At 37.6% G+C, this 72,089-nt stretch overlaps 1 pseudogene; it reads left to right on the forward strand.

The window, feature by feature from the left end:
• Nucleotides 1–25,820: 25,820 nt before the first annotated feature.
• On the forward strand, nucleotides 25,821–36,452 carry LOC140512396 (TBC1 domain family member 16-like; annotated as a pseudogene).
• The last annotated feature ends 35,637 nt before the right edge of the window (nucleotides 36,453–72,089 follow it).

Here is a 72,089-nt window from a genome sequence, read left to right on the forward strand (position 1 = left end):
GTTAGAACTGACATTCAAACAAGGTCTATCCAGACTTCCAGTCTACCACTCATTCTACAATGAAACTCTGCCTTGGTAATCATGTGCCTCATGTCCTTAAAGATCAAATTCAAAGTTGACACCCTTGCAGCCTAGCAATTCCAGATTTCCAACTCTTTTACAAAGCAGTAGTTATGAAAATGACCTGCTACTGACTAAGAAACAGAGTAGTGGATTAGTGGAATAGAGTAGGTACACAACACACAATAGTAAATGACCATAGTAATCTAGTGATTGATTAACTCAAAGATCCAAGCTTTTGGGATAAGAACTCAGCATTTGACAAAAATTGCTGGGAAAAACTGGAAAGTGTTTTGGTAGAAACTGGATATAGAGCAGGCTGACACCTCATGCTATATATAATGATAAGATCAAATGGATAAATGCTTTAGACATAAAGAAAGCAATCATAAGAAAATTAGGGGAGCATGGAAAAATGTATCTTTCAAACTTATGATTAAAGGAAGAGTTTATGACCAAACAAGAGACAGAGGGAATTACAAAAAGTAAAATGGATCATTTTGATCACATGAAATTTTAAGAGGTAATGTTCAAACAATGTAGCCAAAATTAGAAGGAAAAGAGTAAACTGAGGAAAAAATTTTGCAGGAAGTTTCTCTGACAATGGTCTCATTTCTCAAATATATAGGGAACTGAGCCAAATATGTGTGTGTGTGTGTGTGTGTATGTGGTGTGTGTGTGTATAGATATAAAAAGAGAGCAAGACATTCCCCAGTTGATAAATGGTCAAAGGATATGAATCAAAAGGTAGTTTTTAGAAAAAGAAATCAAAACTATCAATAATCATATGAAAAAATGTTCTAAGTCAATAATGATTGTTTCTTGTTGAATGAGTTCAGTTGTGACTGACTCTTCATGACCCCATTTGGGGTTTTCTTGGTAAAGATTATTGGAGTGGTTTGCCATTTATTTCTCCAGCTTGTTTTACAGATGAGTAACTGAGGCAAACAGGGTTAAGTGAATTTCCCTGGGTCACATAGCTAGTAAATATCTGAGGCCAGATTTGAACTTAGGTCCTCCTGACTCCAGGACCAGTGCTCTATACACTACACCACCTAGTTGCTTTAATCTCCTGATTACAGAAATGCAAATTAAAATAATTCTGAGATTCCACTTCGTAGTCATCAGATTGACTAATATGACAGAAAAGGAAAATGACAAATGCTAGAGGGGATGTGGAAAGATTGGGACATTAATGCGTTAATGATGGAGTTGTGAACTAGTCCAACCAATTTCAAGAACAATTGGAACCATGCCCAAAGGGTTACAAAACTGTGCATACCGTTTGACCCAGCGAAACCACTACTAGATCTGTATTTCAAAGAGATCAAAAAAATTGCAAAGGGCTTAGCTGTACAAAAGATATTTATAACAGCTCTTTTTGTTTTGGCAAAGAATTGGAAATTGAGTGGAGGCTCATCAATTGTTGTCAGAAGGTTGCTTATATGGCAGGAGTCATCCACCATTCTGGAGCTCATTGCTGCCCCCAGTTTAGCATGGGATGTTTTGAATAGTTGCACAAATATATTCGATGACTCAAATAAAGATATAGATTGTATACTTATCAAATCTGCAATTGACACCTTTCCCATCTGATACATTATCCAACAGCCTGTGTGTGAACCTTAAGATAGTTTTTTTTTAAATAAAGACAGAATAATTTCTTATTCAACAATGATTATATATTAGTATGAATGTATCTTATGTCCTCAACTACGTTACAAAATTCTCAAGATTCATTTTCTTTTAATTCCTAGTGTCTGATATGTCTATATGCGCATAGACACACGTCTATATGTATATTGTGTAAATGTCTGATATATGTGTGTATATGTATATATACTTACATATATATACATATGTATGTGTGTGGATGTATAGTTGGTCTTTTGTTCATGTGCCTTTATTTTCAAAGAGGGCCAGTGACATCACAGTCTGATATCTTGACCTGCCCTAAGTGAGACAGAGTTACACAAAGTTTTCAGCTTCTGTCTCTTTTCAAGAATCATCAAAGATCGCTGGCAAGACAAAACCAATGAATGACAATGGTCCAAGATTCAGTGAATGGAGTGTAATGTCTTTGATATCTGACCAAGCTCTAAGTACTACCCAGCACCTGCTTCTGTTCCTATCATGGCCACTGGAACAAATTGTTTTCATCTCTCCATTCTGCCAGGGAAGTCTTCACATGCTTGGATAGGCATCCCCCATAACTCACCAATGGTTTTGAGGTATACCAGTTACCCTCAACCTAAGTTAGCCTTTCTGCTGAGATGTTTATGAGTGTGGCTTCTGCACATGCTACAGTTTTTTGGAACCACAGGTGATAATTGAGTGCCAGGTAGATACCAAAGATTGATGAACAGCCCTGAAAAATGACTTGGCAAGCCCTAAGCCAGAGATGCTAGTTCTCTCTGAACACCCAAATACTTTGAATAAAGATCCTAAACAATACATGTGAAATACTTCATTCTCTTCTTGCATAGATTATATTGAACTTGTTTTTCCTTTTTGAATATAATTTTTCATAAAAAGATCAATTGTTAGACTCTAAAAAAGCAATAATCTAACATGAATTCCAAATGTAGAGACAGCAGATTTTCAATATTTCAGAGGAAAAGGATAAGTCTGATCCCATAAACTCACTTTGGGAGAAAAAGGAAAAATCTCATGAATGACATTCAAAAGACACAGAAAGAAACAATTCTCATGAGAAGGAAAATGTGAATTGTCTAAAGACACTGATGCAGATGTACAGAAAACTCATCAACCACTTTAGATTTTAAAAGGATTCATACAAAATCAAGGATAGGTAACAGAGGATCAATATGAAAGTGTAGATCAAGCCTCTAAGAAGTATCAGAAGTGCTAAACCCTGAATGAGCTGAGGCTGTCAAAGAAAACTATGAACAAGAATGATAATTTTTGTTTTCTGTTTGTGTTTGTTTTCTGGGGTTTTTTTGTTGTTGTTGTTGTTTTGTTTTTTTGGCAAATTTAAGATAAGTTGGAAGGTTACCAAAGGATAGGGCTTCTGATCCAGGTGGATGGGATGATGATAACTGTTCAAAGAGAGGAGAAAGAGCTATTCAATTCTCATTTTGATTCTGTTTTCTCTACCGAGAAAGACCTTCAAATGAGAAAGAACAGAACAAAAGCTGCAAATAGAGATTTGAACCTCAAGACAAGAAAGGATTGTTCATCTAGCTTGTACTGAGGTGCCTTTGATGAATTCAAGACTTCATCCTTCAATACTGAAAGGCCTGGAGAATGGAGTTATTGAGCTGCTGTCAATGAAATTTGAAAGATCATGAATATAGAAGAGGTACCATAGCCCAAGAGAAAGTCAATTGTTCTGATTTTCCTTTTCTCCTTTTTTTAAGGAGTGGGAGAGAAAATAGAATGGAACCTTCAAAAAATAGGTCACGGTGCATGGTTTTGATTCCTAACAAAATTCTAGAATAAAATATTAAAGAGATGATTCCAAAAGACCTAGAAAATATCTTCCTTTTTGACACTGACCAAATGTGTAGAGCATGGGATTTTCATGAATGTAGTTCACTCAAATTTCAGCAAAATGTTTGCTAAAAAATCTCATACTATTCTTATAGGGGAAAAAAAGGAAAGATATGAGCTAGATTAAGGTACAACTAGATGTATTTGGAATTGGTTGATGTCACATTGGAAGGACATCTATAGTAGAGTGTCCCAGGGATCTGGGCTTGGTCCTGACTTGTTTTAACATTATTCAACAATGACTTGAATCAAGGCATAGATGGCATGCTCATCTAACCTCCAATGACACAAAGCTTGGAAGGGTAACTAATGCAACAAATGAGAGTGTTAGGATGAAAAAAGGTCTTGATGGGGTAGAATATTCGGTTGAATTTAAATGAGATGAAATTTAATAGTGCTAATATAAGGGCATCTAGGTGGCACAGTGGATAGAGTGCTGGACAAGTCACTTAAACTCAGGTTATTTTTTCACCTGTAAAATGAGCTGGAGAAGAAAATGACAAACCACTCCAGTGTCTTTGCCAAGAAAATCACCAATGGGGTCACAAAGAGTCAAACATGACTAAAACAACTGAAAAACAACAACAAAAGTGATAATATAAGCATTTGGATGTCAAATAAGTTCCACTGGGTTTCAACATATAGATTTCACCTGCATCTACAAAAGAAGCCATATTGAAAAGGCAATGAAACAGACAAAGGAACAAGGTTTTTCGTGACCTTACAAGTTGAAACAAGTCAACAATGTGTTATGTCAATCACTGCTCCTCTTCTTTCTTGCCAGCCTAAAGATGCCTCTTTTCTGAGGTTTCTCATCCTAACTGGTAACTCTTTAGCCTGAACAACCATTCCATGAAGGTCCAAGCTATGCTCCTTCAGTCCTGGCAAGATTCATGCTCCAGACTTCTCTACTTCCTGGCTGATAGCCTTGCCCCATACCCAGGTACATTTTCCCTTTCCCATCCCTTTTCAACTTCCCTTTATGTATATCTCCACACACACACTAGAATGCAGATTGCTCGAGAGTAGGGCCAATCTTGTTAGCTTGTATTTATATCCTAAGTGCCCAGAACAAAATAAATATTTGATTAATGTTCTATCAATCTATTTATCTATTTTATTCATTTATCTGAAAAATTTTATTTATACTTGGGATGAATTAATAGAAGTGTTATTGTTCAGTCATGTCTGATTCTTCATGACCCCGTGGACTATAGGGTGCCAAGACTGTCTGAGGAGGTTTTCTTGACAAAGATACTGAAGTGGTTTGCCATTTTCTTCTCCAGCGGATTAAGGCAAACAGAAGTTAAGTCACTTGCCCATGGTCATATAGTTAGTATGCGTATGAGACCAGCTTTGAACTCAGGTCTTTCTGACTTCATGCCCAGTATTCCTATCTACATCTAGCAATTAGTATGGGGAATTTCCTCATCTGGGAGGACCTTATACCTTATACAGATCTTCAATTTATTCCTATCCTCCTATTATTTATACTGTTTTCCACCAAAACTCGTAGCTGTTCCTCAAACTCACCATTATCATAAATAAATCTGTTTATTTGTAGAGGCATGTGTTTTGAATGCATCCACTTTTCATCATGACTACTAAGGTTTCTTATTTTCTTTTAAGGTGAATCTCAGGGACCACTTCTTAAGCAAGGCTTCCTTTATATCCCCTTCCCTTCAACTGTCATTGTTCCCTTCCTCAAATATAAATATTCTTAGAGAATTTTATCTAATTCCTCCTTTGGTCCACTCCTTCATTTCCTACATTTACTATACTTAACTTTTATCTCTCAGGGAATGTAAACTTCTTGAGAGCAAGGCCCATTTTTGCCTGTGTTGAGGGGTGGGAAGGGTGACTAATTTCTTCCAGGGAGACACACTACAACCCATCTCTAACTGGGAAGTCTTGGAGAGATGCTGGAGAATGAAAAAAGTAAAGTGATTTGTTCATAGTCCCAAAGCTAGGACACATAACAGGTGGAATTTGAATCTAGGTTTCCATGACTTCAGATCTAAAACTCTTACCCATTATTCCATACAACTTTGTTATGTCTACACAATCAAAATAAATAAACAAAAGCAAAATAAAAAACCTGAAGTAGTCTACTCACAATAGTAGAAATGTACTGTATTTGGAGCTTGAAAGTCTGTGTTTGTAATATCGTAGAACTTGGCTTAGGAATCCTGGCCTTCTCAAAACCTATATAAATATTCAACAAAACCCACTTGGAAAAATGTTGACATCCTGAGTTCACCCCAATCATTTTTCCCTGAAAAATTTTCAGTTACTTTTCAGTACAGTAGCTTCCTTGTTGAGCTATGCTACCAAAATGCCATAAGCAGAGAAAATTTGCACTCCTGAGTATTTTTGAATCTCTTATAAACAGATATTGGCTGCAAGATTGTACTTGACTTCTCTTCTCCCTCAGCAACAATAATACCAATTAAAATGCAAAAACATTGCATTTTAAGCTTAGTGCTGATGTACCTTTCTAGTTCTATAGAGCAGAGATGCCAGCTGGGTCAAAGGTTCTTGCTTAATTGGCTGTACATAAGCAAAATGGAAGATCATCAGAAGATTTCAACCTGAGTCAAGTAACACCATGACTGCTCGTCCTGAAACTGTGGTAATTGATGCATCCCTATTCTTACATTCTCAGCTGAATTTGGGACATCTCCATAATTAGCCTGCACTGACATTATTGAAGTCAAACAAAACAGAAGCAACACCCTTAAGTTTAATAGAGGTAAAGACAATCTTCTATGGTGGCTTATAATTTGCTTGCTTGTTTCTGGCAATGTGTATGTGGGGAACAGAAAAATGAATTGGAAAATGAGGAAACATTGGTGGAGGTTGATAAAAATGAACAAAAACATCCTATTGTATTAGGGGCCATGCTTTGTACCACTTTGAATCAATGCAAAATCATGAACGCTTTTTCTATTCTGAAGGGCACTTCTTGTAGGATCCATTGACTTTTTTCAGAATGGTAGGAGATTTTAAATAATGGTTCTTTTCAGGGTATCCACCATCCTACTGATTTCTAAAATATCAAACAAAAGGTTTGAGTTCATTCTCACCAGGGTTTCTGGACCATCAAAAAGAATGAGGCATGATTGAGATCAGTGCTCTCACTGAAATAATGACTTATTCCTAGCAACATTCATAATGCATTGTGTTTATAATAGTTAAATTATTCATAAATTTGGAAAAGAAGGGGTTTTAAAATATTATTCAGGAGACTCCATCTCCTGACCTTGTGTCTTTTTATTGACTCTTCATCATGCCTGGAATGCTCTCATTCCTTGGTTCTGCTGCCTAGCTTCCCTGCTTTCATACAAGTCTCAACTCAAATGCAACCTTGTATAAGTGGAGTTTCTAGGTCCCACCACTGGCTAGTGCTTTTCCTCTGAGAGTGCCTCCAGGTTACCCCACGTTTATCTGTATTATACAGAGTTGTTTGTATTATGTCTCTATTTTTAGACTGGGAGATCACTGACATCGGAGTCTGATTTTGTTCTTTTTTAGTACATTATCTGGCATGTGATGAGCCCTTAATAAATGTTGACTTGCTTATGATCTGTGAGTGGGTGGGGTGGGAGGGTGAAGATGAATTTAATACTTGTGATTTCTTCAGTACTGAATTATGAAAATTCTTCCAGTGATTCAATCTTCTCTCAAACTTGTTCTAGATACTTGCCTGGGTCATTGAGAAGCTAAGTAACTTGCTTATGATCACAAAGATGGTATCTACAAAAGCTCAGGTGTTGTTTTCATGAACCTAATTCCAGAAAGGATGCCTTAGCAAAAATCTAGCTTGGAGTAAATCTCTAGACCTCTGCTGAGTTACTAAACTTACCATCCTTAAGGGATTTGTATTGCAATCCTGAGGGGCCAGCAGTTACATTTAGGAAAATATCACAAAGTTCTGGGATTCATTGTTTGTTTGCTTGAGGAGAAATTGCTGATCACCACAAGTGGCTTCTGCTAGCAATTGTTTGCCAATTTGGGAGCTATATTCACTATGATATTTAATTTCCTCTCAAGTTTTTCCTACTTATTCATTTCCCACCCTATAATTTTCAAGGAGGAAATGAAATATGATTTTCACTGATTAATGTCCATGTAACCATCATGCAAATTACAGATGAGAAGCACCTTCGCTGTGCTCCTCTAGGACCAAGGTCAGGTGGCAGCATGCTTTTTTGTTCTTGATGAAAGGAAAGGTATATATCCAAATATAATTTTCCTTCATGTCCTTTGTAGAAGATTCAATAACTGTCAACGGTTTCTAGAGAAGGCTATGACATGGATATTAAACTAGTACTTTTTATACTACTACAAGATTGGTTTTTGAAATTTACTTTAGAACTTTAGTGGGCAATTTATTATACTGGGAAGGTCTGAAAAATCACCCAGTATGATCCATGTCAAACTGCTTGGTCTTTTCCCCTTATGTCAGGGTACCTGAAGTTATATTAGTTTCATTGTTAAGAGTTTGAGAAGGAGGAGAAAGAGTGCGAAGAGTAAACAGAGAAAGGAGAAAATGCAGAGGAGAGGAAAATGAAGAATAAAGGAGAAAGCAGAGGAAGGAAAAAAAAGAGAAGGAAGGGGAAAAGGAGTAGGGAGGTAAAAATAAGGGGAAAGAGAGGAGGAGAAAGAACAAAGGAGTGGAACAGGATGGAGATAAGGGGAAGTGAAAAAAGATGGAGATTTATGAAATCGTACCCTTAAAGCTCAGAGGAACCTCAGAAATCATCTAGTCCAACCTTCTCACTTTAAAGATGAGATAGAGAGGTAAAAGCACCCATCCAAGGTCATCCAAGTAATAAATATCACATATAATAAAAATTAATAAAAATAAGTAGGGGAAAAGATATTCCAAATGGGTTTTGTAGTTCTATAGCTACTCATCATTCCTTCCTAGACTAGGCTGAGACAAAGGACTGATGTTGAAAGTCTATTAGGTTAAATGATGCTCTCTTAGATCTTCTTGCTAGACTACTCCAGGTAAAAGGATTCCTTCCTTTCTCTTCTAGATAAAGAGAGCTTTGGGTCCCTTGTTCTCCTAGCCCCTTTGCGGTATTCCCACCCCTGTCTAGCATGTTCTCCTTCCCCACCCTCACGCCCAATGGTGTGCTGGTAAATGTTGACCAACCAGTTCTGGGAAGGGAGTAGTGGGGTGGGAAGGGAGCAAGGGTAGGGAAATGTACCCACACTACACTTTTAAGCTTAATATGCAATATCAAAATTTTCTCCACAGGTTTCTTATATCTGGAAATCAACACAACAATAAATGAAGTTCTGATTGATAATGTTTGCAGATTTTCAAGGTGTAAATGTTCCCAATGAAAATACTTCACCCCAACTCTGCAAAACATACACTCAGCAATGGTTGTGGTTCGGGCAGTGGCCCATATAACCAGACCAGGTAAGCAGGACCATGAGTCTGAAAGCAGACTGAGAGTACTGCGCTTCCTTCTGGGATTGTAAAAAGAATTGTATTACTCTCTTTAGTGGAGGTACCACTGCATGTATACAGAAGACATCAGAGCTTCCTCCTAGTTTTTTTCCATGCACCCACTGACTTTGTCAAAAGTAACTTCATTCCCAAAGGATTCACTTACTAAGAGCCTGCTAGAGCTTCAAAATCAGGAATCATACAACTTATTTAGTATCTCTTCTGCACATACTTTTCATCTCCAAGGAAATGTAGAAGAATTCCATTGATTCAATAAGGATTTCGTTGGCCCTAGGGGTATATCTGCTAACTCCATGTAACTTTATTTGCAAGCCAAGCCCATTCAGCTCGGCTTCTAGCCAGCCATTTTTTAGGTTTTCCTGATTTTTGGTAGGGACAGAGAAAGAGAAGAGCTGGTAACAGAATGGGTCTTGGAGCCAAAGTAATTCCTCATTCAAATGGAACTTTTCTCATGTGTGTGTGTATGGGTATGTGTGTATGTGTGTGTGTGTGTGTGTGTGTGTGTGTGTGTGTGTGTAGTAGTAGTAGTAGTAGTAACAGTAGTAGTAGTAGTAGTAGTAGTAGTAGTAGTAGTAGTAGTAGTAACAGTAGTAGTAGTGGTAGTAGTAGCTATATGGTCTACTGGATAGAGATCAGGGAGGGGGGAGAGGTAGAGTCAGGAAGACCTGAGTTCAAATCTGACCTCAATCACTTCTTACCTATGTAAACTTGTAAGTCACTTAAATTGTCTGCCTCAATTTCCCCAATGTGTTGCTATGAGGTAATGTTTACAAAGCACTTACTTATTCTCTTCCTCTTCTGTTGTATGTGTGATATTTATATAGAATTATTTTCCCTGAACAAAAGCAAAACTAACTGCATAATGTGTATATAAAATCGGCCAGCCTTGGCCCTAAGAAGAGAGGAGGACATGAACTCCTTGTCTTCAGTGATGTGGGGCATTATGGGTATATAACATCGCCTATACTCTCAAACTGAGTGAATGTGTTAGTTACTTTTGCAGACCTGCTTTTTTTATCTTTCTTGTTTATTCTTTATTACTAGAAATGGCTCACTGGGTGGGAGAAGTGAAAGGGAGTAGATTTGGAAATAAAGACAAAAGTTTAAATTTAAAAAAAATTAAAAAGGAATTGATCTTTCATCTTCACTGGAAATATAGACAAGGAAATGGGCTTATATTGTCTTGAAAAGAATTTTGATTTGGCATAGAAAATGCCTGGCATTATGCATTTGGGGAAATACGCAGATATTTTCTGTTTCACTAATGGACCACATGTAAAAGTAGAAGTAATTTTTTTTCATGGGAGGGGGGCATTTCTCACTGAGACCCATGCAGCCCGAAATGGGGGACTTTTTCCAAAATACCACTGTGATCACAACCCTGAACAGACTGAGAAAGCCCTAAAACAGGTTGCTATGGGATACAGAAAAATAATATTAGCTAAAAATAGCATTTCTGAGATGGCTTAAAAGCTGTCTGATCTAAAGACTGAGAATGGACTAGATGACTTCCAAGTCACTTTTATTCTCACTGGATGTGTATATATGTATGTATTTTTGTGTGTATATACACATACATGCATGCATATATGTGTATATAGAGACATGCATGCATGTGTATGTGTGCATATGTGCATTTGTGTATATGTGTGTATATGTATATGTATACATACAAATGAGTGTATATATGTATGTGTAAATATATGTATATGTGTTTATGTTCATATACACACACATATATAGAGATTAGGTCAATAGGACAGGTCATTTGTTTCACTATCGTTAGAGAGAATACTTTTTATGATTGACCTATATGATCATAAGATAATGTCAATGAGAAGGTTTAGTAACCTTGACCAAATGTTAAGACCCACACAGCTTTACAAATATTCTTATCCATTCTCTTCATTTTTTATGTGAAGGATCTGAGACTCAATGACTTGCCCAAGGTCACAAGTTTATGAAGGGTTAGGATTGTTAGGGTTGTTATGCTGGGCCCCAGGGGGAAAATATAGAAGAAATGGATGAAAATTCTCATGATAATAATTTAGAACTGATGAAAGAAAAGGACACTAGACTTTATTTCAAGGGAGTAAATTCTCCCACACTTGAGGACTCATAAAAAAGGCTGTATGGACAAGCATAGTGGTACATGCCTATCATCCCTGGTACTGAGGATGCTGAAACTGATGGATTACTTGAAATTAGGATATTAATAACAATAACTAACATTTATATAGCACTTACTATGTGCCAAACATGTGCTAAGTGCTTTGCAAATGTCTCACCTTCATGACAAACCTGAGAGTTAGGTGCTATTGTTATCCCTGTTTTACAGATAAGGCAACTGAGACAAGCAGAGGTTAGGTGCTTTACCCAGTGTCAAACAGTTAGCAAGCATCTGAGGTTGGACTCGAACCTAGGTCTCTCTTGACTTTGGGTCCAGTGTCCTATCCACTATACCATCTGAGATCTGAGGTGCAATAAGGTTAAATCTGATCAGGTTCTCACACTAAGTATGGTACCAGTGTGGTGAATCTCTGATAGCAAAGGGCCACCAGGCTACCAAAAGAAGGCAGAAATTGGAAGCCCAAACTCAAAGCTTTCGTGTCTATCAACAATGAGGTCAGCCCTATGAGTGGCCAAGAAGATAAGAGAGACTAAATCACAAAAATAAAAAGGGGAAGTGGTGATTTGTCAACTATGTTATAGAAGGGAATACTTAGTGTCCTTCTGAGGACAATAAGATTCTGTTTCATTGAATTTTCACAAAAGTAAGGGTAGGAAATTCAGTAGTCGTTACCTCCATATTGGCCACTAAAAATTAACCTAAGTGTCGAAAGTTAACAACCCCTGTGCTACACAAATCACTGTGTTCTGATTCCTAAGATATTTGTTGTTAAGATCTCTTTTGCTAGTATCTATTTATAAGGATTCATGAGTATTCTTTCTCCTTTTTTCCTTACTATATTATCTAGAGTTAGTCATGGTTGATAGATGAAAACTTTTATTCTCCATTAAAAGAAAATACATTTCCACATCAAGAGATATTCTGAAAAGAATAAATTTCTCAGGAGAAAATCGTTAAAGTGGCAAAGTTAAAATCGTCTTAATGGGAAGATATTTTTAATGCCACCGCCCACTGTTTATCCTATGACATCTTTGCAGATCCCTTACTCAAATCTAATTTTATATTACTGATTAAGTATTTGTAAGATTTAGAACTGGTTTTCACCATTCTCTTAAGGATTGGGACATAAAAAATGAATCATATGTATTTCAATCCTATTTTTTAAATTCCTTTTTAATTTTCATTCCTATTTTTTCAATTTCTTTTAATTTTTTCTCCAAAAATGCTAGTCATACTCTCACACTTCAAGTCAAACAGCATTTAGAGAGGAGACAGCTTGGTTACAGGACCATTTTCTTAGCTCATCCAAAAAGGTAGATGACATGATGTGACAAATGAGCCCATCATCCCAGAGCAAGGGAGAAACAGATCAATTAACAACATATCAACCTTTAGCTTAGTAAATTCCAGGAAAGTATAGTTATTTAAGCCCTAGACAGGGGAGATCCCTTGTACTTCACAACAGCTGTGGGTAAGGATCCTTTCAAATTTTGAGATTTATGAATGAATGACTATTATAAAAACAGAAAACTGAGCATGAACCAAGGTCCTTTAGTGTCTTGGCAGGAGTCAGCTTGGCTAGGAAGCAAATTCTATTGACACTACTCCAGTTTCTAAGAGTTTTATTTCCTATTCTAAAGAGATCTACCCAAAGAAGCACTCATCAGAAAAGACCTGGGCCTTTGGATAAGGAAAACTTCAAGTAAATGTCAGGTAATTATTCATAATCCAAACCTCAATCAATCAATAAACATTCATTAAGCTCTTACCAAGGGTCAGGTAGTGTGACATATTGAATGAAGAGCTTTCCTAGGAGTCAGGAAGACCTGAGTTCAAATTCTGCCTCTGATTCACGCTGACTGTGTGACTCTAAACTGGTCATTTAACTTCTCATTGCCTTCAGGCAACTTCTCAGTTGCTGAGAAGGGCTCAGTCTACATTGGTGGAAGAATTTTTCCTCATTTGGGAATTCCTTGTACCAATAAAATTGTAGGTCCAGAACTTATGCAATGCCTTTGTGATAAGTATTAGGTATTCAAAGACAAAAGTAAATCAAATTCTTGTCCTTAAAGAATTTAGGCTGGGTCCAAGAAAAAAAAAATTATGAGGAGTCAAAACTAAGATCTAAAAGTGTGATCATCTAATGGCCCAACAAACATTCCTGATGAGGATGATTTTGTAGGCAGGACAGGATGCTCTATCATGGTGGACCTATTATTGCCTTTAGCTTTCAAAGATGGCCACACTTAATCTGTTTAATTCATCCCATAATAAATGCTAATACTAATCTTTGCTCTAGGTAGGACAATATTAAGAACATTGATTCCTTGGAATCAGCCAACCTATCTTGCCAGTACAGTTTACTTTATTTGAAATGGATTTGATTGTTGACATACACTTTAAAACTGTTTTAGGTTTACTTCCTTGCTACATTTTATCTAAATAGGTACAGGAAGGGTCCCAGTTGATACTAATGACAATATAGCAGGTAGCAATAAAAAGATATAAAAACTTTTCTCCAAAGCATATTTACTTTTACCTGATAGAATCAGAGATTCATGAAATAAGAAAGCACCTAGTTTCAGAAATTATCCTTTTGTCCTCCATCTTAGGGTAAATAGCATTTATTTATTTTTAGTTTTGAACATTCACCTCCATAAGTTTTCTTCTCCTTCCTCCCCCTCCTCACCAAAATAGTCTGTAATCTGATATATGCTCTACATATACATTACTATTAAACATATTTTCACATTAGTCATGTTGTATAGAAAAATTGTAATGAATGGGAGAAACCATGAGAAAGAAACAACAAAAGAGAAAATAGTCTGTTTCACTCTCCATTCAGACTCTACAATTCTTTCTCTGGATGTGGATGGCATTTTCCATCATGAGTCCTTTGGAATTGTTTTAGGTCCTTGCATTGCTGAGAAGGGCTAAGTCTATCAAAATCAGTCATTGCAGACTGTAGCTGTTACTGTGTACAATGTTCTCCTGGTTCTGCTCCCTTCACTCAATATCACTTCATATAAATCTTTCCAGGTTTTTCTGAAATCTGCCTGTTCATCATTTCTTATAGCATAAGAGTATTCCATTACACTTATATTCCTTGTTCAGCCATTTCCCAATTGATGGACATTCCTTCAATTTCCAGTTCTTGGCCACTACAAAGTGAGCTACTATAAATATTTTTGTACTTGTGAGTTCTTATTCCATTTTTATGATCTCTTAGGGATGTAGTCCTAGAAGTGATATTGCTCAGTCAAAGGGTATGCACATTTTTGTAGCCCTTTGGACATAGTTCCAAACTGCTCTCTAGAATGGTTGAATCAGCTCACAGCTCCACCAACAATGAATTAGTATTCCAACTCTCCTACATCTTCTCCAACATTTATCATCAACCTGTTTTGTCATGTTAGCCGATCTGATAGGTGTGATGTGCTACCTCAGAGTAGGACAAATAACATTTAAACCATCTTATACTGATAAGATTTTTCAAAAACTTTGGAGAAATGGATTCTGCATTCTTCTTTGTGAACCACTTGTGCTGAACACCCCTCATTTTCATGAAACCCTTTCTTATATTAAAAACAAAGCTCTTGGAATTCCAAGGTCATATGCATGACACCAATGCATCTAAATAAAAATGAAATATTCAATTATCTGGATATTTTGGACACAATTAATGAATCCATAGACATTTATCAAGTGCTTACTATTTACTAGATCCTATCTGTTAAGAGTTTACATTCTAGTATGGGTGTCCAGAGGTATTAAAAATGTCATGTATTTGTAAAATACCAGATGTCCGAATTTTCACCAGGTTTCAACATGATATGACACTGTAGAAAAAAATGTAACTTCATTTCTACTTGTGTTCAATGGAAAATGTAAAAGTATTAGAAGAATAATGAAAGGAGATACCAAGTAGAGCATCCATTCTAATATTCTATTTCTAACAATAGTTCTAAAGCATGGTAGAACATGTTTATTCTGAAATCTGTCTTAACAATTAAGGATATAATTTTATAGAGCAAAAAGCTGTATTTCCAAAATTGAAAGAAAATAAATTGATTCAGAAAAAACTATAGTAAATGTATTGATATCCAAAATCTATAAGAAACTGATACATATCTGTAAAACTACAAATATACGCTCCGTAGTGGGACAATGGTCAAAGGATATGAACAATATACTTAAGAGGAAATACACAATAACTCCAATTATATACAAAGAAATAGAAAAACAATAAAGAAATAAGTAATGAAATCAGGGCTAAAGGAGAGAAAATTTGAGTGGGCCTGAAAAAAGATACAGAACAAAATATCTTTGCTTATGCTGTATTTGACCCAGTCTTGTGAAAGACTAATGGTTTTGTTTATTTTTTCACACTTGATTCCATGCTTTCCTTATTGAGCATTAAGTTTAAATATAGAATATATTCTTTAAAATCAAGGACATATTTGTATAAGTCATTTCTCTCCAATAAAATATAAATCCCTTCAGGGGAAAAGGGAAGAAGAATTTATTAAGGGTGCTGGAGTCCTGCAAAGGTTCTGAGTGGAGACAAGCCAGTGTTGTTGGAATATATGCAAGTAGCCACTTCCTACATTAGGAGACAGGGCCAGATTAACACCTGAGCCCCAATCACCCCAGGAGATAGGGTAGCATCAATATCCAGTGCCAGGCTTTCTATGTCCCAGACTTTTTGGGAGAAAGGGCCAGACCAGTGGCCTGTGATTTGGCCTGTGGAACAGAAGGAGACAAACCCACACCCACACCTGGACAGTCCAGTGCCCATGCATTTAATGCCAAAACTATAGCAGAGCCACAAGGATAAAGGGCCAAGGCAGCACTTGCAAACTATGTGGGGTATTTACTGAAGAATCACTACCATCACAGTCAATACCATCTGGTTGAGGCCTCTCAGTATTATATCAAGGGATGAAACTAACTATGGGTTTTGGATTATGCAAGGAAGAGTCAGCTCAGTTCAAAATTTAAACTAGCTACCAGAAGACTGGACCAAAGCCAAGGAACCTCTGAAAAGGCAAGTTCAAACTTTACTTAGGGCAGCACAGTGGTAGATTCAACAAAACAGCCAACTTGCAGATAAACAAATTTGGAATCCAACTGAAAAAACTAGAAAGGCAACAACAACAATAAACCTACTAAATATCAAAATAGAAATCTTGAAAATCTAAGGAAAGATTAACAAAATAGAGAACAAAAATATTAAATTTATGAATAAAATTATGATATGATTTTTAAAATGATAATAATATAAACTGATAGCCAATCTGATTTTTTAAAAGAGAAGAAAAATTGTGCTAAAATGAAAAAGGAAAATTTGCAACAATTGAAGATAAAATAAAGGAAACAAACTATTTTGCCCAATGATATGTCAACAAAAATAACAGTAAAATATTTACAAAAATATAAAATACCTAGATTAACACAAAAGGCACAGAAGGAAATTGGTTATTTTGTATAACCCAGTATAGGCAAAAGAAAACAATCAATGACATTTCCTTTGGGGGAGAAGAAAAAGCCTAGAACCATATGGATTTATAGGTAGACTCCATAAAACATTTAAAGAATAATTAACTGTAATATTATATAAACTGTGAAGGTAGGACAAAAAAGATATTCTTTCAGACTCTTTATGATTCAAATATATTCTTCATTCCTAATTCAGGAAAAGACAAAGATAAGAAAACCACAATGACAAAAAACAGTGACATCCCTAATGAACATTAATGATAGTGAAACATTAGCAAAGAGACCAAAACAACATAATGTACCATGGACAGAGCTGCAAACTGGTCCAGTCATTCCAGAAATCAATTCAAAAGCTACTATACCTTTTGATAATAGCAAGATCACATTAAACCCATACTCCAAAGCGATCAAAGTGGAAAAGGAAGCATATGTACCCAAATACTTATAGCAACTCACTGTATTATAGCAAAGTATTGAAAGATAAATGGCATGTCCATTAACTGGAAATGGCTAAAATTATGGTATATGTGCATAACGGAATATTATTGCACTATAAGAAATGACTAAGGGAGTAATTTCAGAGAAACCTGGGAAGACTTATCTGAACTGATACATAGCAAAGTGAAAGGAGATAGGAAAATAATTTATATGATAATAATAAAATTATAAGGAGCTTTGAAGGACTTAAGAACTAGGATTAATGCAGTGAACTGCCATGATTCCAGAAGATTAATTCAGAGGATTCAAACATGTTACCCCCCTACTGAAAGAGAAGTGATATCTCAGGTTGGAAAATTAAATATAGATTTTCAAGCATAATCAATGTAGAGATTTATTTTGACTAACTAAGAATATTTGTTATAAAGATTTCATTTTTCCTTTTTTGGTGTTTTCTTCTCAATTTAAGGTAGAGAAATAGGGATGAAGAAAGCTGTCAAGGAGAAAATAAAGAAAATAGGTTCACTGAAACATTTTGGTTTTTTGTTAATTTTGTTATTTTAGAAGATAAATTAAGGAAGTCCAGAAGGAGTTACAGTAAAAGCAGGATAACTTTGAAAGTTGTATATTGAATTTAACATAAACTTTACAAAAAAAGAGCAAACTCTGTGAAAAGATTCACTCTTCATGCATAATCTTCTCTGTTCTACTGCGTATATAGACATACTCATCTTAGTTAATATTTGTTAACTTCACATTTTTTAAATGGAAGAAATAGAGGTAGTAATTATTTTTAAGCTAAGAAAGAAAATAATTGATGAGGATTCTTTCAGTGGTATGCTAGAGCCAATTTGTACAAATTCTGGAGAGCCAATTGTTAAATTTTCAATGTGAGCATTTACATGTAGAAATCAGCAAATGCTACAAATTAAAGCTTAAATTTGCTTATTGTGTAGACACATGTGATTTAGAATACGTTAATAATATAGATTAAAGTTGAAAGTATGCTCTGAGCACTTTGGTTTTTTTTAAGGCAGACAGCTGCTAAACATTTACTGGCATATGCCTGAATTCAGCTCTTTTGAAATGTGTTCTCTTAAGGAAGAACTATGGTATGCATTCACATATGTTTATGCCAATAAATCTATCTCTTGGTGCAGTGGATAGATCACCAGACCTGGAATCAGGAAGTCTCATCTTTCTGAGTTCAAATCTAGCCTCAGACACTTATGAGCTGTGTGACTCTGTGCAAGTCACTTACTCCTATTTGCCTTAGTTTCCTCATCTGTAAAATGAGTTGGAGAAGGAAATGTCAAACTACCCCATTATCTTTGCTAAGAAAACTCCAAACGAGGTCACAAAGGGTTGGACATAACTGAAAAACAACAAATGACATGTATTTTGTGTAGATAGCTCATGAAGACATAAAGAGGGAAAATGGGTCAGAAGTTACTTACTTTTATTTCAATGTAAGCAAGTCATATTGATTTCACATCTCTATTATTAGTGTAACACTAATTAGTCCTTCTATAAAAGATCAGAATGACTGTCTCTCAAGGTGGGACTAATGTCACTGAAGACCTTGGGAGTTATATTTCTTCCCAGCTAGGGAAAAGGTGAAGCAAACATAAAATCAGAACTAGAGGACAGAATTTTCCACCCCAGTGGAAGTTATTGGTGGGGTTTTTTTGCTTGTTTTTATTTTGTTTTTTAAAGGAGAGAGGTAGACAGATGGACAGGACAGAGATTGAGTCAGAAGACATCTGAGGGATAGCACTTTCTAGCCCCCTCCACCTCTCTAGTCTTGTAGAATAGCAGGATAGCAGTCACAAAAGCACTGGCTGTCCACTTCCTCCAAGCCTTAACTTCCTCCTTGGACACTAGAGATGCAAAAGCTAAAGCAATCAGGCATGAGACTAGGATGTTTTCTCCTTGATACCTGCTCATGTAACTGGAGCACTGAGGAAGAAAACAAAACAGATGCCAAGGAATTGGCTGACTTTATCTTTATCCCCTTCCTTATGGAACACAGGTGCAAATAGCCCCCATTTCTAAGTGTGTGTGCCAAACAGCTGGGCTTGCTCATGTCCTTGGCATTTCCTTTTGCTCATGTCCTTGGCATTTTCTTTTATCCCTTTGTTTGCAGTAGGAGGACGACAGACCACTCATCATGCAGAGCCACTCCATGGTCAAAATCTATGAGTCTCTGGCAGATCTTATCAGAAAAAAGTGGGTCATCTTTTGCAATTTCATAATATATTCTTAAGACTATTTGCTATCTCTGTATCATGCCAGATTAGATTGGCTTGAAATGACAGCTCATTTTAAAATTATGGGGTATTTGGCAAATAGGAAAATAAAGGTGTTTTCCTGTCCATTGCTCATAGGGGTATTTATTTATTTATTTTTATATTTTTCTACTTAATAGTATTTTCTTTTTTTCAAGATAGATTTCAACATTGGCTTTTATAAGATTTTGAGTTCCAATTATTTTTCCCTTTTCCCTTCCTCCTTCCTTTCCCCCCTCCACCAGACAGCATGCAGGTGTATATAGGCTATACATGTACAACCATATTAAACATATTTCCACACTAGTCATGCTGTGAAAGAAGAATCAGAACAAAAGGGAAAAACCATGAGAAAGAAAAACAAAGACAGAAAATGCTATGCTTTTATCTGCAGTAAGACTCCATAGTTCTTTCTCTGTATGTGGATAGAATATCCTGAGTCTTTTGTATTTGTCTCAAATCATGGTATTGCCGAGAAGAGCTAAGTCTATCAAAGTCAATCATTACACAATGTTGCTACTACTGTGCACGATATTGCTATTAATGTGTACAATGTTCTGGTTCTACTCACTTCACTCAGTATTAGTTTGCCAAGCCTAGCGGCCTGTGGGCTACCCGAGTCTTTTCTTACCTATCGCAGGTCTTCGGCTGGCCAAAACCGGATGCTCATATGAGAGAAAGGACGTTCCAGAGTCGAACAAGGGTTGAGCTTTATTTCAGGGTTTCAGTTACAAGTGCAGGGGATAGGGGGAAGGAGAGAGATATCTCCCAAAGAGGCAAAGATCTACAATTAGGGCTTAGGAATAAAAGTGTAAGTGGGGAGAGAGGGGGAGGGGAGAGAAGAGAGAGGAAAGTGAGGAGCCTAGTAAGCTCACACGTGGTCCTTCGCCCAAGAGACTTTTTCGGGCTTTCCTGGACCTACTTAAGCCCTCTGTCGCGTAGTTTACATATCAATATCGAGCCTGTTAGGAGACAACAGGTGTGTCCAATCCGGGACGACCTCGAGGGCAGGGAGACTCCACCCATCACCTATCTCCCGGGGAGAGGCGGAAATACCCGAGCTAGCCAAGCTAGCTCAGTCTGACCTTCTCGAATCCCTGCTGTTCATGGAGGGCCTCGTAAGACTCTAAGATTTAGAAGTCCCACTTTTACCCGCCCGAGACCGTCCACACGGAATTGAACTTCCAATCCTCACATTAGTTCATGTAAATCTTTCCAGATTTCTCTGAAATTGACCTGCTCATAATTTTCAACCATTCCTAATTGATGGACATCCCCCATTTCCCAATTCTTTGCCACTACAAAAAGAGCTGCTATAAATATCTTTGTACTTTTCCCTTTCTTATGACCTCTTGGGGATACAGACCTAGTACTGATATTTCTGGATCAAAGAGTATGCACAGTTTTATAGCCCTTTGGGCTTAGTTCCAAATTGCTCTTCTGAATAGTTGGATCAGTTTACAACTCCACCACAATGCATCAGTATTCCAGTTTTTCCGTATTTTCTCCAATATTTATCATTTTCCTTTTTTCTTTGTCAAATTAGTCAATATAGATGAATTTAATAAGATGACCAAAAAAAATCACTCATTCATTAATGCATTCAAACATTCAACAAATAGTTATTAAATTCTTTCTGTTGCAGGGCCCTATCTTAGGCATTTTAGAAATACCAACTTTTGAGGAGGCAATATGGAAGAAAGGAAAGAGCTTTGGACAAAGAATCAAAGGAAGTCAGTTCAAATCCTGACCTTTCCATTTATTACATTCACAACCCTGGGCAAGTCATTTAACTCTTCTAGACCTCAGTTTCCTTATATGTAAAATTACAGAGTTGGATCTCATAACCTATTAAGTTCCTTTCAGCCTTAAATCTAGGATCCCATAAATAACCTATAGCTCCTTCAATCAGAGAGTTTACCATCAAGTAAAAATAATATAGATGATGCCTAAGCATTCCATTGAATAACATAAATTTAGTTAGGAGTTAGATTCCAGATGGTGCCACACAGTGTCATTATTTCCTCTGGAGATGTTGATACTAATAACCAAAAATATCAGATGGACAAAGAGGTAATCACGTTATTCAATGGTACCATTAAAGATAATTTCTGTCTTTTTCAGATGAGTTTGAAAAAAAGAGATTGGAAATTCCCCTTTAGTTGGTAAGAGCAATACGCAATCTATGGTTTGTACATTTTATAGTATTCTTCAAGGTCTAACTCAGGAGTTTTTAAATTTTATTGTCATGAATTTTTCTGGTAGTCTTTATAAGTCCTATGACCCCCTTATCAGAATAATGTTTTCAAACAATTGAAGAAAATGTTAAATTTCAGTTAAAGGTTAGAGAAAATAAAGATGTTGGCTTTTCACTTCTAAGTTCAAAGACCCTAGTCTTTGGACCCAAAGTAAAGAACAATACCCTACATGGAGAAGAAAGAAAAATAATTGTAGGGAGAAGAGGAGGTTTTAAGTGAGATTACAGAGAAATTTTCCCTCTCCAGTAATCTCAACAAATCAGTGTTGGAAATTGGGCATAGGTTCAATGTTTTAAAAATCCAGTCAAGTGTAAGAGAATAAAAGTTCCACTAAAATGTCAAACCCTTGAAGTTAGTCATCTAATTTTTACTTGAAATAATAACAAAATAAAAACGTGGTGAGGTGCTTGAAAGCACAAATCTACATGAACTACTTTTGCAACATAGGTGAAAGAGATAAAGAGATTAAGAGAGAGAAAAAGATAGATTGAGAGACAGAGAGAGGTAGGGAGGAGGGAAGAGGAGGATGGAGAAAAAGAGAGACAGAGAGAAAGAGAAATTTTTACCATTACCAATTCATTTCATAGGCTACTAGATACAAATCTAGAAGGAACTTCAAAGGTGCTTTTGTCCAGCCCCCCTTTTTAACATGAGACCAAGAGTGCTTACGTGATTTGCCCAGTGTCATGTAAGTAGTGAGTGGCATAGCTAGGATTAGAATCCAGATCCTCTGACTTGAAATCCAGAGTCTTTTCTATGGGGCAACATTTCCTCTACAAACATCTACCAAGCAACTACTATGTGCTTATATTCCTGTACTCAGGTTTCATGAGTGCCCATTAGTCATTAGTAAATGTTAATAAGATAACTAGTACGAGAATTAATAACAGATCATGATTGCCAATGATTTATGTTTGTATTCAATCATAGAATGTAATGCCAATTTTAACAGGATGATTATAAAAGCCTTTTAAAGTCTAAATCATCTGGTCCTCTGAAGTTCACAGGTCTTCCTCCAGAAAAGAGGAAGGTGGGGAGGAAGGAGGGGAGAGAACAAGGAGATGAGGTCCAAAACTGGAGCTTGGCCAAAGCTCTTCTCCCTCTAAATGGTGCCTTCTCAGAGGTTTGAATAAAAAGTCACTCCTTTATGCTGGTAGTGGCTTAGATCCTTGGGTTCTAAACCAATCAATTCTTTTGTGCATGGACAAGTCTCCTCAGCCAAGACCAGCATACTTTCTGTGTTACATTTTACTCCATCCAATGATTTTTGTTATTTTTCCATATTGATACAAGACTTTTTCTCACTTGGCCTAAAACCTTTGATTGATTGATTGATTGATTTAATAGAGGTATCTAGTCTTTATTTACAGCTAGTTCACATAGCCAACTCATTCAACTGGGAAAGTTGAATTTCTATAATTATTGAGATATGGGACCCACCTCTCACATAATCAGGTGAAGTAAAGACATAGAAGTGACATGATAGATGGATTATTGAGTATTTGAAGGACTTTCATGTGGAAGAAGGATTTGAAATATTCTACCTGGCCCCACAAAAAAAATGATAGCATTTGTTAGATTTTATAGAGATATTAATTAAATCTTGATGTAAGGAAACATTTCTTAATGTTTAGAACTGTCCCAAAATGGAATGGGCTACTAAAAATGTTACATAAACACTTTGGGGGAATATTGTTTAGATGATTCTTGGTCAAATGTTAAATTGGACAAAGAGTCTTTGACTTTCTTTCCAACTCTTTCTTGCTATGACCTCCAGTTCATTGAGTTATTCGACTATGGGAAATTTATAAAGAGGTCTGGATAAAATTTAAGCAAGATAAGGATGGAAGGAAGACTTGCTCTGATGATATCATGACTCCATGCAAGAATCAAAGCATTCACATGCTACATATTATGATAATAATATATCACACTAAATAATACCTTAAGTATACAAAGCATTTTTCTTGCAACATTACTGTTGGGTGGGTAGTAAAAATATTAATATTGCCATTTGCTAGGTGAAGAAATTGGCTCATATAGTAAAAGAGATATAGAGTTAACAAGTATCACAGATGGAATTCAAACACATTTCTTGTAACAACAAAACTTTTGCTGCACCAAGCAGTATCATCACTTGCTCCAGAGTGAATTGAGAAGGGGTAGATCATCATTAGAACCAGAACCGACAACACCTTAACAAAGGGTCATGAGCCACGGGATGGCAGAAAGTGTGTTCCATTCAGTGGATGAGCTCTCCTGGAAAGTTCTTAGAAGGGGATAGCTGCTGATGTAGTATACACTTTCTTGGGAATCCTTCCTTTCTTATTTTCAAATTTATTGTATTTTTGAATCATGGAAATCCTTCCTTTTGAGAAATGGAAGAAACAAGTTTAGAGTCACTTGTATACAAGAATTTAACTTGCTTAATCTGTGGTCCTTTTCTCATTAGTGACCCTCATGCCATACAGACAGAATCAAAGAATCTGAGAGTTTAGAAAGGACCTTAGTAGTCATTTAGTCCAACACATAGATTGAGCAAACAAAAGCAAGAAAAAAGAAAGGATTATAGCAGGAATCCCAGACAACTGAAAGAGCGCCAAGAAGAGGGAAATCACTTTCTTTTGAGGCATTCCATTTTACTTTGGGACAACCTTAATTATAATTAATTATAATTATATTAAAGATTTATACACAACATACCACAACACACCCATATACAAACACACACACTCACACACACACAAACCTCTTTGCTAATTTCACCTATTCCTCCATTCTTTTCTCTGGAGTTTAATGGAATTTAATCCCTTTTCCCCCTGAGAGCCCTTGCAATAAATAAAGATAGCTAACATGTCCCTACGGAGTCTTATAAATATCCCTACGGAGTCTTATAAATATCCCCAGCTCTTTCAGTTGATCCTCCTATGGCATGAAATCAAGTCCCTTCACCATCCTGACTGTCTCCTCTGGACATTCTGTAGCTTATCAATGTCCTTAAGTGATGATGGTCCAAAAGTGAATGCAGTACTCCACATGGAGTCTAGGAAGGCAGCATATAGGGAAACTATCATCTCCTTATTCCTAGAAGCCATGCCTCTTTCAATAACTAATTATTTCAGACTTTTCATTGGTTCCTTCCTACCACACACGAAGCTAACTTGAGTCTGTCCCGGAAGAAGACAAACTCACATAAAACAGTTGAGAAAAAAATCCCAAATATTCTAGGGGCAGAATTCCCTGTGGGTGAAGGCCCTACAGAAAGTAATGCAGTATCCTTCATGCAGAATTTTACAGTTTCCAATGCCTAAATAATGTTTCAGAGGTGCCCATGAGATCACCAGTCAGATGCTTCCCTGATAATTTTTGGAACAAATGCTACCCACCTATTGGGGACAGAAGTATTTGTGACTCATACAACTCTGCTTCCAGACTATTGTGCTCTTTATTCCCCCAAGGTCTCTTATAGCTTATAGCTACTAATCAGTGAGCATAGCTCTATCTGAGTTTGTGTAAGATTATTGTCTGTCTCATGTTTACACTCTTGATTCTTAGAGTTTTTCTAGTGTGGTAAGGTCAGCTCTGAATCCCAATCCACTGATAAGTACTAATAGAAATCATCCAATTTATAGAGGTGTTTATCCTTGTGGGAATTATTTGATTAGTAGGGGCTTGGACCTCTAAGAAAATATCGGTAATATCCACTAATAGAGGGAGTGAAACCTAGGGATTCTTTCACTTCCCAAGTCATCATCTAACTGAGTAGATTAGCCTAGATTCAGATTTGGGGATTTCAGTCCTTACTTTGTATCCCAGTCATGGAGTTTACCATGTTGATCACAATGATTGAGATAAAAAAAGGCAGATCTTTCTGCGATGATTTTTTAAAATGTGTTTCTGAACCAAACCTCTTCCTAAAAAGAGTAAATAGAAAACAAATGCTCCCAATTCAAGGACATTCCATTAACACAAGATAAGTTCTGGAGAAAAGCCCTGGAAAATAGAAGGGCTGACTGAATTAACAGGCTACTTTTTTTCAGTTGCTTGTCTTCCAATGAAACTAAATCATCAAACTGCTAGGTGTCCATTAAAAATATTTCTTAATATTTATTTTTAATAGCAAAGAATTCAGAAGCTGTTGACACATGGCCATCCATGATGAAGGTAAGTCTTGTTGCCTTTTCAGCAGATATCTGTATGGGATCTATTTCCCTTGTAGGACAAATGAAGGAATCATGGGGGAAAATAAGAATAGATTATTTTTATTATTACTTAATGGCAGAAATTCTAGATACAATTCCTTGAAGAAAGACAGTCAAAGAAAAAAAAATCCTGGGCTTGAAGAAAAGGAGGAATGTTATATAGAATATAATTCATGAGTCAATCTGGAATTTTTCAATCCCCATCTCTCTACCAAATGTATGTATGTGCATGTGCATTTCTATATACCTCTCTCTCCATACACACACACACACACACACACACGGATATATGTATATATGTATATGTATATATGTATGTGTGTGTGCATACACATACATATATACTTATAGATGGATAAAATCTATATGCTGCAACAATAATATTGATAATAATAGCTAACACTTATGTAGTACCTACTATGTACCATGCACTGTGTAAAATTCTTTACTATATGTATATGTAAGTGTGTATATGTATCTGCATGTACATATACATACATTTAATGTATGTATTAAGAGAAATAACTAATTACTAATAATGAGGGTGATACAGACTTTTTCTCTGTCCTATTTCCTTGTCAAAACCCTAACCTTTGAAGGACATTACTGACCTCTGCCACCTAGAGCATCTTTTCTAAGGAGAATTCCAGTCCATTGTGTTCCATTCAAATGAATTTGGGTGGAGGTTGATCCTTTGTCCAGATTGCCTAAGGCTGGAGATGGTCTCTTTGTCCAAGGGTGAGGTGATGTCACTCTCTCAGTCCCTCATTGGAGTGAGTCCATTTCTCATTGTAATATTCATTCTCTCACTGTTAATAGTTAGGGTTGATTGCCACCCTCTCTCTTCCAAAGACATATAAACAGTGAGCCCATCACCATGAGGGGTCATTGGCATTGAAGAGTGCCACTTATCTCTTTTATTAATAAAATGCTAGCATTATTAATAAAATGAGTAATTGGCTCTTGAACTGAAATAACATCTCTTGAACTTTTTAAACGTCACTGTGTGTGTGTGTGTGTGTGTGTGTGTGTGTGTGTAATTTAGAATTCGTGTAAATTAGAATCCTTTGCCTTCACATTTTGAGTCTCTTCATCATTCCCTAATCTTAATTTTGAAGATGAGAGCAGAAGTGTATTTTCCCTACAAGATTTCAAGAGCAGGATTTACACTGCCCTCGCCACACTTGCTAACCCAGTTTCTTAGGGAACACTAGCATATGTTTAAGAGGTAGCTAGCTAGAGCTGAAATGAGGTCATGGAAAGAAAACATTGAAAGGCAAACGGTCCACGTCGATTTCATGAGCAGGGAGAAGAAGCCATCATCATGTTGTGCTCTGAGAGCTATTACAATAGAATGTTCCTGGATCAAGGGGAGAAAAAGCTTCCTATTGGTCTGCTGCTTTACTTCATATTATTCTACAGCTAGTCATGCCTCTAAGGGTAGGTCTCTCCTTCTTTTCCTTTAACAGACCCTGTGATTTCATTGGCATATGGGACTCCTGATCAGGAAATTGCCCTAGCAATGCCAATCTGCACCCATTCTCTAAATTCATTTTTGAGAGTTGCTAGGACACTTAGAGGTTAAATGACTTGCCCAGAGTCATGCAGTCAGAATGTGTCAAGGCAGAACTTGAACACAGATCTTCATGACTCCAAGGCTGACTCTGTCTCAGTTGTTTTCCTTGTGCTGTTATGGGAATTACTTTCTCTTATTAGAGAATCATAAGGTCACTGAGCTGGGAGGAGTCTCAGAGACCATCGAAATCCATTAGTACAGAACAAAAAATTAGATGTAACCTAGAATGCTAGACCTGGAATCAGGAAAGACCTGAATTAAAATCTAGTCTCGAGTCACACTTACTAGCTGTGTGACCATTGGCAAGTCACTTTTCCTCGGTGTGCCTCAGTTTCCTAATCTTTAAAACAAGGATAATAATAGCACCTACCCCCCCAATGTTATTGAGAAAATCAGATGAGAAATAGTAGGAAAACTCTTTGTAAATCTTACAGCACTATATAAATGTAATTGTTGTTAAGATCCTTCAACCTTTTAGGTCAGCTTGTTTTGCACATTCTCTGCTTTTTGACACCCTCCTCCCCACCCCCCTTCACCTCTGCCCCTCAGTGAAAATAAGTTTCTAGCTCAGCTTGAGGCTCTAAGATAGCTCAGATGGGTAGGACACCAGCTTCCAATGCAATAGCTATTATTCTACAGTTTCTGTTGCCTTCTGCTTAGGAGATATTCTATTTATTTCTATTTGAACCTCATTATGTAAAAATCAAGAAAAATCTAATCACATGCAAATGTGATGGTTTAAATTGAGATCTGCAAAAGAATCTGTATTCACAATGCAACTCAAGCCAAGTAAGAGATATTTCATCATAAAATGACTTATTGAAGTGTCCATTCCTGTTTGCGGCAGCCTGATATAGTAAAAAGAGTGCTGGGCCTTGGAGGGCCTAGGTTCAAATCTCACCACTGATGCTTCCCACCTGTGTGATTTTGACAAGGGCTTTCTCCTCACTAGTCTCAGTTTATTTGTCTATAAAATGAGGGTGTTGGACTAGATGAAATCTAAGGTCCTCTTAGCTCTAGATATCCTATGGCCTAGATTTAAAACCCAGCTGCACCACATCTTACTTGTGTGACCCTGGGCAAGTCAATTCATTTGCTTTAGCCTCAGATTCCTCATCTGTTAAAAAAAATGGATTTGGAACTGGAAGACCTCTTGTAGTTCTAAATGTTCAATACTACCTGAAAATGCTAACATGTACAGTGATTTTTTTCCCCTTTACTCCAAGGAATTAAGCATATTTGGGGCTATCTTAAAGAGTCTTTGGTATATACAATTTGAATTTTGAATGAGGACTATATAGAACAAAATATACTGAAAACAGCAAAGCCTGATTATCATTTTCCCTATGAAGAGTCAAAAAAAAAAAAAAAAAAAGATAATTGTGTGGACACAGTGCCCCCTTGTGGAGTTTGTGATAATTCTTCATAACAGAAGTTTTCAGTAGGTCAGTATTTTTTAAACAATTCTCTAAAGTCTAAAGTGACCCTGAGGTATGAATGATAAACAAAGTTTCATCTCCCTATGAAGTTAGCAAAAACCATCTTTCTTAATCCCTTAAACCCTCAGGCCCCAAGCAGCAGTATTGCTTTTTAAGTTCATATCCAATCTAAGGCATAAGGTTGAGAGGCCTAATTAAATTCTAAGTTTAGTGGGCACTTGCCATTACATAATTTTTCAAGCTATTTTCTCACTAAGGCTTGAAAGAATTGGGTCTTCTAGTCCTGGTCTTAAGTTCCGGTGAGTTTCATTCCATAGTGGGTGTGGACAAGGAGGGAGCTAGAAAGGGAAAAAGGAAGGACTTCTGTAGACAGTGACGAATTTGAAGGAGTTCGTTATAGCATTGAAGGCTATGTCATAGAAATTGCAATAATTTAAAGGGTTTATCAAATTAAAGACAAATATTGTTCATGAAGAGGTTAGGTGATTATTTATAAGGGGTGTTTCCAAGGGGATTCCTGTTCATATACTCCTTAGACTAGATAACTTTTGAGGTTTCTTTTAATTTTGGCATTCTGTGTTCATCTTTGCCAAGTAGGGTACGCGTGTGTGGTTGTGTGTGTGCGTGCATGCGTGTGTGTGTGTGTGCACATACAATATTTTACTTCTCTTTAACTATAAATCTATGAATTTTTTTTTAATTTTGGAAATTGATTAGTGACTGTGGCTGATGACAGAATTATCGGACTCAGGAGGTTAGCAGTCCCAGAGTCAAGATCAAAAACACAGAACCCCGGGACAGAAACCAGACTGTCTCATCTAGTTCATTCTATATCAAGAATTTCCTCAATAACATAACTTGGTCATAAACCTTTTCTTGAAAATCTGTAATGAGGATCTCACAGCCTCTAGAGGCAAACCATCCCACATTAGGGCAGCTCTAATTATTAGAAGTTTCCCTTTATGTGAAGTTTAAATTTGGCTCTCTGTGTCTTCTATCAATTGTCCTCTGTTCTATTCTCTGAGACCAAGCAGAAAAGAATAATCTCTATTTATTTATCTCTATACCAATAGATACAATTTTTCTACCTTTTATATACTTGAAGGTTTTTGAATAATATTGAGTATCTGAATTGTATATTGAAATATAGTATAATTTTGTTCAAGCTTTCTCTTCTCCTGTTGAAAGATCCCCTGTTCTTTTAATTGATGTTTGTACAGCATGAATTTGAAGTCCATCATCACCCCCCTGGCTGCCCTTCTCCACAGATTGTCAATATCCTTCTTAAAATGTGGTACCTCAAGCTGAGCACTACACTGCAAGTGTGGTCATCTCCATAGTGCCAGACACTGTACCTGTAAATGAAGTCTGAGAATACATTGGTTTTTTTTGGTTAACATGACACTCTTGACTAAGAGTAAGTTCAGATTCCACTGAAATCACAATAAACATTTCAACCAAACTTACCTAGCCCAGGCCTCCCTATCTTATGCTTGGTTTTTTGAACCACTGAGGGATTTTATTTTTTTCCTAAACATAGTTCTAATTTCTCTTGGTTTGTCTTCACACAGATTTGTTTATCTAATTAAATATTTGCCTTAAGAAAGAAATAAAGGACTACAACATGATAAGAATAACTACCATTTATGTAATGCTTACTATGTGCCACACATTGTGCTACATATTTTACAAATATCTCATTTGATCCTTACAACAACCCTATCAGGTCCATGCTATTCTTTCCCTCATTTTACAGATGAGGAAACTGAGGCAAATGGAGGCTAAAGTTTATCTCTTTTCATTCAGCAAAAACTAAACTTAATTTACTATAGATAGAACAGTTGTAGAGGAATAGTTGGGTTATCTTCATCGATAGAAGACAAAATTAGAATATGATCCTTGAACCACAGCATTTCGATGTCTGTATATTCAGAAGAACAGTGGAGGGAGAGGAAAAGGGCTGGGGGTGACTGCCAATCTATTCTGTGCTTGGATTTATCATAAGATCATCTATTTAGAGGTGGAAGAGTTTTGCAAGGTCATCTAGCCCAAGTCTTACAAGTTACATATAAGGGAAAGGAGACCCACGGAGACAGAGTAATTGGCCCAACATTATACATGGAACAAGTGGCAGATTTAAACCAAGATCCTTTGCCTCTGAATTCAGCATTCTTTCTGGAGGATATGTGATATCCTATAGCATAGGTAAATATGTGATATTTAATATATAAATATGTGAAGACATAAGTAAATATATGATATTTTTGTAGCAATGTGAGATCTCCAAGTCACACTTATTGACCTCTAGTTACCAAAATTTCTTTTTCTTTGTCTTCTCAACAGACTGTGCTATCCCGCTCCTCTCAGCAGAAGGAGCTGAGATGCAGAATGTATGTGTGTGTGTGTGTGTGTGTGTGTGTGCGCACGTGCATGCACCAGCAGAATCAATACCTAGTGTCACACAAAGAAACATCAAATTAATGCTGTCACAGCAGATGTAACACCTCCACTGGACCCATTTAATTAAAGAATTGCCACCATCTGCCCAACAAGATATAGAGACACTCTGAAATCATCCTTTTCAGCATGGGGAACAAACAACAAGTCAACCTATTTCACATGACAAAAGTAACAAAGGCAATCTTTGTTTATTCTTCGCTGATCCCTGGAGAAAAGATATGCTGGTGTACCTTGGTTTTGTTTTTAGTAAAGTTACTTATGTTCCCTGGAAAGATTTAATCTGGCTGCCCCAGGGATCCTTGAGGCTGGTGGGGCTGGTGGTGATGTGGTGCATAGTTAAATACCCAGATTTCCTAGACAAGTTTGACTTCTAAATAAAGAGACCCTCATTGTTAAATCCATTTTTTTTGAATGAAGCAATTTGAAGACATGGAAAAAGCAATGAATTTGATTCTCAGGTTTGACATTTCTGACCTGTCTGACCTTGGGAACATTATTGAACTAAGTCTCAATGTTCCCATCTATAAAATAAGGGGGTTGGACTACATGACCTCTAAGATCCCTTTCAACTCTAATTCTATGATCCTATAAATAGGAATTAGGGAGTACTTAGCCTATTTAAGAATGGGCCAATCAACCATTCCTCAAAGCTAAAAAACATTATACGCCAATCAAAACCAATCTGAATATTAAAGTGGTCCTTGATATGATCTATTAAAAAAAATGTAAAGTCACACCTACTAGACCTGTAAATAATAAAGAAAATGATAAAATCTCAGAAATTTTTAGAATTTGGAAACTTGTTGATGAATTATAGGAGTTGATCAGTTAGAAATTCTGTTGAATTAGAAACACTGAGGGAGATAAAAGAATGAGTTCTCAAGTGGGCTAGGGTTTATATATCATGAGCATCTAAGGTAGAGTAATTTGTTCTAATAGTATTCAATAGTTCCAAAATATCTCTCCAGATTTAGACAACTCTGAGCAGTAGATTTGTAGACAGATAGTTCCCAATTTAATTAGTTTACACTTAACTCACTTTAGGTCCAGGTAACCTAGAAAACAATTTGCAACTACCCCCCCCCCAAAGTGACTTAAATGTAAATATATTTTGACCCAACAATACCATTATTAGGACTATACTCTAAGAAGATCAAAGAAAGAAGAAAAGAACCTATTTATACACAAAGTTATTTGTAACAGTTTATTTTGTAGTAACAACAACAACCACAGAACCCACTGTAACTAAGGGAGTGTCTATAAATTGTGGAATTGCTGAACAAATTATACCACACAAATATAGTAGAATACTATTGTACCAAAAGAATGAAGAAAGAAAGTGATGCAGAGTGAATTGAGCAGAACTCGGGTTACAATTTATGCAATATCAAAACCATCATAAAGACAAACAACTTTGAAAGATTTGAACAATGACCAACTGTAGCACCAGTGCGATACTGATAGCGTCTATGGCGACCATGAATATCCTGGTGCAATTCTGAATTGCAAAATACCACAGACTCTCCAGATGGAAGACGGAACCAAAACATTTATTCAGACACCAGAAAGCCAAATCCATCATAGTAACAAAAATCTATACATAATAACAATGCAGAGGACAACACTATCCCCAAGCCTCCCCCCTGCTAGGCTTCCCACAAACCAACTCCCTTAAACAAAATCAAAAACAAGTTCTTTCACTTGTGCTAGCCAGCAGCCTGCTTGTCTGCATCCTTCCTGTGTGTGTGTTCATCCTTCACTGCTGAAGAAGACCACGCCATCAGAGAAATGATGATATGACTTGCACTCGACTTTGTTTTGAGTGACGGAGGGCTGTGCAGGTCACCAGCCTCACTTCTCCTCCTGAGCCATCTGAATCCAGTGACCAGATATTCATTAGGATGCCTGGAGATGACCCAGGATGAGGCAGGTGGGGTTAAGTGACTTGCCCAAGATCACACAGCTAGTAAGTGTCAAGTGTCTGAGGTGAGATTTGAATTCTGACTAGACCTTGACCAATATCCTCTCAGCTCTGTGCTAGCTCTGACTCTTCCTGTTCTACCCATTCACAAACTCCTCCCACCATAGGCTCTTTGTGACTCAGACTTTCATATGACCCAGGCAGGTCTTATGGACCTTTTAATGAATAGGAAAGATCTTCTGGTTTAAATTATCATTACACAAACCATGATTCCAAAGTACAAAAGTACCAGTCCAAAGTATAAAGTGTATTGCCACTACTTAATGGAGAAAGGTTAAACTCAAAATGTGAAATGAGACATACTTTTTTGGACATGGCAATGAGGAAATTGACTTTGATTGACTAGGTATATTTGTTATGGGGATTTTATTTATTTATTTTTGTTGTACAATGAGGGGACAGAAATTAAATGCTTATAAATGCAAAATGTGATACAATTAAATTCAAAAGTAATTCATCTTTGTAGTAATCCTTTGAGAGAAGCAGTTAGCCCAAAGGAAATGCCGAAAATTTGGCTAGTAGGCCAAATATGTTAGATATTCTTTCAACATAGGCTTTTGGGACTTAAAACTGATTTTTTAAAAGAATTAACTTTTCTTCCACCTTTCATTTTTATTCCCCTGGAAAATCTAAATTAAACAAGAATTAGAGAGAATAAGAAATAATATATTAAAAAGGTGCTATAGAAATAAAAATAATTATACTATATATTTACTACAAATTGGTAATGTTTTTAGACCAACCACTTTTTGTCCTCTAGTTCAACAGTATCATGTTCCCTTAAATATCAGGGCATTTCCTCAGTATTCAATGATCTGATGAATTTGAGAAAATGTTAGTAATCTGCAGACTGTGTGTCTGGCATTTAAGTGCTGGGCCTGCAGGCAGGGGGAACCCTTTGACCATGATTCTTTGGAAAGATTTTTATTTCTTTAACTGTTAATATTTGGGGGGAAAGAGCAGTTGGGTTCCTAAACATTGCTTCTGGAAAATTTTTTGGTCTGGAACTGGAAAGTTCCCTTCATCAGTGGAAGCCTGGCCCTGCACAGTAACTTAGGGACTTAGAGTCAGAAGGCCTGGTGCTGTGCCCTGCCTAGGATCACAGAGACAGCAGGTATCAGAATTGAAACTTGAAATCAGCTTTGCCAGACTCTACTTGACTCTCTTTCCACTAGGTCATGTTATCTCCCATAAGCAGTGATATTTAATTCAATCCAACTCCATGAACATTTGACTGCCTACTATTTGCAATATAATGCCCTAACCACTGGGGATACAAAGGCAAAAATGAAGCAGTCCCTACCTTCAAAAACTCTTCAAGGAGTTTACATCCTACTGAGAAGGGGAAGGGGTGAAGAGGGTCAAAGAAGGGACATGGGTTGGATTCTATGAGCTTATGTAAACAAATAAGAACATTCAAAATCACTTACACATCAGGAAAGAAGCATGAAGGAGGGGCTACCTGAGCAAATCCCTGAAGAGGAGGGAGCATGTTTCAGGTATGCTGGATTGCTTGTGGTCCAATGGAGCATTCTTCTCAGATAGATTCATGGTGGATATAACCCTGGGCTAGGATTCAGAAAAAATCTGAATTCAAATCCTGCCTCAGATACAAACCAGCCTGTGTGACCCTGGGCAAGATGGGAAAGAAGCTTGTTAGAAGATGGGGAAAAGCTACCCCAAGGCTTGGTGACAGATAGTCCTATCCAACTCTGTCCACAGTGACTCAAGAGTCTTATCTACTGTAAGTTCTCAGGATAAGCCAAATAGGTCTGAATTATCAGTGGATGGGACAGAGAAGGAACCAGAGTTTAGACCAGAGTCTGAAGAAGAGGAAGGCTTCTTAGAGGTCTCTGCTGATGATGTGAGCAGGTACAGTATTTTTGATTCTGATTCTGATGCCTTTTCTTCACCTCTCTGTCTCTCACTAATAGGTGAAGCCCTTACAGAGAGCAGCAATTCTGTTTTTCTGGACAATGAAAATAGAGGTATGTGACAATCACATGACCTGTTACACCAGCTCTACCTCCAGCCTTAACATCAGCCTTCATTTCCTTCAGAACAATGGCCAACTGAAAAACTCCAAATGAAATGAACAACAAAAGGTGTTTGCCCTGAAACAAAAATGCCTAGTATCTGAGGTTGACCTGGGGCAAAGGAGGTCTCTCTGCCTTTTCTTTAGTGATGAAACCTGCCCCAGTGGGAAGTTGGTTGTTGCTAGTTAGGAAAGTCAGTACAAGATCTTCCACTTTCAACATGGTGGCCAGGATAAACTGTCAGTTTTTCAGCAGTGGAAACATCGTACTGAAATTCATCCCAAAGACCAGGTCTCCAGTGAAAAGACTTGTGTAAAGTTCTTTGTTCAACAGAGACCCACCAAGAGGAAAACATGTATAAAAGATGGATTTCTCCACTTAGCTTAACTACTTGAATGAATCTGGGCAAGTGGAAAGGGAACATAAGCTACATAAGGCTGTTTTCTTCAAGGGCATTGATGGGTCAATCTGGGGCAAGGTCTAGTCCTGTCATGACATCACATGACATGACATAACACTTGTCAACACAGCCTATATTTGATGATACAGAGATACTGAGGGTGCAGGAGAGAGGAATACTCAGAGATCTAGCAGAAAAGATCTTCAATGACTCTAGAAGATCAGAAAGAATTCTGGTGCCATGTACAGTACATTGTTGACTAAGATGTAGTTTGGGTAGACTGGAGCAATTGATTCTGATGACAAGAACACAATCCAAATGTGGAGAGCATGAGGAGAATTTTGTTGAGCTATGCAGTTTGCAACGCAACCATTAGTTACTCCCGGGCATGTCCATCCTGGTGGCTCCCAATCCTGGCTGAGGTTTGATGAATCACATACCTTCTAATGCATCACACACAATCTCTGCCAGTTCTCCTTTGGATGAGGATATGGAGAAACAGCTGCTATGCCTTTGTGAGCTCCTTTGGCTCGCCCACTGTTGTTTTTACTAGCACCTTGTTCCTCTGGGGGAGGATGGCTTATGGAGGCTTTTCTGTCACTGCTGGACTCTTGTGTTTTAAGCATGAACTTCAGGATGCAGAAGCTCTATGCATGGGGGAATCATGCTGGGCTTATTACTAGACAGACTACCTCCACTTTTTCATCTGTGTGGCCACTGTAGTGATCTCTAGTGATGGTGTCCTTGATTAACAACTGACCAGATACTTCTGCATTTTGAAAATCTGGTCATGCACATGAATGAGGAACTCATATTCAGGAAGGTGAACAGTTTGCTATATTACTTTTGCCTCTTGTCCAGTTCCCAGGTAATTCACATGACCTCTGTAAACTCTACAGGACAGGCATATAGGATTATGGTTATATACCTGTTGTGGAGTATACCAGGCACCAGCCTGATCTGAATGGTGGGACAGTGGAAGCACCTTCTCCAAAATTTGCCAGTGAAAATAAGAGGGGCCCAAAGCCACAAGAGGTCTTCAGCTTCCACAAATAGGGTCATTTCATGGAGATGGAGAGGGATTGGATGAAATGTTACCAAGGGAACTCTCATTACAGGGCATCAGAATTGGATAGGAAGATAAGTTGCAGTAAAAAAGGAGGCAGTGTTTAACAGAATTACCATTGGAAAAAGGAAGAACAAGCTTTTTCTATTTAATGGCAGCATCAGAAGCCAGGAAAAATCGAATGAAGATGTGACCACCAACCCAAAGAAAAATCAACATTATGACAAAATGATTAAACCTAACTGAAATCTCATTGCAAGGGTAACAGAATTCCTGGGCCTTTCTTGTCACCTGTTTGTTTGAACTAAGGAGTGTTTTTCCAGGATAATCCTCTTCCTCCTTCATCCCTGGTCCAGGCTCATTAGGAACCAAACTTCAAACATAGGAAGAAGCGTATATAAGGAAGGCCAAGCAATCTCAGCCTCAGTATTTGAAAGTAAATGGGTTGAGAGCAGTTGTCAGGTGAAATCTTGAAGATATATCCTCAAATATTCACACGTACACACACACAAAGACTCATGCAAACACTCATGAAATTCAAAATGGCTCAAAGGCTTCCATTCAGAGACATCCAGTTGTCACTAAAATAGCTCAGTTGATTTGGGAATGCTGGGGCAAGGTGGAAAAGGATTTGGGGAGTCTGAGGCTTTTCACAAGGACACTATAAGCTTTTTATACTCATATATAAAAGAAACTGCCTTCTCTTGAGCCTAAGCAATAGGCTTCTGGAGGAATATGTGATTCATCTCCCTTGGCTTCTTTCTGGAAGATAACAGGTTTTCTACATTAGAGTTGTCTGCCAGTCTCGTTGTTTAGACCCACCAAGTACAGTAGCTAAATGACATTTGAATGGGTAAAAAAATTTTAAAAATTAAAAAGAATTCAGTTACAGAATAGTCCCTTAATGAAATAATTGAGTGGGGGGGTGGGGGCAAACAATAGAGTATTTCTGCCAGGGAATACTCTCCCACAAATACAAGTTTCCCAAAAGTCTTAATGTAGCTTTAAATTTTAATAGCTTAAATATTTTAATAGCTTAAATACTGCACAGATAACTTACAGCAATTCTGAGACTTTTGTGGGCCACTCTACCCTAGGTTTATGGGAAAAATAATCTATCGCTTCTTTTCTAACTATGCCATTTTGCTAATGACTATTCTTTAAACTAATTGTGTCCTCTGACTGATTAGTAAAAGGCACACATAAGTGAGGGCTTATAACCTATATTTTTCTGAGTGGATATACATTAAATTGAGAGCACTTTGAACTTAGAATATTCTTTCTGGTGACCAAACTCTCAGAAAAAGATGCCTCAGGTGCTATATAAAGTTCGTTTATACACACATATTCATAATGTTGTTTAGTCATTTTCAAGTTTTATGACCCCTTTTTCAATTTTCTTGGCAAAGATACTAGAGTGGGTTGCCGTTTCCTTCTCCAGTCTATTTTTACCCTTGGCAAACTGAGGCAAGCAAGATTAAGTGACTTTCCCAGGGTCACATGGCTAGGAAGTATCTGAGGCCAGATTTGAACTCAGGTCTTCCTTTCCAATTCTGGCAGTCTATTCCCTGTGCCACCTAGTTGCATACACATCTATATAAATATCTACACACATACATAAAATGTACATCCATAACAAATATATGTTAAAACCACATGCTACATGTATTTCATATATATGTTTGATATAGTTAGACTCAAAATTAAATGTGAGTATATCCAGAAGGCCAAAATATATTTAAAGTATCTTTTATTTGTATAATATTCAACCCAAAAGAAGAAAACTGAGTGTGAAAACTTAATTGGAAAAAAAAAGTACTAACAGTTCTAGTTCTTTAAATTCTGAGTGAGTTACCCTGAGAGGTGTGAAAAAATTCTGGAAGATTATAAAAATAGCATGAATTTTCATCAGCCTTGGAATGATACAGGATTAGGCCTGCCTGAGGCTGCTGTGAGAAACTCAGTCGATCTCCAGTTTCTCGGCTCAAGTCCAAATTCCTGGTTCCACCTATTTTATCATGAAATTAATTTCCTCCTGCCCCTAGAATTGACCCAGCACTTTCACAACCAGAGTGACCTCTACTAATCCCTATCACCTGTATGTTCCATGAGCCTGGATCATCCAGACTTTCTTATCTTTCTCTAGTCCTAACCCATTACCTTCAATGTCTTATTGTAATTTACAACATTCATGGGAGCCCGAAGATGAAGCAAGAAATGAAATCACCAATTTGCAAGTAAAGAAGCTTCCCTTCCATCCTGTCCAAGTATAATATCTTTAATGAGTCTTGAGCTAAAAGTCATGGATGATAAAACGACTGAGATGAAATTGGGATTGACTTAGTAATGCTCTGCATTCAGACCAGGCGTCCTGATGCCATGAGCTCTCACACCAGAGTGCGAAGCTACTGGAGTGTGTAGCTCTCAGCCAGCCAGTCAATGGACTGGTAAAATACCAATCAAGTAGTTTTCATCTTTCACACTTCTTAATTCAATCAGACCATCTCTGAGCTGTGAAGGAAGAAATAGGTACTTTAGGAAATGCAGAGTTAAATGAGACAAGGGGGAAATAAAACGTAGATGAGTAAAACCTAGAGGCTTCTTGAACATTAATCTCCTATCCTACCTCCCCAGAATATTACCAATCAGAAGGTGGTACCGGTTCAGTTTATTCATATTTTCTTCTTTTTAAAGGCTTCTCTTATTTTTTAGGTTAGTGGTTCCCAAACTAAGTTCCACAAAACCCTGATATTCTGCCTGATGAGGACTTGGAAGGGAGAGGACATGAGGAATGCAGTGCTAGGGATAGTTTCCTCTCTAAAATCAAAGCATGCATCATTATTTGTTTTTTTGTTTTTTTAGTCATTGGGAGGCAGTGTGCCATAGTGGATAGGGAACTGACCCATAGTCAAGAAGCCCTGGATTAAAGTTCTACCAAAGTCACATATTGTCTGGGTATGTCTGGAGCAGCTACTTTGTGAGTGTATTACCTCTTAATTTCCTTTTCCCCCTTCAACTAAGATATAAGTTGACAGGTATTGTGAGGAGTGTCCTTGTCAGGATTTTTCTACACAAATAAAATGACACTTCTGGCCACCTCTCAACAATCCCCAACCCCTCTACTCCCCAAATCCCAAACAATATTTAAAGAATTTTTCTTGAATAAAAATTATTTAATTTTGCACCTTCCCAGAGATGGGGAAATATCTATATTCAGAGGCATAGAATTTCCTCCTTCTGTGTTCAGCCACTGAGAGATGAGTGACTTTGATTAAGATTAATGCACAAAAACCCACATGGACAATGTTCACCTTTATCAGCTTTGTGTAATCTATTAACTAATCAGTCCATGATAAATATATGTATATATGAATGTAATATCTATAACAAGTCTTGAGCTAAAAGTCATGGATGATAGAGTGACTCAAATGAAACTGTTATTTACTTATGTAATGCATATATACAAAGATAGGCATACATACACATAAACACACACAAGTGGATCAATGAGTATATGTATGCATGTATATATAGACATATATGCATATATACATGTTATATGTGTATTTATGTATGTGTTTGGAACCTAACTCCTACAGGGATAAGGCGTTAATGGATATAATATATTTTGTATTAAGATAAGTGATAATTGGCAACTAAAAAAGTCAGAGGGAGAGATGAACAGGCCTGGAAGAAGGGAGAGGGGCAATAAGGGCTTAGCTGTGACATCCAAGTGTAAACAGATATCTTCTGATGAAAGCCAAGAGTTCACAGAAGTAATCAGTCCAGAGGCCCGGAGAAAGCATCAAGATCAGACAATAGCATGACAGGAGATTCCGTTGGAATGTCTGCAGAGTAGGTTTGTAGAAGGGGTCAGCAGAGAGCGGCTAAGAAATGCAACACGAAGGGAGCAACATTCAGAATTGACAAATAATTGTCTCCCACATAGGAAACAGCAGCCTTTTCTATCAGGGATGTCATCTCCACGGCAGCTCCTCATTTGTGTGCGTCTGTGTCATTGTGCCCTAGGACGTAAACAACAGTTGACAAAAACACACATGATCTGGTTGTATTTACTTCTCTTGCTTTTCAGGATATCTTGTCAAACAATGGTGTGACTCAAGATTCTAGAAGAGCCCTACCATGTTGGAAAAGTCACATCTTTAGGTAGGAGCACAAAGAGTCCATTTTCATTTGCTTTGCTGGACCAATGTAGGGAAACAAAAGAGTATGAATGTACAACATCAGCTTCTTCAGTCCCTCATAAGTTGGTGACTTTAGCAGTTTGGGCAATCCCTTTATTATCACAAACTCTCAGTGAGGTGCTGGATCCAACCAATTCATCACTTGGTGCTGAAAGCTCTTATCATTTAGAGATATGTTTTCCAGTTTCCTTGTCTGTGTTTTCTTCCCCCATTAGAAGGTAAAGTCTTTGAGGGTGGGGGATGTTCCACAGTGCCTGGAACATAGTAGGCTCTCAATAAATGTTGTTTAGATTGAAAATTGAATATATGTTTATATGTAGATGTGTGTATACATATGTGTATGTGTGACAGTGAGAGAGAGAGACAGAGAGAAAATGAGTATACAGGGTGTCCCAAAAGTCTTAGTACAGTCTCAAGCTATTGAAGCTTAAAACTGCACTAATGCTTTTCTAAGACTTTTGTGACATCACATGTATGTGTGTATACACGCACATGCATAGACACATATATGAATACATATATGTGCATATATGTAGAAGCAAATACAAGTAAAGATAGAGAAAAAAGCTGTCAGAACAAGCTCCCTTGGATTTTACTTCTGAAATAAACTGCTTACCAATGAAGTGATTTACCCCCTACACTTCATTGACCTATTTCAGAGTCTCCTGTCATCCCAAACACAATGGAGGGCTTGGTTTTGGGGTTTGGGGTTTTTTTTTGGTATTTAGTGCTATTTTATTTTCTAGAGGCAATAGAGGTTAAGTGGTTTGCCCAAGTTCACACAGCTAGTAAGGGCCTGAAGCTAGATTTGAACTCAGGTCCTCCTGACACCCACTGTACCACCTAGTTGCCCCTAGAGCTATGTTTTATATGATAAATTATGTGTTGTCAGTATCATTCTCCAATAATTTATCTAAGACAAATAAAATATTCTTTTTTCCTTCCCCCTGTGCTTCTTCATTGTAGTGATTCAAGAGTCATAATACATCTGGAAGGGACCTAGCCCTTCATTTAACAAAAAAAGAAACTGAGTCTTAGCAAGGTCAATCTTTTGGCCCAGATTCTCTGCTGAATCCTAGTATAGTATAGTCCCACTGTATTTTATGCTGTCTCATGATATATCTAAGGCCAATTTTGGTTCTTCTGCCCTTTTCTTTTATGTAAAACTGTGATTTCCTAAGTTCTTTCACTAAGAAACATTTCTCTACTTGGGCTAGAATGTTCTTTCTCAATTCTGCCATCTAAAAATTCCTTTGATTCTATCCATACAATGTTCCATTGGAACACCATTATATTTTTTCAAGGGACTTTGTCACTATAAAAAACTGCATTAGCAATTTCAATGACAGTCCAGTGAGCTCAAATATGACTCTCAGAGTTAGAATTTGGATCGCTATTTTCATCCAACAGTTTAAATTTCTTAATTGAGTCAGCTGTCTTAATTCAGTATATTCCAACTATACCATCACATCAAGTCAAAAGTATTTCAGAGTAGCTTGAATTGGGAGAATTTTAATTTTTGTCCTCAGAGCATATACAGTCATGGTTATAATACTATCAAAGATGCAGGTATTTCAGGAGTTGCATGCCATTTGATTAAAAACATTTTGTTGAGATTCTCCATGTTTCTAGGGTTTATGAGAAAAATGGTATTTCCAGAAAATGGTAGAAAGAAGGAATCCTTTGGCTTCAATGGAAATGTGAACGATCAAATATAGTCTAGGTTGATATGTATAGAGAGTACAATGTCTTCTTTGGAAAAATAAAACAAAACAAGACAATGTTTACTCACATTACTCTGAGAGCGAGGTACTGTTCAACCCTGAGCCAAGATCAGGGGCCAAGTGGGCTGGATGAGTTATATCTATCCTTGCCACCATTGTAGGTTTTCTGAACCCAGCCCAACCGGGCTCAGTTCAGTCCTTTAAACATGTCATCTGGCTTCAAGAAAGCCTTTAGTGCTCTGTAATCACACAAGGGTGACCAGAATCTAAGAGTATAAGACCTGGAGTGAAAAAGTCTGGGTTTAAGTCTGAACCCTTTGACTTACTAGCCATGCAAGCAACAGCAATTCATTTAATGTCTCCTAGTATTAGGTTTCTCATCAATAAGATGGAGATAACAATAGTTGCTTGATTAACCTTAAAGCTGTTGTGTGTCCCTAATTGTATAGGTATTCAGTGAACCCCTCATTGTTTTATACAAAAAGCAATTACTTTTCCCTTTACATTTGACACTCAAAGGGGTCAACCCTATGAAACCATGTTTTTTGACAAAAGAAAGTTAGGAAAAAAATCTGTGGTAATAAAAGAGAAATATATGAAAGAAGGAAAAAAGCAAGTTCTCCATCAACAAGCATTAATTAAGCAAGAGTTATCTTGCTTATCAAAAGTCAAAACAAGTTATCAAAACAGCAAGCACTGACTAAGCACCTACTCTACACAAAACATAATATTATTCAGTGGGTGCTGAGACTACAAAGGGGGAAAAAAAGCTGGAAAAGTACTTGCCCTGAAGGGATTTTGAGAAAATCAGCAGAAAGAGAATAATTTGGGGAGTTAAGGTAGACTGGATACCAATGAAGAAATAATTCAGGAAGAGCTCTGGGGATGCTGGCAACTACAACTGGACAAAGCAGCAAACTCCAGACCTCAGGGAATGACCTAGAGTATAGGTTGGCATTTACTGAAGGGTGATAACTGAAGAATGAATTTGAAATGAACTTAGAGTAGGCATAAAATAATATTAGAGGAACTGTGGTGTAGAAACAGAAAATGAACAGAAACCAGACTTTTAAAAGAATCCCATAGACAAAAGATTTAGTTTGAGAAGGGGCTGAATTTTTTGACTTTGCCACAGAAATGCAATTTCAATATAGTTTGCATCTCAGGAAGAACTTATACTGTAAGGAAGTAACTTACTTTATGTTAAATGACTGACCAAGTTGGATGTTACTGATAGACAAATATTAAGAAGGGTAAACACCAAGAGGGGAAAGGAACACCAGATATTCTTTGATTTGATTTGATTTTTTTCTTTTTTTAAGAATGTATTTACTTATTTTTAGTTTTCAATATTCATTCTCACAAGATTTTGAGTTCCAAATTTTCTCCCCATCTCTCCCCTCTGCCCATTCCAAGATTATGCATTTTGATTACCTCTCATTCCAATCTGCCCTCCCTTCTATCATATCCCTTCCTTCTCTTATCTCCATCCCCTCTATTTTCTTGTAGGGCAAGAGAGATTTCTATACCCTATTGTCTGTATATCTTATTTCCAAGTTGCATGTAAAAACAACTTTCAATGTTCATTTTTAAAACTTTGATTTCCAACTTCTCTCCCTCCCTTCTTTCCTCCCTCCCCAGCCATACCCACTTAGAACGCAAGCAATTCAACATAGGTTATACATGTATAGTCATGCAAAACACTTCCATAACAGTCATATTGTGAAAGACTAACTATATTTCCCTCCATCCTATCCTGCCCCCCATTTATTCAGTTCTCTCTTTTGACCCTATCCCTCCTCAAAAGTGTTTACTTCTAATTACCCCATCTTCCCATTTGCTTTCCTTTCCACCATCCCCCCAACCCCCTCTTATCCCCTTGCCCCCTACTTTCCTGAAGTGTAAGATAGATTTTCATACCAAAGTGAGTGTTCATGTTATTCCCTCCTTAAGCCTAATGCAATGAAGGTAAGGTTCATTCTTTCCCTCTCACCTCCCCTGCTCTTCCCCTCCATTGAAAAAGCTTTTTCTTGCCTCTTTTATGTGAGATAATTCATCCCATTCCATTTCTCCCTTTCTCCTTCCAATATATTCCTCTCTCACCCCTCAATTTCATTTTTGTAGTTATCATACCTTCAGCATTTGGGGGGGGGGTCTCCTTTAGCAAGCAGTTGTCTTATTTTTCATGATTTTCTTGCATCGCTCTCATTTCTCTTTCCAATTTTGCTCTACTTCTCTTACTTGATTTTCAAAATCCTTTTTGAGTTCTTCCATGACCTGAGATCAATTCATATTTTTCTTGGAGGCTTTGGATGGAGGAGCTTGGACTTTGTTGTTTCCTTCTGGTTGTATGTTTTGATCTTCCTTGTCACCAAAGTAAGATTCTATAGTCTGATTCTTTTTCTGGTTTTTACTCATTTTCCCAGCTATTTACTTGACTTTTGAGTTCTTTGACACAGTCGTTCTCTTCTTCCTGTGGGGGTGGGGAGTATACTGTCAGCAGCTTGACCCCCCACTATCTGTGGACCTAGAGCTCCATAAACAGTTGCTGCTGCCCCTGCTCCTGCTGCCTTGGACTCCTTTGTGGACTCCTCCACAGGCTTTTCCACCCACTGCACTACCTTGGGGTTGGGACCAGGCAGATCACTCTACTCTCTCACACTGGTCCCACAGGTTCTTCTACTGACGTTTCAATTTGTCCTTTGCGTTTTGGGGTTGTGAAGCCTGGAAACCACCACAGGTGCCCAGGATTCAGTCCCCCCAAGGCCTGCTCAGGTCCTCTCTGTGCCAGTGTGGCTCACGCTAGACTGTGCTCAGCTCCCAGTGCAGCAAGATAGACACTTCCTGGTGATCTTCTAGAGTGTCTTTGGCTGGTGATTTGTTTCACTCCATCATTCTGCAGCTCCAGAATTTGTTTAGAGTCATTTTTCCAGGTATTTGGCTAGGTTTGGGGGGAGAGCGCTAGACATTCCATGCTGTTACTCCTCCATCTTGGCTCTGCCCCTCTTCCTTGATTTTAGCAAGAGGTTTTGCACCCCACAGGGGGATGAGATTGGAGATAAGCATAGTGAGTTTTCAAAATCAAGCCTGGACAATCCTTGAATATAGAGGGCATTTGGAACTGAGCTGGAAGAAGACTGGCCCCAGAAGAAAATACATGATCCTGGAATGGATCACATTTGGAGCACTGTAAACAGCAAATCTGAAGAAAAGAAACAATCCTAGAGTTATTACCATCATCAGAATAGGAATGGATTTCCTCAAAAGGTAGTGAGGTCCCCATCATTACAGGTCTTCAAGTGGCAGCAGCATGACCACTTGCCTGGTAGGTTATAAAAGCAATTTCTGATTAGATTCATTGATTTTACTGCAGTCTATGCATGTGAATGTGTTGGGCTTAATCATCTGCTGGGTGGAGCTAGAATAGCAAGGCCAAACTGTGTCCATACCTTCAGCTCAGCTGATCATCCAAATGATTTGCTTTGTTTTCTCAGACCCGTTCTAGGGTTTGTAGGAAATGTAGCCTCCAGACTGGAAAACGTGAGACATCCTTAGCTTAGAGAAGGCTCAGAACTAGCCTTCAAAAATGCAAGATTAAATACAAGGCTAAGTACCAGAAAGCAGAGATTTAAAAAAAAAAATAACGTGATCTGTTGAACATTGCTTATATCTCAGATGTATGAAGAGGGAGGTTATACAATATAAAATTCATTAGGGGAACAGTGTCAGCAAGGACATGGAGAGAGGGAGACTCCTTTTCTGTTCAGTAAAGAGCTAGGAAAGGTTTGTGATGGGGAATCAGTGGGAGTTAAGATTAAGAGAAAATAAAAGAATATTAGGGAAATATTGAGGAGAGCTTTAAATAGTAAGTTAAAGACCTTATTAGGAAGATAATATAGGACCCAAAGAAGTCTTTTTTAATAAGGGAGAAAAATAAAAGTCAACATTAATTTCTCTAGAATTTATCCAAACTTGTTTGTCACATGTGTCTCCCACAAATAGAATGAAATCTCTTAAATATTCATTGATTCACCAAGTACAAGGATTTTCCCCTTTGAAAGGCCTAGAGATGGGAATACAGAAATTGATTATAAATTCTTGCTAAATTGGAGTGAATTAGGAAAATGGACTAGAGGCTGCAAGGAGAGCAGTTGTATGAATGGCCCAAAGAGGATTCAATTGTCTTCTATTTCTAGTCAGTGTAAAATTACTTCTTATGCAAAGGCAGGGATATTACTCTAAGAGGAGAAGAACTCTTCATAACATACTCTTCAACATTAATTCCCATGAGAGCCACAATATATTAGGATTATCTGTTGGAAACTTTGGAGGAAACATCCACGATATAGTCCTTGATTACCAATCTATATACAGATTTTTAAATGATGGTTTTAGAAGATCAAAAGTTCAAAGAAACCAGAGATATCATCTAGTCTTAATGACTCATTTCCTAAGTGAGGACACAGAATCCTAGGAAGTTTCATTGGTTTATCCAAGTTCACATAGGCAGTAAAAGAGAGTGGGATTTGAACCCAGTGGAAAGAGCAGGACATTGGTTTTGGAGTCAGAGATTGTGAGTTCAAGTGTTTTTGGATCTAAGTTTCCTCTTGGGTAAAATGAAGGGAGTTAATTAAATCCTTTTTAGATTTATGATCCTGTGACAGATGTGTGTGTGTGTGTGTGTGTGTGTGTGTGTGTGTGTGGTTATAGTGGAGGGAAATGAGGGCTTCCCTCCACACCCATGCCTTCCCTCTAATACACACAGACATACACACACCAAATCCAATACTTTTTCTGTGGGCTAACCCTTTGCAGGTCATTCTTTTGGCTCTTTTCATTTGCTTCTGGAAAACTATTTGATTGTTTAAACTGGTGAAGAATAATAACCAGGCAACACCTGTCCAAAGCAATCTCCAGGTATGTAGGCTCCCACCCATAACCATACTGCCATCCTTCAGGGAAGGTATAAAATTTTTCATGTCTTGTAAGACCCTCATCCAGCCTTCTAAAGAAGATGGATGACTGACTTAGTTCTCTCTCACTGCTCTTTTGAGAAGCACCTAGTGAACTCCACTCACTGCTCCCTATAAAGAACATTTATCAGAGGGAGTAGGTTTCTGCTTTGAACACTGCTCCTCTAATTTGTAACCTTGAGGTACCCTAAGCATGCCACTTCATAACAAGAGAACTGTCATGGCTCCTTACTCAAGGGGGCTCACAAAGTCTTTTCTGTCCTCAGTCCTTATTTCTCGTTATGTAAAATATCTCAATGCTACCCTTCCTACCCAGTGCTCTTTTCTAGGGAAAAATCAGGTGGACTTTCCCTTCTAGAAACATGCAGGCAAGGCCAGCTGGCCACCTCCAAGGACTTTGGGACCAGCCAGCTGGCCTCTAATCTGCCTTCCTGCAGCTGCAGGGGAACCACATCTGGATTTGGACCATCTCATCACTGAGAGCTGGCTCTGATCGACATGGTAGGTCATTGTCACTTGGCACAAAATCAGAGGACTTGGATTTTGGCACTGGATCCAGGAACTTATTTAGATTCACATGGATAATAATCTAGCCCATCCTAAAACATTTCTAGTATCATAACCAAAACAAATAGAGCCCCCTTGAGTCAGCACAGAAAGCATAGAGGTTGATGTCAGAAAAAAGGCATCTGGGAGAAGCTACAGAGGTAACAAGGTGGCCCGTTCATCTCCAAAGGTAATGGCCTATGAGGGAGATCTGATAATAGAGTAATATGATGGGTTTTTAAACAAACATACCAGAACGCTGACATCTACTGACCACTGCCCTGTGAGGGGTCACCTGGGAGGCCACACACTTATTTCAAAGAGATGTCATTACTCAGAACATTTCCGAAACCCTGTTCTGGGATGGGACTTCAAAGCCTGAGACACCATCTTTACAACGTTGTCAGGGGTAGCACATCTTTGCTTTCTAGTCTTTGAATATTACATTGGCACAGGTTGGCCTCAGATGCCTGGGAGATTTCTCCTCCTTATGTCTTAGAATCCCAATCTTACTTCAAAATCATAGTTAAAGTACCACCTTCCTACAGGTTTGTTTTTTTTTTTAATGTGTCTATTATGTGTCTGGGCAACTAAGTGGTGCAATGGACAGAGAGCTGTGCCTGGAGTATAGAAAACTCATCTTCTTGAATTCGAAGCCAGCCTCTGACACTTATCTAGCTGTGTGACCTTGGGCAAGTCATTTAACCCTGTTTGCTTCAGTTTTCTCATCTATAAAATGACCTAGAGAAGGAAATGGCAAACCATTTCAGTATCTTTGCCAAGAAAACCTCAAATGAGTACACAAAAAGTTGGACACAACTGAAACAACTGAGCAACAACCACAAAGTGTCTGTCACATGCAATATGCCTGGCACATAGAAGATGTCTGACAAATGTTTGTTGATTTATTGATAGAGCTTCTCTTATTAAACTGACTTTGCCTTAGGACTTATCTGTGTATATGGTGTATGTATCCTCCAAGTAAAATGAATGCAATTTCCTTGAGTATTTCAGGGACTGTGGCATTTTTGTCTTTGTATTTCCAGGACCTAATACAGTGCTTGGCACATGATGAAATTCAGTCTCATGAAATCATTTCTTTAAATAAACTGAATTAGAGACAGGGACTTTAAGGAATAATTCAATGATGCCTTGAGCAGACTGAAGAAGGGGTTATGCCATCTCTTGTTGAGATCAAGTCATTAGTTCCTTAGAAACTGACTCTAAGGACAATTTCACTTACTTTTTTACAAATACCAAGTTTATTTTACAAATACCTTGCTATTCCCAAGGTCGCAGGCTGCCAGGCCCAGGTGATTTACTGACAAAAAAAATTAGACAGTCCCTTCTCTCAAGCAGCTTATTTTCTACTGGGAAGATAGACTGTGTATACACAAATAATTAAATACAAATTAATCTGAGGAAATCACAAGCAGTTATGCAGGATGAGATGAGGGAAGGCCACATAGAAGACATGATGCAAGAAGAACCTTGAAAAAAACTATGGATTATGGAGAAGCAAAGATGTCTAAGAGGAGAACATGCCAGACATGAGGGAATGGGGTCCTGGGAAAAGGTAGAAAGGGGGAGATCAAATACTGAGTCCAGGAAAGAGCTTTGAGTTCAGTTTGAGTGAACCAGTGAGCAGCAGTTCCCACAGAAGACTTCTACCCTTGGATAAGGAATATCAGCATTATGGGAAAAAAGTATTAGGCTACAGTGGGGATCACTTTGCAGGGGGAAACATTGATTTGGCTATCTGTCCTGGATCTGACTGATAAAAACCATCTTTTGTATGGGCAACCTACATCAGTGCTTCATTGGTTCTACTACCCCCACTGATGCTGATGACTGCCCCTCCTCACTTCAATAAACACTCTCCTTCAGTTTTCTGTCTTAAAAAAATAATTCACTAGCAGACAAATGGTAACGAACTTTTTTAACTTTCATTGGCCTAACCTTTGGACAGACATCATTGACATGGTCTACAAGAACCCCCTATCACCAGAACATTAGTATGAGATAAATTCATAGGGTGCAGGGGAAAGTGTTTGTAGGACACATGGAAAAGGACTAGATGAATCAGTTCTTTGATACAGGATACATCCCACAAGGAAAATCCTTCTACAAATGCAAGTCATTCTCTGAAATTTATTTTTGAATTTCTAAAACTTTGGTTTGGAGAACTATCTAAAGTGGTGGTATCAAGCTCAAATAGAAGTGGAGTCACTGTGGTTTTCATATGGACTTAGAAAACCACAAGTTAACATTATCTGTGTTGCATTGTGTTTGTATTTGTTTTGTTAAACATATCCAAAATGGTTCCTGCATTTCCTGGGCTGCATGAGTTTGATTGCTCTTGCCTGGGACACAGAAAGATTAAGCAATTTGTTGTTTAGTCTTTTCAGCGGTATCTGACTCTTCATGACCCTATTTGGGATTTTCTTGGCAAAAATACTGAAGTGATATGTCATTTTCTTCTCCAGATCATTTTATGGATGAGGAAACTGAGGCAAACATGGTGAAGTGACTTGCCCAGGGTCATAAAACTACCAAGTGTCTAGGGTCACGTTTGAACTCAGAAAAATGAGTCTTCCTGACTCTAGACTGCTATACATTATGGCACCATCTAGATGCCCTCATTAAGTGATTTACTCAGGATCAAACAGTCAATATGTATCTAAAGGGAGGACATGAACCCTAGTCTTGCAGTTCTGAGGCCTGCTTTCTAACCACCACGTGCATACATAACCTTGCTAATTTTTAAATGATATATAAATATGAGCCATTATTTAGTTCTTGATTTTTACTTTGGGAAAAAGATATGTAGAAAATAATAAATGAAGAATAGCTAGGTCGGGCTAGCTAATGGTCATCAATTATCTTAGTTAAAAAAGGAAGTAGAATAGTATGCAAAAAAACAGCTCCACTCAAATGCCTAATGACTTCTAAAACACTACTCATCATCTGTGGCTATCATCTCGCCATTCATCATGCCTGGTAAAGCAAACATCCAAAGAACCATCAAGACCCATCCCTACTATTTCTGCTTGAAAGATAGACCTTTCCCTCCATCCTTACTCTCTTTGACATAATATAGGACTATGACTTTGGAGTTACCATTCATTAATAATTTTCTAAAATATAAAATCTAGGACTATATCAGAATTTTTGCCTGTTCCTTTTGGATAACAGGTGAAAAATAAGTAGAAGGGGAAGGCTTGTTTGTGGCTTTGTTGCTTCAAAGTAAAATGGTTCCATCTATTTCCTAGATTACAGCAACTGGCCATTATACTGAGTTTTCTTGACATTGTCCAAAACTATTACGTTTTTATGGGCCACTTACAGAGGTTTTTAGAACTGGGAGATTCAGCTTATTTGATGGGAATTGCCAGGTCTTGTAAATCAATAGACATCAGAGAAAAGCAAGCAATTAAGTCATTAAATGAGGATCTGAGCTCTTTAGTAAATTGGCTTTCAGTGCTCATACATGGGTGTAGACTGGTAACATTCAAAAGGAGAAGGAGACATCATTAATTTTAAATGACTAGAGAACAGTCTGGCCCCAAATCATTTCAGTGCACTTAAGCCAGAATAATCACAGTGGAAATCTTTGCTCTCTTGTTTGTTTTCTATGATTAACCTTGGAGAGGTGGTACTTTGGGTGGCCAAACATCACACAATGTTTAGCCTCAGAGCAACATAGTTTGAGTGTGGCTATGAAAAGAAGTGGAAATCTAGGATGGATGGAACGCCATGTGGAGATATCACCTACCTTGGCTGAAAGTTTTCTGCTCTTATATTAAGCCCTTTAAAGGTACTTTTTGAAAGAACTTATCAACTCAATATTCTTGGATGGAAAATGAATGAACACACACACACACACACACACACACACACACACACACACACACACATTACCAGAGTGTTGAAATTAGGAGCACACACCATGGATCTGGAAGTAAAAACAGTGATCTTCTAGTCCAGACTTTTGATATTGTAAATGAAGACAATGAGGTCCGGAGAGGTTTTGTCTTATCCCAAGATCACACAGCTATTTAATGGCAAAGCTTGGATTCAAATACAGTTCCAATGACTCCAACTCTAGACCTCTTTCTACTGCTCTTGAGTCAATATTATTTCTTTTTTGAAATACTATTTATTTTATTTTTATGAAATGAAGCAAGCACTTTCATAACAGTATAATTTTTAAAAGATGATTGTAGGTAAAATTGTAACTCTTTTATGTACAACTTGTTATTCCTTTTAAATATATAATAAAGCTGTAAGTGTAAATTTCTCCTCCCCTTGCTACCATTAGAAATATGCGTATACATATACATACATACTGTTTATACACGCACACACACACACACACACACACACACACACACACATATATATACATAAAATCATTCTATATGTACTTGTATTTACCAGTTCTTTCTCTGGATCCAGATCGCATCTTCCTTTATATGTCCTTTGCAGTTAATTTGGGTATTTATAATAGTCAAAATGACTAGTCACTCAAAGTTGATCTTAAAACAATATTACTGCTACTATTGACAATATTCTCTTGGTTTTGCTCATTCTCTCTTCACTATTTTATAGATCTGTCCATATTTTTCTAAAATCATTGAGCTCTTCATTTCTTACAGCATGGCAGTATTCCATCACAATCATACACCACAACTTGTTCAGTCATTCCCCGACTGATGAGACCATCAAGAAAATGTGAAAAACACAAAATATATTAGTTATCAGACTTATGAAGAGGTGAACATTTTGTGAATAAACAAGGGATAGAAAGCAGAGTGAGGTCTAAAATGGAAAATTTTGATTACATTAAATTAAAAAGATTTTCTACAAGTAAAATGAATGTAGCCAAGATCAATATTATTCCTTATTGGGATATACAAAAATGACAACATCGATATTAGTTCCTTCTCCTTCTCTTTCCTTTCTGGAGAGGTGATTGTTTGAGGGGATTCTATTATATTACCGAGTACGTTTTTATTAGAAAGACACAGACTTATCTATACACATGAATATACATATGGGAAATATACATATGGGAAATATACATATGAGAAATATACATGAGGGAAATCCAACGATATTGTGGGGAACTCAAGATTTTTGCTGCAACTTTGTTTTTTACATTATTACCTAGAATAAGGTCTCATTTCCTTTTAAGATAGCTTCTCTTTTCTAATTATAATGAAAAAGGTTGACTTCATGTATTCATTCACTTATTCACTTTTCAAATAATAATTAATCATCTGTGGTGTACAAAGCAGAAAGTCAGCATGCTTACAGGATCTGCATTCAAGTCCTGACTGTGGTACATACAAACTATGCAATCCTAAATCAAATTGCTTAATCTCTCAGTGCCTAAGGCAATACTGGAAATTGTCAATACCCATTAGCGGAGAAAGCCTGAACGATAGGGATGAAATTTATGAAATCGTAAATCTGAATTTCCTTCTCTCCTTCTCCCCCTTTCAAAAAAAGAAAAAAAATTAAGCAAGGCATCTTTCCTAGGCTCAAAGGCATAGAGAGAGGCCTGTGGTACAATGGAAAGAATGCTAGACCTAGAGTCAACCTTAAGAAGCTTGGGTTGAACCTTCAGTCCTTCCTAGCAGCATGGCCAATCACTTATCCTGGCCAACCCTTTTTCTTCTAAACTTTAAAATGATGACACCTGAACTACCTGCCTCCCAGAATTGTTGTAAAGAAAGTGATTTATGAAAATCCTAAACATTGTATCATAATGGTTATTAAACAAAAATATGTTCTCTTTCCTTGATGTCAGTTCAAGAACTGCCATTAAAGTCTAGTACCTTATTGAGAACACTAAAAGGAAGGAAAACATTTTTTTAAACAGGGAGAGGGAGAACACACGCATCTTAATATGAGTCCCATTGATGTGCATTAATCCATATAAAGACTGCATTTTAGTCATAGGATCTGAAGATTTAAAACTGAGGAAGGATCTTAAAAATCCTTCAGGCCAAGAGTTCCCTTGGGCAGTGTGGCCACTCCCCTCCCAGCTGCATTTCTGACTTTCTGGACTTCAGCACTTCAGCTGCTAGGCTCATCCTCAAATTTCCATCAATGCTTGGGACCTCTGGGAATAGCCATCTATTCCTTCCCTTAAGATTCCTTGCCCTGGAATATCCCTCCATCATGTTGCTCCCTTCTCCCACTAGTGAGTTCCTCCAGGTGTCTCGACTTTGGCAAGGCCAGCCTTCAGATTGTGCTTCTTACTTTCTGGATTCTGACATATGTCCAATGTGGACCCTTTCACCTACTCCCCTTTCAGATAGCTCTGTATATGGTTGTAAACACCTTGATGACAAGGACTGCTTTGTTGGGGTTTTTTGCTAGAATTTGTATCCCCAGTACTTAGCACATTGTTGGCACACAGCAAGCCCTTAATAAAAGATTGATATCTACTTTCCTGTTGCCTGACTTTTGCTGCTCAGAATACTTTTAAATGCATAAAATAAACTACATAGGATTGCAAAGGAAGCCAATTATATTAAAATTCAGTTATCAGGTTTTTTTTTGTTTTAAAGTTCACACATACCAGAATAAAATCCCCTTTCTCTAGTCAAATTCTCTCTTTTTATGGACAAGGAAACTGAGGCCCTATAAATATACCAATAGTAATTAGCATTTCTGAAGTTCCTTTACATGAACCAAAAAAGCACTCTATTTTCATTAACTTTCAACTCTTTTTTAAAATTTTTTAAACTTTATTTATTTAGTTTTAGTTTTCAACATTCATTCCCACAAGATTTTGAGTTCCAATTTTTTCCCCAAGACACCTTGCATTCAGATTACCCCTTCACCCAATCTGCCCTCCCTTCTGTCACAACTCTCCTTTACCTTATTCCCATCTTCTCTCTTTTCTTGTAAAGTAAGATAGATTTCTATATCCCATTACCAGCATTTCTTATTTCCCAGTGGTATGCAAAAACAGTTCTCAACATTCATTTCTAAAACTTTGAGTTTCAACTTCTCTCCCTTCCTCCCTCCCCACCCATCCCCACTGAAAAGGCAAGAAATTCAATGTAGGTTATACATGTGTAGTTATGTGAAATTCTTCCATAACAGTCATGTTGTGTAAGACTAACTATATTTCCCTCCACCCTATCCTGCTCCCCATTTATTCTATTCTCTCATTTGACCTTGTCCTTCCCCAAAAGTGGTTACTTCTAATTACTCCCTTCTCTCCTTTGCCCTCCCTTCTATCATCCCCCCACACCCCACTTATCCCCTTCTCCCCTGCTTTCCTGTAGTCTAAGATACATTTTTCATACCAAATTGAGTGTGCATGCTATTCCCTCCTTAAACCAAATGTGATGAGAGTAAGCGTCACTTTTCCTCTCTCACCTCCCCTACTTCCCCTCCATTGGAAAAGCTTTTTCTTGCCTCTTTTATGAGAGATAATTTGCCCCATTCCATTTCTCCCTTTCTCCTCCCAATATATTCCTCTCTCACCCCCTAATTTTATTCTTTTAGATATCATCCCTTCCTATTCAACTCACCCTGTGTCCTCTATCTACATGTGAATCCCTCCAACTACCCAAATGCTGAGAAAAGTCTCGAGTTATAAATATTATCTTTCCATGTAGGAATGTAAACAGTTCAGCTTTATTGAATCCCTTATGAATTCTCTTTCCTGTTTACTTTTTCATGCTTTTCTTGATTCTTGTGTTTGAAAGTCAAATTTTCTATTCAGTTCTGCTCTTTTCATCAAGAATGCTTGAAAGTCCTCCATTTCACTGAATGACCATTTTTCCCCCTGAAATATTACACTCAGTTTTTCTGGGTAGGTGATTCTTGGTTTTAATCCTAGCTCCTTTGACTTCTGGAATGTTATATTCCAAGTCCTGCGATCCCTTAAACTAGAAGCTGCTAGATGTGCTATCTTGATTGTATTTCCACAATACTCAAATTGTTTCTTTCTTACTGCTTGCAATAGTTTTTCCTTGATCTGGGAGCTCTGGAATTTGACTACAATATTCCTAGGAGTTTTTCTTTTTGGATCTCTTTCAGGAGGTGATTAGTGGGTTCTGTTGATATTTATATTATCCTCTGGTTCTAGAATATCAGGGCAGTTTTCCTTGATAATTTCATGAAAAATGATGTCTAAGCTCTTTTTTTGATCATGGCTTTCAGGTAGTCCCATAATTTTTAAATTGTGTCTCCTGGATCTATTTTCCAGGTCAGTTGTTTTTCCAATGAGATATTTCGCCTTGTCTTCAATTTTTTTCATTCTTTTGGTTGTTTTATCATTTCTTGGTTTCTCATAAAGTCATTAGCTTCCTTCTGCTCCATTCTAATTTTCAAAGAACTATTTTCTTCAATGAGCTTTTGAACCCCCTTTTCCATTTGGCCCATTCTGCTTTGCAAAGCATTATTGTTCTCGTTGGGTTTTTGGACCTCTTTCTCCATATGGATTAGTCTATTTTTAAAGGTGTTATTTTCTTTAGCATTTTGGGAGTCTCTTTTAGCAAGCTGTTGACATGCTTTTCATGACTTTCTTGCATCACTTCTGTTCCCAATTTTTCTTTAACCTCTCTCACTTGATTTTTCAAAATCATTTTTGAGCTCTTCCATGGGCTGAGACCACTGCATATTTTTTTTGGAGGTTTTGGATGCAGAAGCCTTGACTTTGATGTCTTCCTCTGATGGTATGCTTTGTTCTTCCTCATCCAAAAGGATAGAAGAAAATACCTGTTCACCAAGAAAGGAACCTTCTATGATCTTATTTTTTTTCCCTTTATTGGGCATTTTCCCAGCCAGTTACTTGACTTTTGAGTCCTTTGTCAAGTGGAGGGTATACTCTAGGGACCTGTAAGTTCTCAATTCCTACAAGGTGGAAAATCAAGGGAGAGGAGTTTTCTCCTCTCCTGGTCTGTGCTTTGGTCTATGAGCAACCACAAGTACTCCTTTCTGCCCAGGATCTGTGAGTAGGATTTCCTCTCCAGAGACTCTACCAGCTCCACCATGCCAGTGCTTTTCCTCACTGCAGGACCACCTCTCAAGACTGAGGTCCAGATCAGTGACTTGAGTCCCCAAGGTCTTTAGGCAGAGGGCTGCAAAAGTAGATGCTGCCTACATAGCAGCTGCCATTGCACTGGGCCTGAGACCCAACGGCACTCCCCTCTCACCCAGGTGAAAGAGCTTTTTCACTGACTTTTAAAGCTGTCTTTGATGTTTGTGGATTAAGAAATCTGAGAACTGCAGCTGCTACCTGTGAGTCCAAACCCTGAAGCCTACTCCAGTCCTGTCCATGCCCTACAGCTCTGTAGTGGCTTTATATCACTCTGAGCCTTGTGCAATAGACTCTTCCTGTCAACCTTCCAGGCTGTCTTGGACTGGAAATCTGTTTCACTCTGTCATTTTGTGGCTTCTGCTGCTCTAGAATTTGTTTACAGTCATTTTTACAGGTATTTTATGTGCTATGGGGGTAGAGCTAAAGCAGGTTTGTCCTTCTACTCTGCCACCTTGGCTCTGAATCCAACTCTTTTAATTCTTAGAAAGATCTTGAGTGAAGCTCTATAGGTATTATTTTGCCTGTTTTACAGATAATGAAACTGAGGTTCACGAGGTTAAGTTATAAACCCATGGTTATAAACATAGCTAGTTAAGCCTCCTTGGCACTTTCACATTATATTGACCTAGTGTTCTTCCTTCCATACCACTTAGTCAAATCCTGCAAACTGGGGCTTAAAGTTCAAAGATAACTGCCATACCTACTTTCCACCAAGTAGATAAACAAATCTTTTAACTCCCAGAGATAACTTGAAGCAATGAACATGTCTTTCCACCAGCCACATTACTGGAAACATTTTTGTGTTTTCAGTTGAGTTGGTTTGAATGGTAAAGTCACAGAGAGCTTTCACATACAGTGAACTACCTAGATGACACTAGGAACATGTAGTCACATTACAACGGGCCACATTACTTCCGCTTTTAAGTCAGAGGCATTTAGCTGAAGACTGCTGCAGGCATCATCCAGCTCAACAATCTATGAATATGGGCTCAAGGGGGTTAGAGAAAGGGGAAGGCAGAAAAGGAATTGAAGGACAATGAGCAGAAAAAACAGAGACAAGCCGACACACCTTTGCAAACTCTGTAATATTACTTGGTCAATTGTATTTGTTTGTCATATCACTATATGCTTAGTATTACTGAATGATATTTGAATATTGAATGATTTAAATAATATTCAATATTGAATAGTGGATAATATATTCTGAATAAAATAATAGTGGACATTTATATTATATCATGTCCATAGCTCATTTGGCCTTGGATTCCATCCTGGGAAAGAGTATTAACATTATCATTTTATGGAGAAGGAAAAGGAGGTATATGGAAGACTAAATCTCTTTCTCATAAATGCACTCATGTCAAAGGTGTGATTGGAATTCCAGCCCTCTAAATGGTCAAAGACAGTCATGTTGTTGAAAGAAGCAAGAAATTTTCAAGGAATTTCTATTGACCACTAGAATTAGATTTTACATATATGAAGGGTGACCATTTTCCCTCAACTTTACAGTACTCTTGAACTTCTTTGAAGGCACAGGACAAGGTGTTTGTTTTTTCTTCCTTCCTTCCTTCCTTCCTTCCTTCCTTCCTTCCCCTTCCTTCCTTTCTTTTATTCCTTTTCTTTAAAGAAATGTACTTTTTCCACACACCTGAATACTAACTCCAAACTTGAAACTAAAGACTAAAGTTAAGAAAGCAGAGCCAGGAAAACAATATACACGATGACTAGCATAACAATACAAATGAAGGAGCAATACAGCAGAGGCCCCTACTACGCAATTACAATGACCAATCTTCCCCTCCCCGACCCCCCTCACCCCTGACAAAAATCATCAAACTTGTACTCCTGCTTTCTTGTCCTGGTGAAAGATAAAAACATATGGAATGTTGCATATGGTGTCAGACCAGGTTGCTGCAACATTTGGTTTTGTTTCCCTTTGTGTGACAGGTTCTCTTGTTCTTTGCCAGGGAGGTGTTAGAGAGTGCAGAATCTAGAATCAGGAAAAATGGAATTTGGAGTCTGCCTCAGACACTTACTAGCTCTGTGACCCTGGAGACAATTCATTTGACCCCTCTAAGCCTCAGCTTTGGGGCAGCTAGGTAGTACAGCAGACAGACTCATCTACCTGAGGTCAAATCTGGCCTCAGATGCTTACTAACTCACTTAACCCTGTTTGCCTCAGTTTCCTCATCTGTAAAATGAGCTAGAGAAGGAAGCAACAAACCATTCCAGTATCTTTGCCAAAGAAATCCCTAATGGGGTCATAGAGAGTCAGACACAATTGAAAAATGACTGAACAACAAAATCTCAGCTTTCTAATCTAAAATATAGGGATAATAAAAAGTGCCTAGCTCACAGGGTTGTTGTGAGGATCCAAGCATGTTGCAAGCCTTAAAATGGTATAAAATTTCTGGCTAGTATTATTATCATTAGTATTGTACTACTCCCACAAAGGGAGTGGTACATCTGGAAATGTCTAGATTATAAAAACAAAAGGCTTCAATAAACTTTATTTTATTTTTTAAATCAGTGTAACCAAAGAACCAAAAGGCTGGGGGTGGGGAGTAAGAAGGGAAGAAGCATTTATTAAACACATTATCTTCAGGCACTCTACTAAGTATTTTGTAATTATTATCTCTATTATGTCACAACATACAATATTGTGACATTTAACAACTCCCTAATGAAGTGTCAGAAACCTACATGGAGACATTTATTAAACATTCTAGAAATGCGCTTGGTGTTCAACATAGCCATATTTTGCTGGGTCTCCACAAATTCCACCTCCATTCCACCCCCAGCCATTCATCGACTAGTAGTGAGTAGGAAGTGGTCTCAGAATTTTCTGATTAACTCATTACTAGTCAGAAATCCCTTTTATTTTGTTGGCATGGGGCAGTGCGGTCACAACACTTAAAGCCAATGTGCCCACCTATTGATTATGGGCATTAATACATAGATTACTTTTGGCTGAATGATTCAATGGAGAAGTCTGGTCTTTATGGGATTACATTAATTTATCTTACATTCTCCCTCACCCCCATTAAGCATTTTTTGTTCTCAGCAAATCAAGTGAAGTGCTTTTGGCCAGGTCCAAATCCTAGATTTCTCTCAAGTAAGTAAAGGGGTTAAGGGAAATTTCAATCGTTTTTCTCTTCCCTGGTACCTGGTACTTGCATGGCACAACTGATAAATAATTAGGAAATTAAGATTCTTTCATCCTTCCAAATATATGATAGTACAACTTAATAAACGTTTTATTTTACAAAATCCTCACAAACTACCACCTGTCTTAGTACTTAGAAAGGTTTCAATTCAATACAATTTAGCACCCCATGTGTAACTTGTTCAGTCTTAGAGAGTTGCCTAGGGCAATAGGATTAAGTGACTTGACCAGGATCCCACAGCCAGCTTGTCTAAGACAAGATCTGAGTCCAGATCTTACTGGATACAAGATAAGTCCACAGTCCATGCACCTCTTACTGACAATAGTTAAAATTTGTTGGATATTTTTCTTCTTCGGAGGTCAAAAAGACACTTATGGCCTTCCCTTGAGTAATTAATGAGCTAGAAATGCCTCATTTGTCTCAAGGTGTGAGCTTACCATAACTGCATTTGACAGAAAAAAGGCTTGATGTTAATCCGGAGGTGTGCCTTAGAATCCTGTTACCAGGCAGTTTTCTCTTCTAACCACTGAGATTTCTATCATGTTTATTAGGCAGTAAAACGTGCTTTATGCTCCAAGCCTTGTGTGACCTTTACTTTTACTCCATATAATGATGGCTGAGCTTGGCACTTCATATTAATTATTTTCCTGTTGTATATTAGGACCTGCTTGCCTGCACATCTCAGCTACGTGGTAATTCAGTGGCTAATGTATGTGTGACCATATGGGTTAAGTTATGGCAGAAGCAAAGTCAGAATTTGCAGTTCTCCCTAGGCCAGACTCTCAATTATAAGGAAAGTATCATCAATTCCAAGATGGAAGGGCCCTTAAAGGTGGCTTAGTACAAATTTCAGGCATATGGAAACTGAGTTCCAAAGATATTAAACCATAGAAATGAATTAAGATTCAAATCCAGATCCTCTGACTCCAAACTTTCTATGCCTTTGTTTATTTTTTTTGTAAAAATTTCTGGAATCTATTATGGATCCATGATTCTCCATGTCAGATACATTTTAAAACAAATCATTTGTTTATTTTTGGAAAATAAGACACAGCTGAACAAACTATGTTTTGTTATAAAGAATTGCATGCAGAAAAGTGTATTTTCAGCAATCTCTAGTGAAACATTCTAGCTATTTGTGATCCTGACAACCTAATCTCCTATTTCCCATTGGTTCAATGTATCGACATTTGCATTTTTGCAACATTTTCCAGGAAAGTTATCGGTGAATGTTGAAGATTGACTGTGTTAGGATAGTTATCCTTGTTAAAAGTTGAGGATTGCCTATATATACATAAATACACATGGAGTATAAATACACATTTTCCCTTTAATTTCCAATGCTTTTGATCACTCAGTTTTTCTTCCCTATATGTATGAATCCATTACACCCTCTATACATTTCACAAGTATATTGCAAACACCTTAAAGGTGTTTTTGTTTTTTATCAAAGTAGAAATAAAGATGAATAAAGGGGACGAGATATATATATATATATATGTATGTACATCATCTTCCTGATGTCATGGTTCTCTTTGAGAATGAAGGGTCAGAGACCTTGATTTGTAATAGTTCAGTTGCTTGCTACTCATGTGACCCCAACTAAACCCCTTAACCTCTTGCTGGATTTGGTTTCTCCTTTCTGCAAAATCAGAGCATTGCACTATCTAAAGTTGCGGTGCCAGGATTCTCTTTAGACCATGTGCTATATTGAATTGGCCACTAGGTGTCAGTGGAGTGTAGAAAATAGTTAGTCTCAAGATTTGGAAGGTATGACCCTGATATTAGGAAAATGTGTGTGTGTGTGTGTGTGTGTGTGTGTGTGTGTGTGTCTTTCCTTTTTGAATAACTTGAGTGGATAAAATAACGGTAAAATTCAAGTCAGGTCCCATCATTTTTAAAACCGGGATTATTGAATCAATTCAAAATAAAATCATAGCCAGTGAAGAAATTGCTCTCACTTGCTGAAATTTTATAAGTGGTAATCAATCAAAAGTGTAAGGTCCATAGTGCAATTCACTATGGGGAAAAAAGCAGATGTGTGGGATATCACAATTGCTTTTCTGTATTGCTTACAAATAAAGCATGAGAAATGACCAAGTGTAAGAATAAACTATCATAGTAATTGATGAATGTAGAGTGTTTAGCTAGGATCAGATGAATTGTAAACTAGGGAGGGTCCAGGGCTTGGGCTTTGTGCAGAGGCCAAAAGTAGAAGGCATTTACCAATCCATTGCCTCCCAGGTCCATATTCAAGTCCAAGACTATTCAAAGTCCATAGTCTTCCCACTCCTTTAAGTATATTATATATACATATATGTATACGCATAGAGAGCGAGACAGAGAGAGAGAGAGAGAGGCAGAGAGAGATGGAGAGAGAGAGAGAGAGAGAGAGAGAGAGAGAGAGAGAGAGAGAGAGAGAGAGAGAGAGAGAAAGAGAGAGAGGGGGAGGGATAGAGAAGTCATCTCCATCTCCATGTATATGAGTCAAAGATTTCCTCTCTAGGAACTAGCTGTTCCTGCTTTTAATCAATATTTGGGATAGGCTACTTGAGGTTACTTGAAGTAGGACAGTGGATAAAATATCAGATTTAAGAAAACTCCAGAAAACCTAGACTGAATCTTCCCTCAGACTATTACACAGGACAATCATTTAACATTCAGCCTCAGTTTCTTCATCTGAAAAAATGGATCTCAATAAGATTTCCCTTACAGGGCTGTGTAAGGGAATTGGGTAGTGCAGCGAATACTGTTGGACTTGGAGAGGAAGATGAATTCAATTCCTGTCTCAGACAGCTCCTAGCTGTAGGACCCTGGGCAAGTCACTTAACTTCTTTTAGATTCAGTTTCCCCATCTGTAAAATGGGGATAAACTAGCACCTACTTCCCAAGGCTACTGTGAGGATCAAACAAGATAATATTCATGAAATCCTTTGTAAACCTCAAAGTACTATGTAAAATTGATTATTACCATCAGTGTTGTTAATGTCAGTGTAAAGTTAATGGTGGGTGGGGGAAAGAGTTAAAGATCCTCGCCACCCATTAATAGCTCTCAATATCTTTTGTTAATTTTTATTGAGGCAATGGGTCGCAAGAGTCTTGCCCTCCAGCTCAGAAAAGTGTATAAATACTCTGAGGTGAGGTTTTACTTTAGGGCTTACTCATTGGAAGTATTTGTTTGGCCAGATGAGACTCTGGGTAGCCAACAAGGAGCACACTCCCACCTTGGCTTCGAAAACTCAGATGTTGATGCTTCTCTCTCTGGTAACTATTTATCTATGTAATGTTCAGGCAGATGCCTGTTGATCTGTGATGGATGTATTGTTATGGTCAGACAGTTAGAAGCCCTGTCTGTTGGTCTTTATTTAGCGGCTTGTATTTTATCCTTGGGTATATATGTTTGATTAAAGTGATTGTTGACCCCCTCAAAAGTTGCTTTCCTTTTAGGAAAGTAGATCTAAAAAATTGTACAACAGGTCCTCCTGTGTATGCCAGGGTCCTTGCTGTTACAGAGGTTCAGGTCCTAGACTGTATTTTCATAACAGAGCAGGGACCAGTAGAGTACTAGGTGGATGAGCAATGACAAGGGGGATTTGCAATCGCATTACTTGAACAGATAAGTAAAGTTCTATTACTGAATCTGCTACTTTCTTGGAAGATTTGGATGTCCAGAAATTTCACCAACTTCACCAGACTTGGTCTCCTATTTTCAAAGACTCCTGTGGGCATCTCCAGTGTATATTAATGCTTTGGGGGCAGAGATAATTTTTGGCTACAAATAATGAAGAAGAAAAGAGACTTCCCATGTTAATTCATCTTTTACTTAGATACATAAATTTCCCAGGAGGGCCATTGTTAGTACCTTTTTTATACTAGTAGCCAAGGAGTGTGTGATTAGGGATAATACTTATTCTTCAATATTTCAGTAGTCTATTGTTTATCACTGTGGATATCTCCTCTACTGACATAGAAACCAAAATTCATGTATTTTCAAAGATGACTTTCAAGAGCTGTTTGGTTATTTCACTCTCCATCAGTTTATCTACATCTTTCCATGTCTTTTTGAATTCATCTATTTCTTCATTTCTACATAGCACAATAGTATTCCATCATATTCATATACCATAACTTATTCAGCCATTGTTTAGTTGATGGGAATCCCTTCATCTTCCTTCACAATGAGGGAGATGCCATTTTTTAGGACCATTTTATTATTTACCCCTAGTTTCTACCACCAAAAAAGGGCTACTATAAATATTTTTGTATCTTTCCTCATTCTTTGATCTCTTTTGGGTAGCAGACTACTGATGGTATAACTGCTTAGTAACATTTTTTTGTATGATTTCAATATGCTTCCCAGAATGGTTCCACCCATTCAAAGGCTGACTAACTATTCATTAACATGCCTGTTTTCATGCAGCCTCTCCAAAAATTAGAATTTTCCCCTTTTGGAATCTTTGTCATTCTGATGAGTGGAATTCCAGAAATGCTTTATTTTTCTTTTCTCTAATTGATAGTGATTTGGAGCATTTTTTTTCATAGACTATCTAGATAGTCTGGGTTTCTTTCTTTGAGAACAAACTGTTCATATCTTTGAGCTATATATCAATTGGGCAATGACTCTGTTTCTTACATTTTTAAAAAATTAATGTTTCTTATATATCTTGAAAATTAGACCTTTGCCAAACACTGCAAATATTTTCCCCAGTTAATTATGTTCCGCTTACTCTTAGTTTTATGAGATTTGTTTTGCAAAAACTCTTAAATTTATGTAATAAAAATTATCTACTTTAATTTTTGTGATCTCTGTTCATTGCTTATTTTTGAACTCTCCTATTCAAAAATCCAACAAGTAATTTTTTCTATGTTTCTTTAATTTGTTTAAGATGTAATTTTGTTTTGTTTTGTTTTGTTTTTCATTTCCAGGTAATGCACCTATTTGGAGCTCATCTTTGTATTTGGTGCAAGGTGTTAGTTTAAATTATGGGTTGGGGAACCTGCGGCCTCAAGGCCACATATGGCCCTCTAGGTCCTCAAGTGTGACCCTTTGGCTACTCCAAACTTCATTGAAAAAATGTCCTTAATAAAAGGATTTGTTCTGTAAAACTTGGACTCAGTCAAAAGGCCACACCCAAAGATCTAGAAGGCCACATGTGGCCTTGAGACCACAGGCTTGCCACCCCTGGTCTAAATCAAATTTCTTCCATACGGCTGTTCAACTTTTCCCAACAATTTTTTTTTTAAATCAAATAGTGAGTTCTTATCCTAGTAGCTGAACAGGAAGAATGTATACTACATGATCAATATTTTTTAAAAAATGAACAAGTTTAAGGACTTGTATAAACTGAAAACGAATGAAATGAGCAGAACGAATTTATAGAACAACTTATACAGTAATGGCACCACTATAGAGACAACTTTGGAAACTATAAGAAACATATACATATGTGTGTGTGTGTGTGTGTATGTGTGTAACCACTGAGGAAATTTTGGTCTCTTGTAAGAAATTTCTTTTTCTTTCTTTCCATTGGGATGGTGGTTGACAATAAGAAGGAGAAAAAACATGTTTTTGTTAATTAAAAAGAGAGGATGGGATGTTACAGACGTGAAATACTACATGCATTTTCAGATGAGATCATGGTATTATCATTTTTATCATACTATTTGCATTATTACAAGAGACCTCTCACAAAGTGGGAGTGATCTGTTCATATCTGTAATAGAAAAGCAAAACATATCAATAAAACTTTAAAAAAAATAAAGAGTTGTTTGGGCAGGAAAATGCATCCTTCCATGGTCAATCAGGCAATGAGCTTCTTCCAACTTGTTAGGATGGTTTTCAAACAATAGACCAAAATTGAAAGCTTGGTCTAAATCAAGAGAAAAGAAGCTTAACCATTTTAATTGCTCCCATAACATCTAGAGTAATGCCTTAAACATAATAGATGCTCCATCCTCTTTTTGTCTCTGTCTCTGTCTCTGTCTCTCTGTCTCTGTCTCTGTCTCTCTCTCTCTCTCTGTCTTTGTCTCTCTCTCTCTCTGTCTCTCTCTCTCTCTCTCTCTCTGTCTCTCTCTGTCTCTCTCTCTCTCTCTCTCTCTCTCTCTCTCTCTGTCTCTCTCTGTCTCTCTCTCTCTCCTTCCTCTTTCTCTCTCTTTCCTTTCCTTTCCTTTCCTTTCCCTTCTTCCTCCTTTCCTCTCTCTCCTTTCTTCTCTCTCTGTCTCTGTCTGACTCTCTCTCCCCCACCTTCCTCCTCTTTCTCTCCCTCTCCTTCTTACTTTCTGTATAAATGTATATATGCATGTATATACAAATATGCAACACTCATGTATATATGTACATATAGACATGTATATAAGTATGTATGCATATGTGTTTATATAAAATATGTGTGCACAGTATTATATGTACACCTGTATAGATACATGTGCATGCAGTATTTTTTCCAGACTTGTTATTTCTTTGGTATTGCAAAAACCCAGCAAGGAAACCCTCTCTCCCAGTCAACACCTGCTCTATATTATGCAATGCCAGGGTAGCTTAGGTTCACTGAGAGCTGCAGCCAGCATATAATACAGATAGGATTTAAGCTTAAGTCTTAATGATTCTAAGGTCAGGCCTCCCTATCTACTGTGCCATTTTGTCTCTTTCAATAAATGTCTCCTGGATTCAGCTCTCCTGTTCTGATGCCTGAGGTTTTCCAATAGCCTTAACTGACCTTACTTGACTCTCAGGCCACCAAATCACCCCAGCTGAACTGTAGGGTGGCTCATGTTCACTTTCTACCTGACTCCTGACTTTCTCAGTTTTCCCACCTCCACATCCCATGCTCCAACACTGCAGCGAAAAGTGTCCACCCTTTCCCTCTCCTAAAAACCCTATAATAACTGCTTATAGAGAGACTGCGTAGAACACTGAGCTGTTCAGAACCAGAGGAAGTGGCTTCAATTCCAGTTCTACGATTTACCATTCCTGTGACCTTAGTCAAGGCATGGGGGTTCTTCATCTGTAAAAGAAGCGAGTGGCCTCTTAGGTCCCTTCCAACTCAAAATCCTACAGTCTTGACAGCACACTGACCTCTGCTATTTTCACCTTATTCATGCTATATCCTTGAGCCTCTATTAGGTTCAATTCAAAGTCCACACTCTGGAGTTTAGAGTTCAAGGTTTCCACAATCCCTCTTTATCAGTAAAATTTTCCCCAAATATCCTGATATTCCTATGAACTCCTTTAGCACCTCTTGTCTCCATCATCAATAGAATTCTGAGACTTAGAGCTGGAAAGGAATTTAGATATTATGGATTCAGCCCTCATTGTAGAGAGGTCGAAACAGAGACTCAGAGAGGGGATAGAGTTTGCTCAAGGTGATACATGCCCAGTGTGAGTCACACCACCTCTTGGTACTTGCATTTGTTCAGTTAACATTCCAATTAACAATCTGCATGTCACATTATCAGATAACATACAACTAGTGGACAACAAGCATCGTATGAAAGAAATGAGTTCTAAACAGCCCTTGGCAGTAAGAATTATAGGCTGAATTTAAAAGATGAAATTTAACTGGGATAAATAAAATTGGGAAAAATGCAAAACTTGATGTTTGGATTAAAAAAATCAACCTTATCTTTGGAAAATCATATCATATCAGAGGCTATCTAGTTCAACCCCTTATCTTACAGAAAAGCAAACAGAGACACAGTGGGCATAAATAGAGTATATTGCCCATGATTGCTTGGTTAAAAAAAAAGACACCATCTATAATATGTAACATCAGAAAAGGAGATAGGCCACTCATTTAATGGGAGTAAGAGATGGTGGATGAACTACAAAAGTGTTACCTTCATGAAATATTAAAAGACATAGAGGGTAATCTCTAACAGGTTGGTGAGTCCTCTATGGCAGTTTTAATGAAAGACGTGAATAAGAATAAGATGGCAAGGGAATAAATGGGTTACAATCTGCAACCAATGGACCTAGTGAATTCCTACTCAGATGATACGATGGGTGCACTGAAGTATGAATGAATATTGCTTAACTTATCATTTATTTATATGTTACCTCCCCAATAGAGTGATAAGACCCTGAAAGGCAGGCATAGAACATTTTCCATGATTGTATCAATATGTTAGACTTGGAAACAGGAAAACCTTTGTGTCAAATCCCACCTTTAACACTTGGCAGTCATGAGACTGTGCATGAGTCACTTAATGTCCCTCAGCATCAGTTTCTTTGTCTTAAAATAAGGATAAAAATGCCTGTGGTTAGTCAGGAGGTTGTTGTCAAATTCAAACAGCAAATAACTTTGTAAGTGTTCCCGTCATTGACATCTCTGTTACTGTCTGATGGTCAGACTTTTTAATGGGCTTGAGATAGAAATTGTCTGAGGACAAGTCACTCTCCTACATTACTCTTTTGTATTTAACGTTCTGTGGACTGCTGTGCAATTGTATAAAATGATGAGTTTTTTTTTTAATATTGAGAGTTGAGATGTAAGTGCTTCATCATCATCATCACGATCATCAGAGGGAGGAAGAAGGATGAGAAAAGGGAAGCGAAGGAAGGAAAAAAGAAGGAAAGAAGGAAGAAAAGGAAGGAAAGAAGAAAAGGAGAAAGGAAAGAAGAAGGAAAGAAGGAAGGAAAAAAGGAAGGAAGGAAGGAAGGAAGGAAGGAAGGAAGGAAGGAAGGAAGGAAGGAAGGAAGGAAAGAAGGAAGGAAGGAAGGAAGGAAGGAAGGAAGGAAGGAAGGAAGGAAGGAAGGAAAGAAGGAAGGAAGGAAGGAAGGAAGAAAAAAACAAAAAAACGGGAAGGAAGGAGGGAAAATCTTTGATTAAGTGTCAGGTACTCTGCTAAGCATTTTACAAATATTATCTCATTTAATTCTCACAGCAACCCTAAAAGGTAGGTGCTATTGTTATCCTCATTTTACATCTAAGGAAACTGAGGCAGACCCAGTTTAAGTGACCTGCCCAGCATCACACAGCTAGTATGTGGGGCAGGATTCAAACTCAAGCCCTTTTAACTCTAAGTCTAGAGTCCTCTGCACGTAGTGCATCATCATCACCACAACAGTTTGTGAAGTTTCTTTATTTAATTTGTTACCTTGCTGCCCTAGGTTCCCTCATTAATAATTACTGAACTTTACCCTTGGCCATGCTCAGGGCAGGTACAGTTTTATTTCTTCCACTTGTCTAATTTCTCATGCCATTTCTGCTGCATATTGGATACTGTATCCAATGTCTGTCATTTTCAATTAGCCCACCTCCCTCCCACGTGATAGTCATCTTCCTCACCACCCTGGCTTTTCTATAAAGACTTCTGTAAATGACTTACTTATTCACTGGTTATTTTGAAGTTGGATCCCAATTCAAAATACTGAATATATTTAGAACCAGAATTTGGGCTTTCTACTATGTTATATTTGAAATTCCTCCATGCTGATCATGTATATAAAGTAAATATGCATTTATAGAACATATGCTATTTATAATAATAATATTTTGCAGGTTTGCCTATATCTCTATGACTTTTCTCTGCCCAGTTTTGCTGACAAAATCTGCATTGGATTACAAAGGGTCTAAGACAGAGCTCTCTAGGCGTGAGTAATTTGCCACAGATAGAGTATCACAGTTTCACATACATATTGAAACAGGGTTTTGTGGTGATGGTGGAGTTGATTCATGGGAAGAGATTCTTAACTTTAGCCTGCATCTCAGATGGCGGGAAAGAAGCAAAGTTTTGTTTTACTAAAGAAATGTGAAAGATAGTGATTTTCCTGACAAGAAAGAAAAACGGCTAGGCTATTTTTCATGTAATTGTGTGGGGAAACAAAATGATACAGTAATTCTGCAATATAATGGGCCTCTATTAATGCATATAATTTGTACAACTTTGCAAACCTCCTCAAGCAGAAAAGGGAGAATCAGCTAGGAAAAGATTGGTTTTCATTATAAAACCTCGTAGATATCCCAAAACGTGGCTGAACTTGCTTAGAAATGGGAATGACTTCTACATTTAGAGAGCCTGGGATCTGGTATTGTCATCATTCTGATCTCCTCATTCTTCAGCCCTGCACATATGCACACTCCCCACCCTGTCATCAAGATATCTGCCCACAGGACTTGCAAACTTCAGTGCTCTGGTCTGCATGGAATGAAGAGAAATCCAAATTTAAATTAGAATTGCTTTGTTTCTGCTCAGTTTTCAAGGTCTCCAGCAACTCCATTTCTTGCACTGTCCATCCATTAGACCAACAAGAAGGTCAACTGTCTTACAATTTTAAAATATAGTCCAGTATAGGGGACATAATTTTATGAATGAGTAAGAGAGTCTCTTGATCCTTGTCTATCAAAGACAGAGGGCAATGGTTCCTTGATTAAGCTGATTACTACTGTCTAATTTACAAATGGTATCTATTCCCCTTTTCCTCCTACTTTGAGTAATAACTAGGAATTCTGGCACTTAGAGCAAATCAGAGTGCTGAATTAAAGGGGTAGGGGTAGAGAAGAAAGGACTAGGTGGAATCATTCTCTATATCCAGTTGGTGCTTCTGCAGGAGCTGGTGGGGGGAGGAAAGCAAATAGTTCCCAGGAAAGAATCTGACTATAGGTACAGTGGAGCTGAGAAAGAGAAGGCAAGTTTCTCAGTCCACCTTACTGACCCACAACACTGTAATAGCACTCTTTTACCCTCTCCCAGATCTTCTTGGTTCTTCCCAAAACCCACCACCATCGGCAGCAGCAGCAGCAGTAAAGGAACAATAGAGAGCTGTGAAATGTGCCATTGGTGAACCGTTAATGTGTAAATGGGATGGTTGTCTGTAGAATGCAATAGGAAAATCATGGTGCCTAAGACAATTCTCTGGCTGTTCACTCTGTAAAGATTCTGCTCAATGAATCACAAAGAAGTATAAGGAATGAAATAAACCTTAATCTCAAGGAGCTTATATCTTACTGGTATAGAAAAGTACATATAAAAATATAAATACAGCATTAATGCAAAGTTAATGAATACATACATACTTACATATACATGAATGCCAATTCAGATTTGCAGCAAACACTAACTTTTCCACAAACCCACTAACAGCTACAGGGACAGCTAAAATAGTTGGCAAAGGCTGTGTCCTTTCACTGTATATGTATATAAGCATGGATGTGTATGTGTGTAGATATATAGATGCATATGTGTGTTTGTATGCATGCATACCCTCACACAAAATGAAAGTATGCAAGCTATGCAAATTTTTTTATATAAACACTTTTTTTTGAGTCAATCAGCGTTCAGTGACTTGCTCAGGGTCAACGCAGCTAGCAACTGTTGGAGGCTGGATTTGAACTCGTGTCCCTCTGACTTCAGGACCAGTGCTCTATCCATGTATATAGACCCTCAAAGATGCTAAATCCATAGTAGTATGGAGGAGGGCTCTAGCAGTTGGGGACTTCAGGATGAGTTTCATGATCAAGATAGAGCCTTAGCTCTTTCTTAAATGAAGAACCTCTATTAAGCAGAAGTGAGGGAAGAGGCCATTTTCTTCATTGGAGTACCTTCCACTCCAGTGTAAGACCAGAGAGAT

The sequence above is a fragment of the Notamacropus eugenii genome, chromosome 6 (assembly GCF_028372415.1).
Source record: "Notamacropus eugenii isolate mMacEug1 chromosome 6, mMacEug1.pri_v2, whole genome shotgun sequence".
Lineage (NCBI taxonomy): Eukaryota > Metazoa > Chordata > Mammalia > Diprotodontia > Macropodidae > Notamacropus > Notamacropus eugenii.